At 37.7% G+C, this 72089-nt stretch overlaps 1 protein-coding gene and 1 long non-coding RNA gene across 3 annotated transcripts; one reads left to right on the top strand and one right to left on the bottom strand.

The window, feature by feature from the left end:
* Positions 1-23654: 23654 nt before the first annotated feature.
* Positions 23655-29163, bottom strand: LOC145043931 (putative membrane protein At3g27390). Its single transcript, XM_078992703.1, has 9 exons — positions 28817-29163; positions 28559-28667; positions 27842-28037; positions 27351-27484; positions 26218-26506; positions 25138-25244; positions 24870-25056; positions 24039-24487; positions 23655-23958 (listed from the first exon to the last, which is right to left on the bottom strand). The coding sequence occupies exons 1-9, from the start codon at positions 28899-28901 to the stop codon at positions 23814-23816; spliced, it is 1701 nt and encodes a 566-aa protein (XP_078848829.1). The 5' UTR covers positions 28902-29163; the 3' UTR covers positions 23655-23813.
* A 17431-nt stretch (positions 29164-46594) lies between these two features.
* Positions 46595-49010, top strand: LOC145043930 (uncharacterized). 2 transcript variants are annotated; one of them, XR_013681172.1, is made up of 7 exons: positions 46595-46882; positions 46976-47062; positions 47398-47434; positions 47504-47663; positions 47737-47943; positions 48058-48148; positions 48251-49010. It is a non-coding gene; the product is annotated as an uncharacterized LOC145043930 (long non-coding RNA). The 2 variants fall into 2 exon arrangements; XR_013681171.1 differs by having other exon boundaries at positions 47398-47663.
* Positions 49011-72089: the final 23079 nt, after the last annotated feature.

Raw genomic sequence — 72089 nt, 5'->3', positions numbered from 1 at the left:
GCTTTGTTTATAGTGAACTAGCATATCTAGCCACACATGGATATGCAACTATAAACCAAAAAGAGGGACTAACATAACTCTGAACAAAACAAGTAAATAAAACACCCTTGCTTGCATTAGGAATAGGAACATAACGCCGAACCAAACAAAAATAATACTAGTGTCTCGGTTAATTCGGGACTGTTCTTAGTGATACCAAGGAGTGAATGTAGCCTGATCAACTACGTTCTCTCCAAAGTAAAACTAACACACGTCCTGATGAGATCGGGATTGCTAGGGAATCTAAAACTATACCCCTACCACCGAAAAGAGAACGCCTACTTGATCTATGCGATAATTGTAGCATCCTAGGAATAACGTTAGCATAATTACGCACTCTCGCAGACCGCATGGCTGGTTTTCATCACCCTGGAGACCCCTACTTCCCTAACCAGGGGAACAACGGATGGCTAGAGGAGGAGCCCGAGGAAGAGCCTGAGGAGGAGCCCGAGGAAGAGCCTGAGGAGGAGCCCGAGGAAGACCCCGAAGAGGAATCTGACGGGGAACCAGAGGCCGAAGTTGATGGCGAGCCTGCCGAATCAGAGGAAGATGAAGGAAGCCTCGAGGAGGATGCTGATGATAGTGAAGGGGGTGATTCGAATGCGGAGTCCGAAGTCATCAACCCCCCTTACCCGATCAGGGTGCCTGCCTATCGTGTAGGCCCCACTGGTCCTACACCGCCCTGGGGTATTGATCTTTGGAGATGGAGCAGACAGCAGGGACAGCGACCCCCGTACGGCATGTCACGCGAGTTCTTTGACCTGAGAGACGGAGGACCGGCTGATCGAGCCCTTCCAGTCATGGTGAAACGGTTGCGGAATACGGGCGACCTTGCCCAGGACACTGCTGATCAGGTGCGCCAGTTAAGGACTAGGGTCGAGCGTGCGGAGCAGGAGACGCGTGACGTCCTTCGAGAGTTTCACATGAGGCAGGTTCGGTGGGAGTCTCGACTTCGGGACGCAGAACGCTTGGTGGCTCGTCTTCAGGGAGCATCCACATCCTCGGCACCACCTCCGGACGCAGCTCATCGCGGTTAGGGATAGACTTATCTTGGTAGGTCGTTAGGAAATATGCTATGTACTCCGACTCTATGTTTAAGTGACTACACTAGTCATAGAGCCGTTATGCTGTCGAATCAGTGTCACTCATGTATGCTCTTACGAGCAAAATTTTCATGTATAAAATGCGGATAATATTAATAAAGTTTTACGTGTTTTGTTACGATATTACGAATTACTATGTGTTGAGAAATGATGATCGAATGGTCAATAGTAGTAGTGGTTATGTTCGCACCATGCACCTAGTCAGTAGGATCACGACCTCACAGAAACCACATACCCTCAACATCTTTCCGTTTTGTCACAGAAAGATGCCTCTCCGACCTACTCGCGGAAACCCAGGACCAACCCCACCTGAAGTTGACTCAGCCGCTTTCCAGGCAGCTGTATCTGCAGCAGTCACGGCAGCGATTGCGCAAATTCATCAAGGGAACAATGGAGGAGTCAATGGGCAAGGAGCCGGAAGTTCGAACAACGGAATGAATCAAGGACCCCCCAAGACATGTACCTACAAGGACTTCACAAACGCCAAACCACGAACTTTTAATAGCACTGGAGGGGTGATCACTCTGAAGCGATGGATCAAAAAGGTGGAGTCGGTATTCGAGATATGCGACTGCCCTGAGCACATGAAGGTGAAGTTCGCGGCCTGCACTTTTGTGGATCAAGCTCTCACCTGGTGGAACGGACATGTAGAATCCATGATGCTCCCTGTAGCCAACTCTATGCCGTGGACAGAGATGAAAGAAATGTTAATGGCTGAGTACTGCCCACGAGGCGAAATACAGAAGATGGAGCAAGAGCTATGGAACCTCACTAAGCAGAATGCGAATATCGATGCCTACATATCGAGATTTAGCGAACTATCTCTGCTATGCCCGGGTATGATCACCTCGGAAGGAAAGAAGATTGAGCGATTCATCTGGGGACTCACATCACCAATTCAAGGGAATGTGATAGCTGCAAACCCCGAAACATTTGACAGCGCGAAAAGATTGGCAAAAAGGTTGTATGACCATAACAACAAGAAGGGAGAGAAGCCAGTGGAGACTGAGAAGACGAAGGAAAGTGATGGCAAGAGGGGAAAGAACAATAAGAGGAAAGGGCGCCAGGGCCCCGACACCTCCAAGAAGCAGCAGACTGTGGCGGTTAATGTTGTTACCGCACCGGTTCCAGCCGCACCACATGCTCCAACCTCAGCCACTTCAAATGCTTCCAGACCTTATTCCGGTAATCTTCCCAAATGCAACAAGTGCGGTTTCCATCACTATGGAGAATGCAAGGATTTTCAGTGCACCAGTTGCAACCGAAGGGGACACACTGCAAAGTACTGCAAGGCTTACCCTCCCCAGAACCAAAATCAGGGAACCAACAACAACAACCATCGCAACAACAACAACAGCCATGCCAGCGGCAATAACGCAGGGCCTAGCCACACCTGCTTCGGATGTGGGAAGACTGGACACATCCGCCGAGACTGTCCTAACAACAACAATTTAAGAAATGGAGGAACAGGAAGGATGTTGACCATGGGTCAGGGTGAGGCTATTCAAGAACCCTCTGTTGTTACCGGTACGTTTCCCTTAAACCACGCTTATGCATGCATCTTATTTGACACCGGAGCGGAGCGAAGCTTCGTAAGCAATAAGTTTAAGCATTTATTAAAACAACTGCCCCAAAAGCTAAATGAAACCTATACGGTGGAAATGGCCAATGGGAAAACCGAATCCACTGGGGAAATCTACACCGGATGTACCCTAACTCTTAATCAACACGTCTTTCGAACAGATCTAATGCCAGTGTCAATTAGGAGTTTCGATGTGATCATCAGCATGGACTGGTTAAGCCCCCACCATGCCGAAATTATGTGCCATGAGAAGACCGTTCGTCTTCGTCTTCCAAATCACGAAACCCTAGTAATTTACGGAGACAAATCTAGCATGAACCTTCGCCTCGTTTCGTGCATCAAGGCACAGAAATATCTAAGAAGGAACAATCTGGCGTTCCTGGCTCACGTGGTGGATAAAACCAAGGAGGAGATTAACGTTCGAGACATTCCCGTAGCATGTGAATTTCCGGACGTGTTTCCTGAAGATCTTCCGGGAGTACCCCCAGAGAGACAGGTTGAGTTTCGAATCGACCTTATTCCAGGAGCAACTCCTCTCGCTAAATCACCCTACCGGCTGGCTCCTGCCGAGATGCAGGAATTATCCAGCCAACTCAGCGAACTTTTGGACAAGGGATTTATTCGACCTAGTTACTCGCCATGGGGAGCTCCGGTGCTCTTTGTCAAAAAGAAAGACGGATCTTTTAGAATGTGCATCGATTACAGAGAGTTAAATAAACTCACAATCAAGAACCGCTACCCACTCCCACAAATCGATGACCTATTTGACCAGCTCCAAGGAGCTAGTTATTTTTCTAAAATAGATCTACGGTCCGGATACCACCAACTCAAAGTCCGGGAAGAGGATATTCCAAAAACCGCTTTCCGAACTCGCTACGGACATTATGAATTTTTCGTAATGCCCTTCGGTCTAACGAATGCCCCTGCCGCATTTATGGACCTAATGAATCGAATCTGCCGACCGTTCCTCGACAACTTTGTCATTGTTTTTATCGATGACATCCTCGTCTATTCTCGAAGCAAGGAAGAGCATGGCCAACATCTCCGACAAGTCTTAGAAACTCTGTGATCAGAAAAACTTTACGCCAAACTCTCTAAGTGTGAGTTCTGGCTGCGAAGTGTGAACTTCCTAGGTAATGTAGTCAGCCAAGATGGAATCCATGTGGATCCCTCTAAGGTCAAAGCTGTAGAAGGATGGGCAATCCCGACAACGCCCACATAAATTCGTCAATTCTTGGGATTAGCATGCTACTATAGGAGATTCATTCAAAACTTCTCTAAGATCGCCAAGCCACTTACCTCGCTTACGCAAAAGGGCGTACCATTCAAATGGACAGACAAACAAGAGATTGCATTTCGAACCTTGAAACAAGCTCTCTGTAGCGCATCTGTACTATCTCTGCCTGAAGGAACGGAAGATTTTGTAGTCTACTGCGACGCGTCAAATCAGGGCTTAGGTTGCGTTCTCATGCAACGTGGGAGAGTGATAGCCTACGCATCCCGCCAGCTAAAGACGCATGAAGTAAACTACACGACCCATGACCTAGAGTTGGGAGCTGTAGTCTTTGCCCTAAAGATTTGGAGGCATTACCTTTACGGTACAAATTGCACCGTCTTCACGGATCACAAGAGTCTCCAACACATCTTAAACCAAAAGGAGTTGAACATGAGGCAACGAAGATGGGTTGAATTGCTAAACGATTATGAGTGTGAGATTAAGTACCACCCAGGCAAGGCCAACGTGGTAGCTGATGCCTTAAGTCGGAAGGGGTACTCTAATTGTTGTACGAAAACTCTCTCGATAACCATTCAATCGCACCTGGCCACTCAAATTGCAGTAGCCCAGTCAGAGGCCATGAAGACGGAAAATAGAGCAAGCGAAGTATTGCGCGGAATGGAAAAGAACCTGGAGGCAAAGGAGAATGGAGTATACTATTTCATGAACCGTATTTGGGTCCCTAAATTTGGAGGGTTTAGAGATGTTGTCATGAAGGAAGCCCACAAGACGCGATACTCCATTCATCCCAGTTCCGATAAGATGTATTTGGATATTAAACAACACTATTGGTGGCCTAACATGAAGGCGGAAATCGCGACCTACGTCAGTAAGTGCCTTACGTGCGCCAAAGTAAAGGTGGAATACCAAAAACCCTCAGGATTGTTACAGAAACCGGCAATCCCTGAGTGGAAATGGGAAGGGATTTCTATGGATTTCGTGACCAAGCTACCCAAAACGTCGGATGGATTAGACACCATATGGGTAATAATTGACCAACTGACGAAATCTGCCCATTTCCTGCCAATTAAAGAATCGTACAAGATGGAGAGATTGACGCGTTTATACATTCGAGAGATCGTGAGACTCCATGGAATACCAACATCTATCATCTCGGATAGGGACAGTAGGTTCACGTCCCGATTTTGGCAATCACTCCATTAGGCGATGGGAACAAACCTCGATATGAGCACCGCTTATCATCCACAAACGGATGGTCAAAGCGAGCGAACCATCCAAACGCTCGAAGATATGCTCCGCGCATGCGTGATAGACTTTGGAAAGTCTTGGGATACCCACCTACCCTTAATCGAGTTCTCATACAACAATAGTTACCATTCGAGCATCAAGGTGGCTCCTTTCGAAGCACTGTACGGGCGTAAATGTAGATCACCGTTATGTTGGGCTGAAGTAGGTGACACCCAGCTAGCAAAAACACACACGTCGGACAAAGCACTAACGGGACCGGAGATCATCCGTGAAACCACGGAAAAGATCGTTCAAATCAGAGCTCGATTGCAAGCATCGCGTGACCGACAAAAGAGCTACGCTGATAAACGCCGAAAGCCCTTAGAATTTCAGGTCGGTGATCGAGTACTGTTAAAAGTCTCGCCCTGGAAAGGAGTCATTCGTTTTGGGAAGCGGGGAAAACTAAATCCACGATACATTGGACCTTTCGAAATCGTCGCCCGAATTGGTCCAGTAGCATACAGACTGCAACTACCCGCAGAGCTAAACGGTGTACACCCCGTGTTTCATGTCTCTAACCTAAAGAAGTGCCTATCAGACGAAACCCTTGTCATTCCTCTTGATGAAATCGAAATCAATGAGAATCTCCTGTTCGTCGAAAAACCAATCGAAATCATGGACAGGGAGGTAAAGCGTACTAAACAGAGCCGCATCCCGATCGTGAAGGTACGGTGGAACGCAAAGCGTGGGCCAGAATTCACTTGGGAACGCGAAGATCAAATGCAGCAAAAGTACCCTCACCTATTCTAGCACTCTCAAATCTAGCTTTCAAACAGAATTTCGGGACGAAATTCCCTCTAACGGGGGGATGATGTCACAACTAGAAATTTTGTGCCTTGTAACTACAACACTTAAGTCGGATTATGAATCCAAAAACATAAGGGCATGTATGATGCTTACTCTGTGACAACAAAATTGCAATCAAATACACCATACAAGCATTACAAATAGTCAACAAGCAATTGGAAACCCTAGAAGTTCTTATTTAGGTCCATTTTGGACTAGAACTTCCTTATTGGGCCTAATGGACCAATAAACTTCCAATTTGACTATCTTGGGTTTAGAACTCTTAAATGGGCTCTAATTGGACCCACTTTCATTTATTTCAACATATTGGGCCATATTGGGCCTAGAATGAAATAAATCAAATATTATGAACTATTTTGGACCATAATTAACCTAATTTAGCCTTAATAGCTCATAAAAATCACATTTATAATTAATTGGGGCCAAACATCACTTAACATAACCATGAAATGGGCTTAAGCATACAAGGCCCAATACTCATCTTTTTCTCTCCAAATCTCGGCCCAAGCCCAACCAAAGAAAGAGAGTTGACTTTCCTATGCCACCTCATAATTATCCATAGGACTCCCATGCACCATCTCATGTTTTCATGAAAATCAATTCAAGAACCACACTCCTCTCCTCTCTCTTCTTGCTCTCGGCCGAACACAACACACACACACTCACAAAAATTCATTTCATTCTCTCTAAGTCTTGAAGGACATCTCCTTCCTCCTTCTTCAAAATTTTCGAGAATCAAGAGCTTTTCAAGGAGGTTTTTCCCACAAACACATCATCTAAGGTAAGTTGATGACTAATCCATGATCTAGCTACTTCATTTCATCAAAAATCTCTCCTAAATCTATTCCAACTTGTGATCATGCACCTTAGAAGTCACTAAACTCGAGATCTACCAAGGAGACTTGCTAGGATCGAAATTTTCTTCTTTTCTCTCTTCAAAACCGAAACTACAACTCAAGGTGAGCTTCATACCCCCTTATTTTCGGTTTTTATAAGTTTTTGTGGGGGAGAATACAAGTAAAGGTGTAGATCCATCATTATGTGTATGTTTTGGTTGATTTCTATGCTTATATGTATGTTTTGTATGATTTTGATGCTAGATCTAGTTATGAATTGCTAAAAACCGAGATATATCTTATACTAGCATGAAATATACTACTGCATACAAAGTATACCAAGAAAAATAGCTAAGTGGCTTAACAATACATACTTTAGGCTAAAAACTCATTTTTTTTGACATAAATGTTAAAAATACAAAGTTAAAGGGCCCAAAATGAAATATTTCGAAATCTGATGGGTGAGATGAGTCAAAAAAGATTCCATAATGTATTTTCTGAAAATATACTCTTTTAGAAGATCAAAAACATAAATTTCAAGCTTAATGGGCTAAAAATGACAATTTCGGCCCAATAGGGCCCATTATGCGAAATTTTCTGTTTTGGAGGGCCAAAAATGTGTTTTCCTGTAAAACAGTGGACTATTAGTGTTACATGTACTTTTCAAAGGTTTAAAACGCTTTTCAAATTTAAAAAGGACCAAAGTTGCAAAAAATTTCCAAATTGGGCCAAAAATGTAAAAATTGCGAAAAAGAGGGGTTATAACCGAGAAAACTGCAATTTCAGGGACTTAAACTGTTTTAAATGAAAAATATGCTGAAAAATATTAATTTCAATAATTTTTGGTGTTAAAATGTCAAGAAAAATGGTTTAAGGACTAAACCGGAAATTATTTTACCTAAAGGGGTGAAAAAGTAAATTTACAAAATTAAGAGGGGTTGTAAACAGAAAATTTTCAAGGGTAATTCAATATACTCGTTGTGAACAAAGATTGACACTACGACTCTCGATAAATTACAATACACAATATCACCAAAAATCGTTATCAAACGAATTGATTCAGTCTCGAATCAATAACAAATCCAAAACTACTAACACTATAACGCTCAATACACATATGAAATTCTTGGAACTCTTTACTCTCGTGGAATTACTCAATACGTCGACGTACACTCCTTAGGCCCAAAAGTTGCAAATCATGCTTGTCGAGCCTAGCTAGCCCGATGACATGATCTTTAGGCCCAAAGGACACTTGCTTACATGTAGTTGGGTCTAATGCGACTCGACCGCGTGTAAAAGGACTTTCAATGGCAAACATGTTGCTGGTCCCCAAGGGTCCTTCAGTGCTGCTAGTAAAGTCGGTAACTCACGATTGCGGGTTGGGCTTCGGGCCCTTCGCAATTGCAATGGTCTTGAACGACGCAGGGAAATACCGAGGGTTTCGCACCTTCACTTTTTCTCTCCGGTCGTGGGACTACACAAGTCCGGGAGGATTGAGTTGTGTGAATAAGTGCGAGTGACGCCTAAGGGATCACTAGCACGGTTGCCAATTGGACGTTTTCATTAACGTACGATACAACAATTCACCACCCTCTATATACTCAATGCCTCCGAAGCTCAACGAATACCTCTAACGTAACGAAATAACAGTACCCAAAATAACTAAAGCAAAGTGATAGGAAAACGTCGGGTTTTCCTAGGGTTTTCAACAAGTACACTTACGAACTACATGTCGAATTTCACAACTCTTACGCTTACATCTATAGAATTCAAACAAGCATACTCACGGATCTTCACATATTTTTACGTTATTCTATTTTCAGAAAATATCGGATTTTCTGGTGATTTTTTTTCAAAACATTACAAACATTGGATTTCAAACATTACTTATGAACTCACCAACATTTCATATGTTGACATTTTTTTCAAAATACTTGTATTCTCAGGTAACAGATAAAGTGAAGGATGAATTGTACTCTATGACGTTTTGTTGTGGTTTAATTTAGTATCGAACAGTTACTTTTGAGAATGTAATGTTTTGGAACAATGTAATGGATGTAAACGCTACCAGTTGTATCATTCCAAATGTTGGTGATGTATAATGTTATGTTTCATGTATATTCATTGTGATGGTATTCAATTGAGTCACGACAGCCCCCGGACGTTTCCGCCGTCTGGTTCGGGGGTGTGATAGTAAACCCCTGTTCACGGTCGTACACACCTCTTAAGCAGTGAGAAAAACTCATTTTCTCGATTCAATCAAATCCCGGTAACATTCCTTAACCGAAAACAAGTGTTTTTGTAACACTTTACCTAACGAAATCGCTAATTTAGATACATACATGTATTTATTTGATATTAGGATTCCATTAAGTGCCACGTGCAACAACTCGAAGACCTTCATTTCCAGCTCAACTGCTTAGGGCAGATCCACATAATCCACTATATGTTCGATATTTGTTTATACACAACTAGTATGAACTAAGTGGTGATAGAAGGAACTGATATTATCTTGATTTTACTAAATAAAATATTGGATTTTCTTGGAAACAAATTAACATTTTCATGGATTCATCAACAGGTTTTCATTACAAAAATATCACTTATGAATCACCAGCTTTATACTGATACTCTTTATAAAACTTCTTGTATTCTCGGGGAATCAGTAGACAGGTACCTCCTGGAGTTTTGATAAGAAAGAGCATTTAGAGTGACGTCTTTTTCTTTTGATTATACTTTTGATGTATAAAAACAAGAACCAAACAGATGTAAACTCTTTTCATATATTCTTAATGTAATGGTTGTGTTTACTATGATTACTATGATGCGATGGTTGTGATACTACATATGACGTCATCCACTCCCGAATGTTTCCGCCATTTCGGTTTGGGGGTGTGACACATTGGTATCAGAGCTATTATTTATAGTGAACTTAGTATATCAAACCTTACATGGTATACAACTATAAACACTAAGGGGCTGAAGCGCTCTGAACTAAAAGTATTCTTTTAAAATATAAGTATTTTATAAGAAGTATACAAGTATACATACGTACCAGAAACGGTATCATAATTAGAACAAAAAAAAGTATTTGGATGTTGGACATTGCGGTTAAACCTGGGCAGTTATGTAATCATCTCTAGGGTCAATATAGTCTGATCAATTATATTTATTCGAGACATGACCAACATGTGTTTGGGAGTGACTGTGGTGTTGAAGCAGACCTAAAACTTACCAAGTATATATACATAAAGTATCGATAGAACAAAACATACAACTTAAAATACTATAAAAGTATTTTAGCTAGAGCCGAATACAGTGTGGAGATTCGTTTCAAGTGTTGCTACTCATTCATTCTTAGTGATAGTTTACTTATATTAGTAACATTTCCTTGTTTATCGCTTAGTAGAACACTTAATCTATCAGGCTGAGATATATCTTGATTCATATCACTTGATTCAAAAATCTAGGGGACTTACCATCCTCTTCTTCCTGATTATTTTTAGAACAAGATGCCTCCGAAGAAAAGACCCAACAAAAAGAACAACCCCCCCCCCCCCCGACATATCCGATGCCACCACCTCCTCAGTTCGATCCTTCCATGTTCCAGGTAGCAGTTACGGCCGTTGTGGCTACCGTAATGTCGTAGCTAAATTCTGGCGGCTCTAGCGGGTCAGGAAGTGGTACCCACCCCCTTAATCTTGATGGAAGCCAGGGACACCAAAATGAGTGTTCCTACAAAGACTTCATGAACGCAAAGCCCAAATCCTTCGATGGCAATGGAGGTGTTATTGCCCTAACTCAATGGATTGAGAAGATCGAATTGGTCTTCGAGATTTGTGCGTGCTCCGAAGCAAACAAGGTGAAGTTCGCCGCCTGCACCTTTACTGATAGAGCATTGACCTGGTGGAATGGTCGAGTCAATTCCCTAACCCTGCTAGTGGCAAACGCCATGGGTTGGGAAAGTTTAAAAGAACTCATGCTTGCTGAATACTACCTAAGGGGCGAGATGCAGAAGTTAGAGCACGAACTTTGGAGCCTGAATATGAAGGGTTCCGACATTGCTGCATATACAGCTAGATTATATGATCTGTCTCTTCTCTGTCCGGTAATGGTCACCCCGGAAAGCAAGAAAATAGAGAGGTACATTTGGGGATTGATGCCCCCAACTCAAGGAAATGTCTTGGTTGCTAGGCCTTCCACTTTTGAGCGCGCCAAGTGCCTGGCGCAGTCCTTGATAGATCACAGGGCTGGTCTCGATGTTGTAGCAACCGCTCCCGAACCACCAAAGGCGAGAGGTGGGAAAAAGAAGTTTTGGAACAAACACAAGGGGCAATCTTCGCAGGAGCCTTCCAAGAAACAACAGACAGTGGCAGTCCATGCTGCTACTACTCCTGCTGCTGTTCCAACAACCCAAGTGCCTACCAGTGGATATGTTGGTACTCTTCCAAAGTGAAAAAAAATGTAACTTCCATCATCATGGACAGTACCGGGAGTTGTTGTGCAAAAGCTATTGTAAGAAAGGACACACATCTCGATTGTGCAAGGCACCAGTCCAACCAACCAATCAGGCTCCTGGAGTGGGCGCTGGTCCAGCCTGTTATGGCTGTGGGGAGATTGGGCATTTCAAGAGAAATTGCCCCAAGGAGACAACAGTTGGCAACACCGGGAGAGTGCTAGCGATGGGCCAGGAAGAGGCAGTTGTTGATCCCACCGTTGTTACGGGTACGTTCCTCCTTGACAACTCTTATGTATGCATTCTTTTCGATTTTGGTGCGGCGAGATGTTTTGTCAGTCATGCATTCAAGCATCTTCTCAAGCATAAACCCCAACCCTTAAACGAAACATTTACCGTTGAGATGGCTAACGGTAAAAAGGAATGCACTAACAACATATTCATCGATTGTACCCTTACCTTAAACGATCATTCCTTTCCAATCGACCTTATGTCAGTTTCTATAAAGAGCTTTGACATCATCATCGGCGTGGATTGGTTCAGCCCTAATCGTGCTGATATCCTTTGTTATGAAAAATCCATTCGCCTCAATCTACCATCTGGTGAAACTCTCATAGTTTACGGCGATAAACTCAGCTTGAACCTTCGTATCATTTCCTGCATTCAAGCTCAGAATTATCTGAGAAAGGAGTGTCATGCATTCCTAGCCCATGTTGTTAATGAGAAACATGAAGTTAAATACCTTAAGAGCATCTCCAAAGTCTACAACTTTCCTGATGTCTTCGCCGAAGATCTGCCCGAAATCCCTCCTGAGCGCCAAGTCAAGTTCCATATCGACTTGATTTTCGGAGCTACTCCTGTAGCTAAATCCCCATACCGTCTAGTGCCAACAAAAATGCAAGAGTTATCCAGCCAACTCAATGAGCTACTCAACAAAGGATTCATCAGACTGAGTTCCTCACTCTGGGGAGCCCCGGTCTTATTTGTGAAAAAGAAGGATGGATCTTTTCAGATGTGCATTGATTATCGCAAATTGAACAAGCTTACCATCAAAAACCATTATCCTCTTCCCCAAATCGATGACATCTTCGACCAACTTCAAGGAGCCAGCTACTTCTCAAAAATAGACCTAAGATCAGGGTACCATCAGCTACGAGTCCATGAAGGTGATGTTCCCAAGACAGCATTTCGGACTCGATATGGTCACTATGAGTTTGTAGTAATGCCCTTTGATCTAACCAACGCACCGGCGGTATTCATGGATTTGATGAATTGGGTGTGCCGCCCTTTCCTAGACAAGTTCGTGATAGTGTTCATTAATTATATAGTTGTCTATTCCCGAAGCAAGGAAGATCATAGGCAGCACTTGAGGCTATTGATGGAGACTCTAAGGAAAGAGAAACTATATGCGAAATTCTCTAAGTGCGAATTCTGGATCCGAAAAGTAACATTTCGTGGTCATGTGGTAAGCGAGGAAGGCATACATGTGGACCCTTCCAAGATCAAAGCGATAGAGAATTGATCGGCACCGAAGACGCCCATAGAAATCTGTCAGTTTTTGGGCCTCGCTTGCTACTATCGTAGTTTTATCTAGAATTTCTCCAGTATTGCTAAGCCTCTAACCACCGTGGCCCAGAAAGGTGTACCTTTTTGTTGGGGAGAAAAGCAAGACACTACGTTTCAAGCATTAAAGCAGGCCCTATGCAATGCACCTATCTTGTCTCTGCCCGAATGGATGAAGGACTTCGTTGTTTATGGTGATGCATCCAAGCAGGGTCTAGGCTATGTGCTCATGCAATGAGGAAAGGTTATTGCTTATGATTCAAGTCAGCTGAAAGCACACGAAGTCAACTATACAACGCACGATTTGGAGTTGGGAGCAGTGGTCTTCGCATTAAAAGCATGGAGACATTATCTCTATGGAACTAAGTGCACTGTCTTTACCGACCATAAGAGCTTACAACATATCTTCGACCGGAAAGAGTTGAACATGAGACAACGACAATGGGTAGAGCTACTCAGTGACTATGAGTGAGAAATACGCTATCATCCCAACAAGGCCAATGTGGTAGCTAATGCCCTCATCCGAAAGGAATATTCAGGTCGTAGAGTGAAGGCGCTGACAATGACCATCCATTCCCATTTATCCGATCGAATCAGAGAGGCTCAGCTGGAAGCCTTAAAACCAGAGAACAAGTCGGATGAATCCTTGAGAGGAATGGAGAAGACTTAGAGATCAAGGGAGATGAAGTCCATTATTTCATGGACCAGATCTGGTCCCCAAAGTTTGGTGGTTACAGGGAGGTTGTCATGAACGAAGCTCACAAGAATAGATACTTCGTTCACCCAGGTTCGGATAAGATGTATCTAGATCTCAAGAAGTTATATTGGTGGCCAAACATGAAAGCAGAGATCGCTACCTTCATGCGCAAGTGCCTAACTTGTTCCAAGGTGAAGGTCAAATATCAGAAGCCCTTAGGTTTGCTTCAGCAGCCGGAAATACCTAAGTGGAAGTGGGAGAGGATTACTATGGATTTTATCACTAAATTACCCAAATCTCCGAGTGGATACGATACCATATGGGTAATTGCCGACCGATTGACCAAATTCGTCCACTTCCTACCAATCAAAGAAAATTTCAAGATGGAAAGACTTACGCGGATCTACATCCAAGAGATAGTACGTCTGCACAGTGTGTCTGTGTCCATTATCTCCGATCGGGATAGCAGATTCACCTTGAGATTTTGGCAGTCATTGCAGAAAGCTCTCGGAACTAAGCTGGATATGAGCATAAATTACCTTCCACAAACAGATGCACAGAGTAAGAGAACCATTCAAACGTTGGAATACATGTTGAGAACATGTGTAATCGATTTGGTACGTCGTGGGACGTCTATTTACCCTTGGTTGAGTTCTCCTGCAACAACAGTTACCATACGAGTATCAAGGTTGTGCCTTTCGAAGCCCTTTATGGTCATAAGTGCAGATCCCCTCTATGCAGGGCTTAGGTGGGCGACACGCAACTAGCCAAGGGACAAGTCCCTGACAGCACTCTCACTGGTCCAGAAATCATCCGAGAGACTACCGAAAATATCGTACAAGTATGAGAACGACTAAAAGCTTCACGAGACAAACAAAAGAGCTACGCCGATAAGAGACGAAAACCCTTGGAGTTCCAGGTTGGCAACCATGTTCTATTGAAGGTCTCACCCTGGAAGGGAATGATACGCTTCGGAAAGCGTGGAAAGCTAAATCCAAGATTCATTGGACCATTTGAGATCCTTGCTAGGATCGGTCCTGTAGCATACAAACTTCATTTACCTTGAGAACTTAGAAACGTACATCCTGTCTTCCACATATCGAACCTAAAGAAATTTTTGTTTGATGACACACTTGTGATACCCCTCGATGAGATCGAACTAGACGAGAGTTTACACTTCCTGGAAGAGCCCATAGAAATCATGGACCGGGAAGTCAAACGAATGAAACAAAGCCGTATCCCGATAGTGAAGGTTCGCTGGAACGCCAAGCGAGGACCTGAATTCACTTGGGAGCATGAGGATTCAATAACAGAAGTATCCCCATCTCTTCCCGAGCCCATGATTTGTATTCTACGTTTGAATTTCGAGACGAATTTCCCTCTAACGGGGGGATGATGTGACAACCCGAACCTTTTTCCGTTTCGATTAATAAAATTTGAAATTTATTAAGTTTCCGTCAAAACTTCACGGTTTAGGAAATCATCTAGTTTTAAATAATTAAATTTATATACGCGAGTTGGAACCAAATCACGCGAAAACCCGAAGTCCTTGAAAAACAAACCCGTTTTCGGCCTAAGTGAGTGTACGGCCGCACACCCGTTTACGGTTGGTGTCAGGTGGGCCCCACCACCGACCATACCCCCATCCTATAAATACAGGACCCCCACCCTCATTTGAACACTCTTGGCTGAAAACTCTCACACATACACACACACACAGACACACTCTCTCTCTCTCTCTCTCTCTCTTCATCTAGAACTCCTGACCGTACACACTAAAAGCACCTCTTTATTCCGAAAAACATCAAAAATCGTCATTTGGGGTCGATTGGGAGCATATGGAACACGTTTTCATCAAAATGGAACACCCTTGTTCTTGAGTGTACGGTCGTACACCCTTCAAAACTGCACGGGCCGTACACCATTCAAAGAAGAGTTCACGGCCGTGCACCCTATTTACGGCCGTACACTTCATGTTCGGCCGTAAACCCCTGTTCACGACCGTAGACGCCTCTTAAGCAGTGAAAAAAAACTTGTTTTCTCGATTCAATCAAGTCTCGGTAACATTCCTTAACTGAAAACAAGTGTACCTAACGAAATCGCTAATTTATATACATACATGTATGTATTTGATATTAGGATCCAATTAAGTGCCACGTGCAACAACTCGAAGACCTTCGTTTCCAATTCAACGTTTGCACACAACTAATAGTGAGTTCATACCCCTACATTTTTATGGTTTTTATATGTTTTCAGGGGGGGAATACAAGCCAAATACAAATGATTTTGTGAACTAAAACCAAAGGTCTTCAAACAAAATTAAAACTTATGCAATTGATACAGTCCAACGAGTTTCATAAAATATATAGATATTTTATTCCTTTTGTATTATGCGGAGCATAAGGGACAACTTCTGCTAAACAAATATATATAATTGCATAGTTTTCAGAAACAATATACAAATTAAGTACATAACATACAAACTATAATAGGTATAGTTTGAGTTTTCAATACACGGTTTTATTATATCAAGATTTTATATTAACAATCATTTAAACTATGACAGATATAGTTTATGGCATACATTACCACTTTTTGGATACAAGAGTACCATATTAGATAATTATTTAAGTATAATTATTTTTATTCTAGAAGATATAAATCGAATTCAAGTACAAAAGAACATTATGTTTCACGTATTATTACTTGTAAAGTCGTTAATCTAGTTGGGAGACACGTCCTTGGGCGCTTACAAACATAACTAAGTGGAGGACTACTCTTATGAACCAGAGTCTCCTCGAGGGAGAACGTGATTTTGTGTATAGATCTATACGGGACTGACAACCCCGTACCTTGTTGTTAGCTACAGTAGGACCGACAGTTCTATGGGTGACAAAGTCATAAAGGATATTGGAATCCGATTCATGTCGTATCAGTTTAGTATGGTCATAAAACTCGCCAGTAGATAGTAACGATATATTTACGTAATAATATACTTTTTATGAACAATTACTTTAATAACATAAGTGTGGAAATAACTTATGCCTTACAGTTTCAGAACCATTAAACCAACAACACACACTCAAGGGAAATATAGGATTTTCTCAGATATACATCAGTACTTTACAAACAATCGGAATAGCATTCTATACATTGTTTACATTACTAGTTTTAGACAAGGATTTCATACAAGAGTTTTTGTACAAATCAAACAGAACATACTATACATACTGGTGGTAACCAGGGTTTTCAGACAGAATATACTATACATGCTAGTAGTAACCAAACATACAAACTGATATGCTTCTTATACTACCTTCATAGTTAGTTTTATAACCCCTTAGTTTATGCATCAGGGTTACGTATGAAGAATAGTCGATAGATCATGAAGTATGTGGTTTCCGCCTCACTTCCTATTCCTTGTTTGGTTGTGGGCTTAGGGCAGATCCACATAATCCACTGGTTGTTCGATATTTGTTTATATGTAACTAGTATGAACTAAGTGGTGATAGAAGGAACTGGTATTATCTTGCTTTTACTAAAGAAAATATTGGATTTTCTTGGAAACAAACGAACATTTTCACGGATTCATCAATAGGTTTTCATTATAAAAATATCACTTATGAACTCACCAGCTTTATAATGATACTCTTTTCAAAACTGTTTGTATTCTCAGGGAATCAGTAGACAGGTACCTCCTGGAGTTTTGAGAAGACGGAGCATTTAAAGTCACGTCTTTTTCTTTTGATTATACTTTTGATGTATAAAAACAAGAACCAAACAGATGTAAACTCTTTTCATATATTATCAATGTAATGGTTGTGTTTACTATGATTACTATGATGCGATGGTTGTGATACTACAAATGATGTCATCCACTCCTGAACGTTTCCACCGTTTCGGTTTGGGGTTGTGACAAATGGGTCGAGAACCTTCATATTGGGCCTATAATTTCAAGAATGTTCAATATAAGCCCAAAACACTCTTTTCTTTCACTCTTTCCTCTCATTCTCGACCTATATAAAGAAAAAGAAAAGAGAAATCCCATGGATATAATTATTTGACACCCCATGTTTGTTTAATGTGTATCAATGCATTACACCACATTTATCTAGGCCAATCTCATACACCCATGCACATCTTTTCTCTTCTCTCTTTACTCTATTTCTTTTCCCTTCTTATTCTCGGCCAAGCCTCTCTTCCCTCACCACTCACCATTCAAACCTCCAACACTACAACACTCCTCTCAAAGCCATCTAAAATCTTCTCATCATCATCTCCTAAAATTCGTGTGTACTTGTGTGTATGCTCAAGAATACATCATCAAAGTTCATCATTTTGGTAAGATACCTTATATTCTAGTGTTTAACTTCATCATATGACAAATCGTTCATTCATTAACACGTCATTTCGTGATCCATGCCCTTAGATTCATCTTAAGTTCGAAAACTCCACTCAAGAAGCTTACTAGGGTCGAGATCGTTCTCATTCTTCATCAAAAACTGAAATCATCAAACCAATGTGAGTTCATACCCCCTATCTTTTGGTTTTACTATGTTTTGGGAGAGAATACAAGTTGTTTTGTGTAGATCTATGTGTATATGCATGATTTTGTGTGTTTTTATGATATAAGTATGATTATATGCCATAAACTTCATGAACTCGAAAATATACATAAATATGATGATATTTGTGGACATAACTCTTGATACCACATAATAGGCAAAGAAAAGCAAAGTAGGAAACCATTGATTCATTTTTTGTTTTTAGCGACTAAGGTTATCAACATCCATGCAATGTCAAGACTTTCAAACATGTCATATTAGCTTTTACAACTACATCTATATCATTCATCTTTCAAAGTGGTTACCATTGTCATATCACGAACCACTTTATATTTTTTTTAGATATCACAATATTAAAACTTAATAATAATGAATAATAAACTAACATGAGAATAATTCTCTATAATTCAAATAAAAATTACTAATATTATAAAACATGAAAATGAAAATATTATATATTGATCATACAATATTTTAAAATTGGTTTTATTTTTTAAAACTGTTAACATTATAAAACATGAGAATCCAATAAAAATTAGAGAATTGATCATACCTATATCTTCATATTGGTTTTAATATTTAATTAATGTTTTTTTAATTAAAAAGCCAAGTTGAAAGCCTTGCTACGGTGAAAGATGAAATCGCATTTCAAAGTGATCATACCTATATCTCCATATTGGTTTTAATATTTAATTAATGATTTTTTGTTATAATCATTTATTTAAAGATTACTAATAAATTTGCTAAAAAGATACGGAACAAAAATAAATTAGAAAATATGAAAGTTCTTTTAAGGGTTTAGATCATTTTTAGTTACTTAACTTTTGGTTTTGTTCATTTGGTCACCTAACTCTTTTTATATTTTAAAAGGTCAACAAACTTTTGATTTTGTGCTCATTTAGTCACTTAACTTTTGGTTTGGTAACTTAACTCTTAGATTTGTGCTCATTTAGTCACCTAACTTTTAAAATTGTGCTCATTTAGTCACTAAACTTTTGAAAAATTTTAAAAGTTTAGTGACTAAATTAGCATAATTTTAAAAGTTATGTGACTAAATGTGACCAAACCAAAAGTTAAGTAACTAAATGAGCACAAAGCCAAAAGTTTAATGACATTTTAAAACATAAAAAAAATTAAGTGATCAAATGAGCACAAAACCAAAAGTTAAGTACCAAAAATGACCTATACCCTTCTTTTAAAAATAAAATAGCTTTCAGATTTAAACAAAATAAATTAAAAAAATATAGGATATTTTGTAATATTAACTTATGTTTTAACTAAATCAATAAGAGATTGGAGTGCATTGATAGGCTATTAGATTGATTGGTTTAATTCAATTTATTTATTGGTCCTTAGTTATCCAACCCGAATAAAACCTAGAAAAGAATCATGTTAGCTGCAACCTCCCAAAAGGCCAAAAGCCCAACACCATCGTTGCTTGCCATATCATAAACATCAAAAGAATATTAGTAAAAGGCTAAAAGCATAATTGCTCGATTGTGTTTATTGACGTGGATTGCTGTGTTGCTAGTAGTTAGATTATAATAAAATACAACTCATGATGACATCCGGAAGAGATTATAAATGTGATTGAGCTTGAAACCTAAAACTTATTGTCATTTTTAAGTCATTAAGATAATATAATACTCTTATTATCTACATATAATACTAATCAAGTATTAAAAACCTTAAATTACTCAATTATCATGAATCAAAATAAAAGATGTTAGCAAAAACAAAACGATACACGTTACCAAAACTCACGTTCGTAAATTATCATGAATCAAAACAACACATGTTGGCAAAATCCAAATTGTCAGAGAGATTTTATTAAAAAAACAAAACTAACAAAAAGCACACCTAAAAAAATAATGAAAGGTAATTGGATTATACAATCCAAATACTTGACAAAATTATGGAAGTGTTTATACAATCAAACTACTTGACAAAATCGACCACCAAAGCCAAGTTGCCAAATTCATAGGATTAAATCGAGTAATCCCCCACCATCACATAATTTTCAACCAAGGGTAGCCAATATAGGGTAAGAGTTATGGTTTATTCTATTTAAAACTTGAAATTAGTAGAAAAGAATATATTTTTATCTATATTCCATTTAAAACTTGAAACTTGAAATTAGTAAAAAAGAATCCCAATTCAATTGACAATTCACAAAACGAACATAAAAATATATCCAAATCAAAACCATACCGAAAACCCGATTCAATCTCTAGCTGCCAAATTATTCAAAATTAGGTATAACCTTTAATTATAATCGGAACTATATTGTTACATCTCCTTGAGTCATTGTTTGTAAAGAACTTCCGGGGTTCAAATACAGGCACGATATGGTCAGAGATGTTTTGTTCGATATATTTAAGCGTGCAGGAGTTTCTGCTAAGAAAAAGGCACCTGTGAATTTCTTGACTGACCCGACAGAAGGAAGGTCAACCCTTAAACCGGCTGACATTTTGATATTTGGATGGGTCGGAGGGAAACATGCATGTGTGGACCTTACAGGGGTATCCCCCTCTCGTGGGATTGAGGGCAGGGGGTTTCACGGCAGGACTGGCTGCTTTAAAAGCTGCTACAACCAAAGTCAACAAACATGAGAAATCGTGCATGGAAAATCAACATGTGTTCATACCATTTGCGTTTGATACGTTTGGTTTCCTCGCACCGCTTACCGCATGTACAACGGATCATGCATTGCAAATTTGCAATGGTATATCCCCTAATTCTATGAATGTAGTCTTTAAAAGATTGAGTTTTGCTATACAAAAAGACGTAGCGGCGCAGCTTGTTGCCCGTTTGCCATCTCACTTATTGTACGATGATAATTAAATGTTTTTTTGTTTGTAACAGAACTACTATCCAAAAAAATCGATGAAACCAAGAAAAAAGATTCCAGAAATATAAGATTTGAAAGTTTCATATAATTATTGACTAGGAACTTTTTAGCAAATAGAATTTTCAATCTAATTCTAAATTTCATATGATTTTTTCAAGTGTGACTTCCTTTCACTTTGCAAACAATGAAACCACAAGTTCTCAAACTCTTGCTAACAAGTTCTAACCCCACAACAACATTTGTACAAACCAAAACCATAGTCATCAAACAACAAAACCAAAATATATATATAGGGACGTCCCCTTTACAAAAAAAACTTAAAGTATTATAATTTTGTTCTTTAAGGACTATAATTGGGTGGAAGAACCACTCGATCTTGATGCCCATTCAAATGGTCACCTATATGAGGTGTTTAACAAACCTTTTCTACTTGAATGATCAGGTGGTCACTTACACTTGAGAGTGTACACTCGCTGCATATGCGGTGGGGTGATGTCGTTGTGCGGGGGCAGAGGACCCCCACACCATTGCACATGCGGTAAGCGGTGACCTCGACCGTACGACATCTCTCTCTCTCTCTCTCTCTCTCTCTCTCTCTCATCTGATCGACGGAAATCCCTTGCTACTATTGCTACTGGTTCAAGCACATAAACTAGAAATGTTTTTTCTTTCGATTAGTCAACCCACAAAGGCAACCTCCGCCCAACCACTAACCTAAGCCCCTGAAGAGCGGATGACGACTTTTGTATCAAAAGCTAAACCCCATCACCAAAAGACAACTTAGTTATAAAAAAATTAACACATCATGTTTTGAAGGTATGTTCTTCATTGATTGCAACTTTACTCTTCTCTTACCTGTAAACAAAATTGTAATGACACATTGACACCATGGAGATTGATGATATAAACATCTGGATATATATTTGGCTTGGAAATTAAGTAATTTAATCATTATAAACGGGGTTTCCAAAGAAAAAATAACCATCTTTTTTTAGTTTTGAAAAATAATCACTTTTTCCGGAATGCCTCATTTCGGAATAATTTTCATATTCTACATTATTTTATTTTATTTTATTTCTTTATTTTCATAGAAATCTTTTTATTTTTTTGGATTCCGAATGTTACATTTCAAAATGTTTAATGTCTCCGTTTTTCAATAAAATGTCTAATTTTATGTACTAATATCTTATATAGGTCACATTACTATGTTTGTTTAACTTTTTGTTAAATTTAAATATAAAAAAACGATTTTTTTTCTTGAAATTCTAGATTTGTTTTTTCAGATTTCGAACTTATTCTTAAAATTCTAGAGTTTTGTTCATAATTCGAAATTTTGGTTTGGAATCCGGAATACCCTTCCAGAATCAGTAAAAAAAATGTTTCTTGGTCCGGAATATCCATTATGGACTAAGTGGTTATTTTTTGCAAAAAAAAAAAAAAAAAAAAAAAAAAAAGAAGTTATTTTCTTCAAATACATTTTAAAAAATATTTAGATTACTTAGTTTCCCTATATGTCTTCTATATAATGAAATAATTAATGTGAAAATTATGCAGTGGATTTGATCCCTATTCGTGGTACTCTAGATGATTGTTTCACTGCTTTTGCATGTTAAGCAATTTTGATTAACCATGGATGTCTTATTTGTCTCAATCCTTTTTTATTGTTTTACATGTCAGAATAAACATGTGATCTTATTTTAAAAAATGATCGGTAGACAAAGCAAAATGATCAGTATAAGCAAAATGATCAGTATAAATAATAAATGATCAGTATAAGTAATTAATTTTATTTGTAAAAGTTTAACAAAAATAACAATAAGAAAGAAATTATTCTATTATATAAGAGTAAACCAAAAATTAAAGTATTCAATATTAGGCCATATGTCTTAAACACCAACAAATGTTTAAAGGATAATTTCACAAAGTTAGTTTTAGAATTAACTCGTCATATGTTAAACCTCAAACCCCATTATGATGAACAACTCTCTCCTCTAAATCTTTAACCGTAAACACTAAATTGTATACATGAAGACACAAACACAAAACCTCAAATCCAAAACCTAAAATTTTAACAGTAAAACATAAATACATGTTCGGAATATCATATGTTTTCAAAAAAAAAAAAAAAAAAAAAACAATTTAACAATCAGATTGTTTATCTGGTACTGACGCATTGTTTATGTAATTTTTCAAAAAGAAACTGTTCGTTGGGTGCTAAAATGAAATTAATGGCCATCCAAAAACTATATGTCAAAATGAAACTAATTGTTGCATGTAGCATTACGTTATTTACTTAGGGTTGAACATTTGAACCAGACTATATGGACCAACTCCTCAGCCGGACAAGTTTTACATAAATTGGTAGACCTTGAACCGGACTGAACTTGTTGAGACTTAACAGGTCTAGGTTCGGTTCCGATTCTTGAATGTAAAAATGAACATTTATACCGCACCAAACCATTTTGCATTTGGTGGACCTTGAACTAGATAGGTCCCGATTCTTTTGTATGTGTTGCAAGTTATGTTAAAAAAAAAATGATGTCTCAAAAATTCCGTATCATTTAAGTTTTCAATTTGTGTTATCATTGATAAATGAATAACAATATAAGCAAAACCACAAGTACACCCCTCTTTTTAAAACAAATTCTTTCTTGGTAAATCACTCCAAAATCTACACAACTTTTGTACAACCAAAAAGAAAAACCAACATCATTAACAAAAGTAAAAAAGAAAGAACAAAACAATATGAACAAACACTTCCATTCACATCAAAACTTGCATCTTTTTTCTCTACACACTTGCTACCGATCTCATGGACATCGATCTCGTCGACCCATCACGAGCTAAACAATATACAATCAAGTTCTTGATCACATTTCGATACTTTCTTCTATAAGTCGGTAGCTTCGATGTCCCACGTGTTAGCCCTATCAATCTGCCAAAAGGGTTCATAAATCCATCATCAAAACCCATCAAAAACGAGAAAAAAATCAAGAAATAATCTAGGGTTTCTACCTTCTACTGATGCCTTGAATTTGAGCCACCCTAACAGCATCTTCTGGTTCAAAACTGCCGTTATCCCATGATTCCATACGTTTAGGATCGGTTCCAAAGAGGATTATCTTTTCTAGATACCTAATTTCACCTTCGGTCAATTGGAGTACTCTGATTTGTTCTTTGAGGACCATAATTGGGTGAAAAAACCAGTCGAGTACTCGATCTTGGGGTCGATTTAAATGGGTGATTTCGAGGCCATCGAGAAGGACAAGACCTTCGGAACCATGTTTGATTGATCGGAGAAGGTTTTGGAAGAAGGCGTAACAAGGTAAACCAGTGCCGATTATGGGACAAGGGTTTCCTTTTTTAGGGTTTAACCAATCGTAAAGTTCATTGGGGGATATTACGTTTGCATCGAGTAGTTCCTTTCCACTCATTTCACAAACTCTCATCAGGTTTTCCCAAACCTGTACAAACATAATGCAGATCAAATGGTTGCCTAAAATAATGTTTTTTTTTTTTTAATTTTTTCTTATTGGCCCATAATTAGTTGCATTTTTCAAACTTTTTCCCAACATTCAAAAACAAATTGGAAAAAATAAAAAAATAAAACTAACGGTTTTTTTCTTTCTAGAAACGGATTCTTAGGTTTTAGTCTAAGAAATTAATTCGTATACAACAATTTATGTTTTAACATGTTTGTATTGTATAACTCTATAAAACATAAATTGGTGGGGAAAAAATTATTATATACAGAACCAATTTCTTATGCATCTATTCATGAAAAGTATAAATATGAAACCAAATACATGAAAGTTTATAATTAAAAAAAAAAGAGTAGAAGTTTACCTGGACCATTTTTACTTCACGTATGACCTCCCTGACCGATCTCGAGGATGATAATGTGGGCATCGTCATGATAGGTGGGGCATGCATTGGACCACCGTTTTGTTTTCCATCAGATGACCGACTACCACCAACTGAAACTGAAACTTCGGTTGAATGAGGAAGAACTCTTTTCTTTCGGTATTTTGGTCTAAAAATATGCAACAATTGTTAAATATTGTATTTCAATGCTAATGGTAATAGAAAAAATATTTTGAAAATGATATCTTACTTTGGGAAAACTGAACCCTCTCGGAGGTACAACCAGTCGTTTGTGTACTCATCAAACTCCGCAACCATGGCAATCACATAAGCAACACCCCTCTTGAATGACCTTTCCTACATTTTAATCCGAATGTCTAACTATTAGTAACTTTTATTAATTTGTTCATTATAATATCTTACTTTTGTTTCTTCTTATTACATCTTTCGGTTTTGAAACATTTACACAACTATACCATTGTTATAGAAATACAAAACAACTTTCATTGTTATACTTGGGTAGAATTTCAAGAAATTCTAATTAGAAAAAATAAATATATTAAAAGTACAATGCGATAATAAGTAATTTGGTCGATTTTTACTTAATAAGAAAAAAATTGAAAGTATAATTCTATAAAAGGAGTTAAAATATAATATGATATAATACACAAATTAATGAAAGTATGTTGCTCTTTTTTGCATTTAGCTTTTCTTGTATGTACATTAGAAGCCTACTTTGACATTTGCAAGCAAACCTAATAGTTTGCGATCTAAATATTTTTATGAATCCTTTGATCCATTAAATTCAATATGTTTATGAATCTTTTGTTCCATTAAATTCATTTCCTTTCTATTTGCAATTAATTTCTTAGTCTTTAACATATTTACTTTTTATATCCGAAAATGAATTAATTCTCATTGATTTTGAAACTAAAAGGTAGTTTGTTTGATTTCAGATACATTTAAGCAAGACTAGACTAGCTTTCTAGGGCTATCTTTTATATGATTAGGATGTAGTGAGCATTCGTCTCTTTTGTATATGTGAGAGATTGACACTGAGTCCCTATCCTAACTTCGGGCAAAAAGTGCAATTTTTGTTACATTGACATAGTCAAGTCTCTCCACTCCAATGCATGTCAATCAATACAATGCAAGTACTAGGCAAAATCTATATTGCCCTCGTCCTTGTTTTGTCATGCATAACAAATCAGAATACGACACAGTATGTCATGTCATGTTATGTCATGTCATCTCATTTTTAGTATCACAGATATGGTCTTAAAATGAGATGACTGATTGTACGTAGTCAAAGAAGGTTTTGAATAGAAACCTGATATACGACGGCTGAGCCATACAAGCCTATAAAAATACTTGAAACGATAGCCAATATAACGCTCCCAATAACAACAATCGGCCACACAAGAATAGTCAAACCAGCAATTGGTATGCATGCGGTTTCAAGAAATGGTCCTTCACGACTTATTAAATCATGAATGAATCTTTGCCACCCTTTAAACAACATGTACGGACTCTTTACCACTGCAATCGCAGTGTAAAGAGGAACATCAATGACAATTCCTAGTAATCCAACAATTATGCACGCTGGCACGTGAATGAACCTGAAAAAAAAAAAAAAACAATGTGAGGCCAAATGAACTAATATTCCCCTTCAAAACCTCGTGTGTTATAGTAAAGATTCGTAGTAACAAACTACTATTGGTAGGAAATGTAACAAATTTTAATTGGGAAGTCGTTAATTTTGATTCGGAAAGTAAATAGTTTGATCTTCAAAGTCTAAGTATCAAAAAAGGTGGAAAGGATTAGAGATGCCAAATAGGTTCGTTAGCTAGGGTAGAGTTGAACTTTTTATCAAAATGGGTTGACACAAATCCGTATGTTTAATTAAACATGTTAGTGGTTACCCCATAGGCATGTTGACCTTGATTGACCTACTTTAAATTTCAATGTTTACATTAATTAGGGGAAAAAGTTTAAATTAATTAAATAAGTTACAAATTAAAATAACTAGGTGAATTAACAACCACAACATCTAATAAGAATGGGGATGTCAGGTTCGATCTTTGGTACTAACAAGAATTGGACTATGAACACTAACATCTAACCAGTTAAACTGTCGTTCAAAAAAAATTAACAACCACAACTTATTTACCCAAATTATATTCTACATTTCTAAGACATTGAAGTGTTGTTTTGTACCTTTTAGTTAAAAAATTATAATAATATATAAAATAAATATACATGTCTATATTTAAACAAATTGGAATCTGGTAAAAGATTCCAACTCTAACCTAACCTATTTAATTAAAAAGTTGTAAGATTCACCTGTTTAATTAAACAAAATGAAAATCTCAATCCAAACTACTAATTTTAGGTTGGATTATTGAATTTGGTCAATTTTTCCTAACTACGGCAAAGATTCATGAGTTTCGTTTAGAGCAACACCTTAGAGTTCGAAGCTCACTATCCGAGGGGGATTCACGAAGCTCCTTCAAGTAGAGAGGATAAGAATGATAACAAAGGTCAGCAAAATCTTGAACGACTGTGCAACTTCCCTTAATCGTTCCCCATGTTCCATCCTGATGTCGTTCAATTCAAACATTATGACCATAAATATATATAAATATACATGCATGCACAGATGCATGTATGTGTGTATAGGAAAGTAGGCATATATGTATGTGAGATACTGAGATATGTATGTATATATGTATGTATGTATGTACTTATGGATGGAAGAATGTATGCATGCAAGGATACATGTATTAACTATGCTTGTGTATATGTAGGTACGTAGGTATGCATCAAGCATGTAGCATGCATGCAAATATAAGTATGGATGGATGTTTGTATGTGCATGTGTATACATGTATATATATGTACGGATATGCATCAAATGTAGATATAGAAAAGATTAATGGAATAAAGATTTTTACCACAATGGAGTGTAGGAACTTGTTGGATTCATCTTCATGTCTAAAGGCTTCAAAAGATGAAATCCATGGAGCAAAGAAGCCATAACCAAGGCCAACAAGAACACTTCCTCCAATGCTTAGGCCCAACCAAAGCCCAAATAGAACCGGCAAACCAAACAAGAATGCTACTTTCAATGGTGCGTCGAATCTATTTGTCCTGTCATATTAAATACAAAAGTAAATCATAGCTTTTGTCATTGCGCTATAACACCTTCTCACATATTCAATAAAAAAATTAAAATGGATATTTTGTCCTTCGTCTTTATTCTTATTTAATATCAAAAAAACAATATCGATTATACACACAAATGTATTCCACCAAAGAATAGTTAAACAACACGTTTTAGGTCTACAGTCAACCAAACTTTAAATTCATCTAGAAACAGTCTATATTGAAACCTTTAAATGTTAAATTGACTAATTTTTAATTTCAAAAACTTACTTTAAAAAAAAAGTTCTTTATAAAATACCACTAAAAATCATATTGTTGCCATTTTTGTCCAAAAATATTCTTCCTTTATATATATATATATATATATATATATATATATATATATATATATATATATATATATATATATATATATATATATATATATATATTTCACATTGATATTTGACATGAAAGAAATTAATCACACAAAATTTAAAAAAAAAAAATGGAAACAAGAAAAATACTTGAGAAGAGTATAAACAGTCCACGCAACATGAGTAGGAAAGAGAGCTAAAATCACTCCAACATTTCCTGTAATTAGAATCAAAGCAGCAATTGGACCCACCAATACACCTGAAAACATCGATCATTCATACATAAAATCAGCAAATAATATCGAAAAAAACAAAAATCAAACAGAACAAAGATCAACACAACAATTTTGAATTAGTCAATTTGAAGAAAAAAAAAAGTCAAACTAGAAGAAAGAAGAAGCTACGAACTTTTGAGAGCACCGAAGAACAAAGCAGAACAGAAGGCAAAAACGACATAGAGGGTCTTCAACCAATCTGGCAAGACGTTTAGCATACTTGGTTTATTAATCGAACAGGAAAAACCCCAATAAATCTTCAACTTAAAGACTCGATTTTGGTGAAGAAATTTTGTGTTTTCGTGTAAGAATCAAGAAGAAATTGCCGCGAAATCTGTGTAAAGATGAGGGGGAAAAGGGGGGGAATCAGAGATATATGAGAGACGACAGGGGATTTATGGAATGGGTTCCCAGGATTCATGGGAATCAAATGTTTAGGTTTCGGGTTGGAATATGATGACTTGTAATATAGTTCATGATTATTTGGTATTTATTATTCAAATGTCACTTTAGCTTTTCAACTGCTATTTGTATTATTTTTATTTCATAATGTAATAAAGACAAGAAGTCTTTTCCAATTTTAGTTTTTCAATGGATATTTTATTTGCCATAACAATTCCCATGAGGATTATATTTGACTGGTAAGATATTTATATGTCTCACTTTCGATTTAAAAATTACCCACGAAGATGTGTTTTTTAATCTTATGTAATGTGATATTTGATATGTATATTCTTTATAGATTATTGGACCACGAAAGTATCATTTCTATACGAATTAGATAAGAGTGAATTAGATAAGAGTAAAATGTAAATTTGCGCTGGTTTGCAAAAAAAAATTAGAGTAGATTACTGAAATCATCCCTATGATTTGGTTAAAATTGCACGTTTGGTCCCTAACTTTTCTTTTGCATTCGGATCGTCCTTGTAGTTTGATTTTGTTGTATTTTTCGTTCCTATGGTTTGATTTTGTTGTGTTTTTCGTCCCTTTATATACATAAAGTTAGGGACCAAACATGCACTTTTGACCAAACCATAGGGACGAAAAATACAACAAAATCAAATCACGGGGATGATCCGAGTGCAAAATAAAAGTTAGAGACCAACTATGCAATTTTAACCAAACGACATGGACGATTTCAATAATTTACTCAAAAATTATGGGTTAAATCTAAAAAAATTTCAACTTGCAAATCGACAAGAGTTATATTGTCTATATTGTTACATATGCGAGTTCTTCAATCTTTTGAGACATGCCACATCTATCCAAAATAGGTCACTTCTAGTTCTGGCCGTTTCTCTGGTTATCTTTGATGAGAGTAGAACAATATAATAGATGTAAAGGGTTTAAAGATCGTTGTTATTAATGATTATGATTTAGGTCTAAGCCCTTTTAGGTTTAGCTATTAGGCTTTTAGGTATTTTTTTTTATATATTCTTATGTAATTATCTTTTGAGAATCAATCAATCCATTATCTTACATGGTATCAGAGCTTTAGGTTAAACATTGCTGCTGATCACAATCCAAAGCCACCGTCTTCCACCTCCGACGATCTTCTCTAATAATCATCCGAGGTGCCTTCATTATGTTGCATATTTTTTCTTTTCTTCTCTTTTCCGCCTAAATAATAAAACAATCACCAACGCCAAACTAGAGCTCTTTCATTGGTTTCTTTCACTACCTCGTCTACTTCTACCCCCTCCTCAGATGACCCCTGCGTCTAAACAGTCTACGTCCTTATCGGTTGGCCACATAATCAGATCTCTTTTCCGATTCGACCCCTTCTGATGTTGTTGCCTCCCTCCGTTGGCACCTTCTTCTTCGGGCAACCTTCTGTAGTCGTTTTTTTCTCTATCAACATTGCAGTTGCTGATCTCGCCGGAATTGGCCTCGTACGTCGCAGCTCGAACCCTCTTTCTTTCTCACTGCCTTTCTCCGGACTCTTCTGCCGCTAGTTGTATGATCATTGTCGTTGCTGCCGATTTTCTCTTTTTCTGCAACAGAATCACCTGTGGTTGTCGCCTTTTCTCCTTTCTTCTCTGACGAGCAGTCGATGTTAGCCGTCGTTGTTACAGCTCTACCACCGCCGATGCCGCTATATTCATCTAGTTTTTATGTTTTCTTCTTTTGTTTATTTTTTCAGTTTAATCGTCTCCACCCAATCAAACTGTGGTGGTGGTGGTCGTGTGTGTGTGTGTGTGTGGGGGGGGGGGGGGGGGGGGAGATGTTAGTAATTAGGGTTTAAGCTCAATCCTTTTGGGGTTTAACCATTAGGTTTTAGGTATTCTCTACACATATGCTTATATGACATGATGGTATATGCCTAATAGAACACTGTAAACTTGATATACATATATGTTTATATGACATGATGGTGTGAATCATCTTAGTGATAACTGGGGATGCTGAAAAATAACTATTATCTTTTTACAAATGAAACAATCCAAAAAAATGGTGTTCATGGAGGTCCATCTTTCCTTTTCGTGGTGTCTAAAGCTTTCTAGATTTAATTATTTCATTGTCATGAATAAACTTCAGAAAAAAAATCTCTTATCATACATATTTGAAGTCTTGTACATTGATTTGACAGGTGTATAGTGACATTATCGTTATCTAATCTCATAATTTTTTAATTTTATGTGTCATTATACTTTTGAGAACAAAAAACAAGTAATACAGTAATACAACTTGTAAGTTAGCAAACCATGAGTTAGTTTTTTTCTCAAAAAAATACCCTTTCATACAATGTTTCCATTGAAAACTTGGGACACAAGTAGAGTCTTGGTCAGGTGTTGCTGGCCATGTGTTTCGGAAAGCTATATAAATTGGGTCAAAAAAGCCGCCCATATCCAAACATACGCCACCACTTCTAGAATATATTTTAAATTGTATAAAATTAATTAAAATAAACTTTGTTGTTAGTAGATATTATATATACAATTTTTAAAAAATTATTCATAAATGGTCTCTTGATGGAGATGTTTTTATGAATACGTGCAACGTCTATAATAATAAACTAGGTGTACATTATCGGTGGTAACAATTATTACTGTTTCGATGAATGGTTTTTTATTCAGAAAATGTTATTTGATTATTTCAATGACTATAAATTTTCTGGCTGATATTTTAAATAAATTTCATGCCCAACCTTTTGGCAAACATCATGCCCACGTTAAAAAAAAAAAAAAAAAAAAAAAAAAAAAAAAAAAAAAAAAAACTAATTGTGATTTCCTTCCTTAGATATTTTCGTTGATTATTTTTTACCATAATTAGTTTTTGTTCATAAAAAGATGAATGGTTTGTGGATAATAAATTTGTTCATTAATTTATCAAGCATGTACCTCTTAAATTTCAAGAAAAATTAAATATGCTTTATAATATAGTTAAGATAAATAAGGTTTTTTTTATTAGATATAAATTTTAAATGGAACAAGTTCATACAAATAAGAAATGATATAATGGAAAACTTGATAAGGATAACCAATCACTTATGAACTACACGCACCAAGTCAGCATCCATTAATAAAAAACAATTCTCATATAGGTGAAATTGTGCTATAGTTTAACTTTATATATTTATGGAAGCCATTAGTATTCTAACATTTTAATTAATAAAAAGTCAAAATTTATATTAAATTGTAAAACGTAATTTCAAATGTTTTATAATAATAAATTTCAGAACTTGATGAATTGCCTGCCTACGTTTTTCAAAGGTGGCTGCTTTCTCTAGATATAACTTTAAAATATATTATTTTTGAAGATCAATTTAATTGAGTTAATTATTTTTTCGTAACGATGATTTTTAGAAGTGGTTGGTTCTTTCATTCTCTAAACACATCGTTGTTTCACACTTTCATGAGATAAATTAGCACGTGTTTTTTAGTGCCACCCCCACATTAATTGCCAAAAAATGATAACTTTAGTTAATTGATAGACAATAATACAAAATGAGCTCATGCCATCTAGTCGTCTTTGGAAATTTTGTAATGAAGTCGCTTATAATAGCATCCCATTTAACAGCAAGAAGTCGCCAAGGTTGAAGGAGATTTTAAGGATTAGGGATGAGCATAATAACTGAAAAACCGAACCATAACCAAATTAACCGATATAACCGAACCATAATAACCGAACCGTTTTAAAAACCATTGGTTCGGTTTCTAGTTTTTGTTAACCGATAACAAACGGTTCGGTTATGGTTTTATAAGTTAACCGAACCATTATTAACCGAATCGCTAACTTTATATTTTAATGCATAAAAATTATGGATTATATATAAAATAATATAGTCAAACTTATTTAAGACCCATTAAATTTCTAAAATATAATTCATTAATCATCACTTATCAGGAGATGAACGTGCAATCAAACCATCAAAGGATGATCACATAGATTATGCAGACACACACAATTTTCCAATCATGCATTGAGTTAGATTATTGATTAATGTTGTAATTCCTAGTCGGCTAATTCTATAATTTATAAACATTATTCACATTTAGTTTAATGTTCACACTCATCATCCTAATCGTAGACTTCTCATACTGTTAATCATAATTAAAGATTGTTTTAACTTTATAGTTCTAATCGAAAGATTTTCTTTTTAATTTATAATAAAAACTTCTAGCTAAGTTAAGTTTTTAGTTTTTCTTCACTTTATGATATATTAAGAATGTATTTTTTCTAAAAAAAAATTGCTTTTTTATTTACTGTTTTTACTTAATCACATTGAATGTATATGAGTGATTGTTTTTTTATCCAGATAACAAGTAATATAAATGTTTAGCTTTTTTATTTTATACTTTTTGATTTAATCGCATTGAACATGTATGAATGTTTGACTTTATTTTAATGTTAATATCAATTATCAATATATGAAGTTATTAATGCCATTTTTTTTATTTTTTTTAACTTTTTGTTGAATGTTTTTTATTTTAAATGTGATTATGTATTATCTCACTCTGAGTATCAAATGTACACATTTTATTCTATTACTATAAGCTAAATTGCAAACATTGGTACGAGGACTTTAGGTATTCTCTTTTCATTTTTTATGCCACTATATTTTCGTCATTTATATTACTTTGAACATTATGGTTAACCAATATTAACCATTAACCAAAACCGTTAACCGACAAAAACCATTAACCATAACCAATATTAACCATACCCATTGGCTACCAAAATGCATTAACCAATCATAATGGTTATGGTTCGGTTTTGACCAATAACCGAACCAAACCACCCCATACACACCCATATTAAGGATGTTGAGCTTCGACTTCTATGTGGCGCAAGTTGTACACTTAGCAACCGATTTCACACATTTTACCATCATCATCGTACATTAATAGCTTTCTCTAAGGTCTTTTGTACATATTTATGCAACCTAATGGATAACTATTGTACTTATGGGAATCTTGTAACGTCCGATTCCTGATATGTATTTTACATCGGATTTATTCAGTTTTGTGCGGGAATTCGACGAGTTGGAGACCCCAAACTCGTCGAGTAGGAATGGATTTTGGACGCGGAACTTAAAGTCTACTCGACGAGTTGAGAGACGCAACTCGACGAGTAGGGCTGCCAGAATGAAACCCTAATGTTTAGGGTTTTGCACCCTATTTAAAAACCTTAATGCTTCATTGTGGCCTCCCTTATCGCCCCCTCATCAAACCAGTAAAACCCTAATTCGTGATTTTAGACCATTTGGAGTGTGTGTGAGTATAAAGTGAGTGTTTCCTTGGTGCTTTCTTGAAGAAGTTTAAGTTGAAGATGCTTGGTTCAAGGGAAAGGCTTTGGATTTAGGGATTTCTCTATTGAGGCTGCCATATTAAGGTATAAAGTCGATAACCTGGCTATTTATTTGATAAATCTCTTCTTTGAGAAGTTTAGGGTCTTTAGTAGCTTATTTTGGGGTCCGTTCTTGGATATGAGCATGTCTTAAAGTTATGACTTCATATCTAGATGTCCATGGCCTAAAGAGACTTAAAGTTGCCAGCTTTATCAAGTCTTGGACCTTCTCCATACCATAGTCCTCTTATGAAGCTTACATTTAGTGTTTTTAGCTTCATGACACCATGCATGGACATAAGTTAGCAACTTTACGTGATATATCAGCCTTAGGGGGGCAGATCTATGGTTTGGAAGCATTGAACTCGATTGGAAGTGCCTGAATGGAATTAGACTAAGAGAACTCGATGAGTTGTTCATCCAACTCGGCAAGTTGGATTGTGGTTCCTCGACCTTTTCTATTATTGAGCAAACTCGGCGAGTCTAGGAGATGACTCAGCGAGTTGGCCATGGTTGTGGGTTTTGAAGACTAAAAAACTCGACGAGTTGGGTCGAAATATCCCGATTCTGTAAAGGGAAAAGCTCGATGAGTTCAAGAATGACTCGACAAGTAGAATGGGAAAGTCTCGATACTATAGATAGGAGGAACTCGACGAGTTGTAAAAGAACTCGGTGAGTTGGATCGCAGTTTCAGAGTTTTATGATTTATAGAACTCAATGATTTGATGGGCCAACTCGGCGAGTTTAGTCAACTCGGAACATGACTTTGACCAAGATGTTAGCTTTGACTAGGGTATTGACCTTGACTTTGACTTTGACCAAAGTTGAACCTTAAGGGGTTATAAGCATGAAAAGGGTAACTAAAGGAAATCTATATGTGTAGGAGTTTGAGTGGGGCAGATTTCAGAGTCGAGGACAGTTCAGCTACTTCACGACATTTGAGGCGAGTTACCTTTCAGTAGAAGTGGGTCGAAGGCACCAATGTCGACCCACTAGTAGCTAATTATAGTTGAGATGATTGTCTTTGTGATAATTGTATAGTATGTCGTGATCTGTTATGTTTTATGTGTTAGTATGCTATGATATTATTATTGGATTAGTGTCTAAGTCCATAACTATTTTGGTATGTACTTGACCCGATGGTGCATGGTCCTTTTGGGTTGCCTTCACCAAAGCAACTTGATTGGAGAAATATATATAGAGAGAGGATAATATGATTTATTAATATGTTATAAGAATAATATATTAAAGGAGAAATCATATTTGTTTAATTAATATTGGTCAATAATTAATTAGGAATTAATTTTGTGATCAAATGTAATTAATTAAACTAGAGGGGCTGATTTGTAATTATGTGATAGTTACAAAATAAGGTAAGGATTATCTTATTATTAGGTTGGACGAATTTAAGGTGATAAGGCCTTAGAATTCGACTATGATAAGGACTTAAGGATTATCTTATGGGTTGCTTTGTGGATAAGCAACTAGATAAGGATAATGACTGAAACCCTATCTCTACACCTATATAAAAACCCTAAGGCTCATGAATTCGTGTATCTCTTCCCAAGAAGTCCTAAGGACGAATTCTAACCTCTCTCCTCTCTCTTTATACCTTCTCCATTTGCTCTTGGTGTTTGTAAGCCATTAGAGGAGTGACACTTGTGACTCTAAGCATTCCAAAGTCAATTCAAGGTGGAATTAGGATTGTTATTGCTATATAACAATCAAGGTATGTTCTTAAACCTTATTATATGTTAATATCGATTTCCATATGCTAGAATTAGGGTTTATAGTCTTGGATTCAAAGCATGTACAATAGAGAAACCTAGATCCAAGCATTAGGGTTTGTATGACCACATAGGATGTCTTATGACCAAAACCCATCAGTGGTATCAGAGCCTAGGATGGTTTCAATTGTATTGATGCATTGTATATCTAAAAAATTTGATTTTTGAAGTTTTAGAGGCTGGACTCGCCGAGTCCATAGCTGAACTCGGCGAGTCCAGGGTGACTCACGACGAGTCAACTCGTCAGATAAAGCTTATCTCGAGATTTCTTACTGTTTTTGCATATGGATAGTTACCTTATCATGTTAGATCAATATTAATCCGATTATATGATATATTTGACTATATTTTTTTATCTAATTGAAGATATTTATCAATTAATAAGATAATTGTTTCCTTATAAGATAATTGATTAATTATTTTGAGTAAATTGATAAATTGTTTTGCAAGAAATCATTAAACAAATCAAATATGGATAATTATGTAATTAAATGTTAGTTTAGATTATTTGTTATTTGATCCTTGTTGTTATGAAAGGTTTCATATTTTCCCCTTTAGGTTTTATAGTTTAAATTTGAACCCAAAAGTTTTGAAGTTTTAAAATTTAAATAGTTAAAACCCTAATGTTTTGAAAAAGGTTTCAAAACTTGGCCTCAAGTTTTGGAATTTAAAAGTTGATTAAAAGTTAATTAGGAATGTTAAATTCTAAAACCCTAGTAATGTTATGAAAAGTTCAAATACACCCTTATGGTTTTATTAATTAATTAAGGAGTATAATTAAAAGAGATTTAATAAATCCATAAAAGTTTAGGTTAACCGTTTAATTGAATTAAAAGTGTAATTGTTAAAGTTAACCACATAGTATTTTAAAAGTATAAAATGCACCCTATACTATATATAACATTAAAAGTCTAACATTATATATATGTATGAGTAAAAGTCAGTCTTACCGATAGTAGGCCTCATTTACAAAGCTGGTCTATAAGGGGTGTTTAAGGAAATTGCTTATAAAATGGCGATTGAATGGGTATCCACTCTTACCCACCGCACTCTTGACTAGTGGAGGGTCATTAGCCGAACGGGTAGGATAGGACGAAACCTTCCATTATAAGTATAATGAATTTCTAAAGTAACTAAATGTTTTTCTAATTCCCAATCTTAGTTACTTAGGCAAAAAGTGAATTGATGCAATTCCATGAAATTACACTTTGTGCCCTTGCGAAGACGTTAGTGGAGCGTGTGTGGTTTACCGGCACACTAAATGGTTCTAAGCAAAGGTAGCAAAGGGTGACTCAATGTTTGTCATAGTTTGGTGGAGCATGTGTGGTTTACCAGCACATCGAATAGGTGATTGTAACATGTGAGGGCACCATGTAAGTTTGCATGGTTATTCACACCCGCTTTGTGATCCTCGGCATCCCAGTCACAAACAAGAGGGGCATATCAAGATTTAAACATGCCATTGAAAGTTCAATGAATCTCAAAGGATCTAGGAGTTTTCATAGATTTAAAACTTAAATTTCTTTTTCGTTTTTTTTTCGTGGTGGAAATTAGTGAATCCTCATTCACTTACCTTCAAATGTTCTGTAATTTGGGTTACGGCATCCCTCTCCCGAGTTGTAGAATATTGTGTTGGGTCCTAGCCTTAGTATCTCATTACTAAGTACTCAATCGATCAACTAACTTGAATTTCGTTTTCTCCCGTTTTGTAGATGTCAAAGTTCAACAACTATGGTCTTCCCAAATCCCGTGGAACAAGCATTCCACATGAAGTTGATATTCCACGATTCGATCGAGGAACAAGAAATCATGCTTCACTTCCTCCTCCTCCTCCAATTATTCTCCCTAACCCACAAGATTGTAAAATTGAATGGTTCAATATCACTCAATCCCTTTTGGCAAGTAAACATAAAGAAGGCAAGTCGGTGTGTGCACACGTCTTAGGGATGAAGTCACACATTGATAGGTTAAGAATTATGGGATCCGTTGTCGGTGAAGCGATGGCTGTTGATTGGGTTCTTCAGTCACTTCCTAACTCGTATAGTGAGTTCGTAAGAGAGTACTATATGATGAACCACAACGTGACCCTTATTGATATCACCTATATGCTTATTGCTGCTGAATCAGCAATGGTTTGACGCAATAGAAAAGCAAAGTTGATTGGTGAATCTGCTTTCAAGACCTCTATGGATATAGACAATGGCAATGAAAGACATGCAATGATCGAAAAGTTTGATCATAAGAGAAAGGCGATGTCTGAAGTAGTTCCATGTGTTGTTCCAAAAGAGTCAATTTGCTTTTATTGCCAAGAGAAGGGGCATTGGAGATGAAGTTGCCCTATTTACCTAAGAGATCTAAGAGATGGGAGAGTCAAAAGTATGGCTACGCTTTAGGTAAAATCCACTATCTAACTCCGTTAAGTTCCTATTCATTGATTCTTAATACATGATGTGATAAGATTGCATTTGAATGTTTTGAAGGATCGGTGAAAAGAAAGGAAGCTTGATAAGAGAGCAAGATGAATCTAATCACAAGAGATGGATCTTGATCGCATGGACTTGAAGATTGGATTTTGAGCTTAGATAGTTATGATAGAGTTGTTAAAAATTTTCCTTTTACATAGTTTTCAATAGATTTTGCATTGTAAGGACAAATGTTTTTCCGCTGTTTTTATAAATAAAATAAAATTTGACTTATTTATTTGTTTACTTCCTTGCAATGAAATCGTTATGAAAATTGATGTTTGCATATTTCTACAACGAATGGATATGATTCTTAGTTGTGTTATTTATGGAAATGTCGAGAATTTACCAAATAGGGAGAGTTTCTCATCGGCCAAATTTCAATTGGACTGAAATTTGGAATCACGCAACTTGGTTGCATGATGAATGAGAAATTTCATATTTGGAAATTAGACAAATTCGTTGACAAAGTGCCAAGTGAAGAACTAGGAAATCAAGCACACAAAGTTACGTGTTGATTAAGTTCACCATAAGAGTAACAAAGATATTCATCATGATTTACTAAAGGTTTAGTAAATATGATTATACGTATAAGAATAGGTGTAATTTTGAATTGATTAAAGGGTTTAGATCAATAGCAAAACGAATAAGAAGAATCAAGTAGGCAGAAAGATAAGAGTTTCTCCATTCTAAGAAGAAGGGAGAGTAGCTTTTATGCTTTATGATAGGTCTTAATGATTAAGAACCATATCTCAATTGATCATCTAAGAGAGTCTTAGTACAATTGTATGTCTAAGAAGAGAATTCAAGAATTGAAGAAATGGTTAAATCAAGAAGTCGATCATACTTCATTCCAATAAAAAGTCTTAAAGTTAAGATTGTGACAATGAGTGAAAAGTATTAAAAGGTTTATAACATTCATCAAATGTGGAAAGTTGTGATGTCTTGAAGAAGACAAAGATCAACTAGGACCAATTTATGAAGTGTTTTGATAAAAACTACACTAACTCTTGAATATTTGTTTGTCAATAAATGGTTATTGACAAAAGAATCTTATATGTCAAGGAGTCAGTGGGAGTCGTATTGGTCTGGAAAGGTTTCAAGAACAAATCAAATAAACCTTATCGATCATCACTAGCACACGAGTTGAGGTTTACAACCTATCGTGTTGATATTATTTTGTTTCTGTGTTGTATCCAATTGAGTTAATTATGCATGTGAGTTCTATGAGTTCTCATTTGGAATGCATAAAAGGCAAGACACCTTAATCAATGAAAGGTACATTGATAGGAAAGGGTGAGCTGCTTAACTACTTGGAAGACGTGGTGGGCAGCTGTGCTACCATAAGGCAAGAAATCAAGATTAAAAGAGTTCGGTCCATATGAGTTTGAATTTGTCGTAAACTCTGGTTTTAACAAATTCACATGGATAAGAACATATACACCATTAAAATCTAAGTGTCATAAGATTTCCTCCTTCATGAAAATGATTGTGAGGAAATGCTTTCACTAAGAAAGATTTTAAGAAGATAGTGATTGTAAAGTTGCATTCTCGAATTCAATCATGGTTACGGTATCCCTTTCCATAATTTGAATTGTGAGGTTTGGCAATTAGTCTTAATTGTTAAGACACACATATGCACTATCTAAGGCAAAAGTGTATAAGTTCAAGAAGCCTTGATAAAAGATTATCAAAGCACTAAGTATTAGAAACATGGACTTAAGAAATTCAATAGGTATTGTCTTTCTGAAAGTTAAGATGTTTATGAATACATGTCAAAGCTAGTGGGAGCATAAGTGTTATGTTTTATAGTAATCATCATAATAGTGGGAGCATAAATGTTATGAGTGTATGATTATTATGGAAAGTATTGCAAATTGGCAATATTAATTATAGAAAACAAGAGTCATTCTTTGCAAAGTTGTAAGGATGGAGTAGTTGTTTTGCTATAATTAAGGGAGAGAATATTATGCTTCATTTCAAATATAAAGGATTAGGTTGTGGAATGTTAATAAATTTAGTCAAAGGTACATAGTGTGTTCTTAAAATTTCGATTATGATTACGACATTCCTCTTCACAATTCGAATTTTGAGAACATAGAAAATAAAACATTGTGCGTCGTGTCCCATACGCTTCGGGTATAAGATCGATTGCAAATGCTTTAATGTTTGACCATTCTAAAATTTTCCAAATGTCCAGCGCATTTAGAGGGAAAAGGGACTAGAATTGGTTTTGACTAAAATAATTAAACAACTATCAAAGGACGATTCAAAGTTCGACGAGAATTGGTCGCTTGTGAGTAGTTGGAAGTATAGTATTGGAAATTATGAAAATGTTTCCATATTGGATGGACAATATAGACATCATTACGAATAGATAAGATTCTATTAAGAATAAGTTGTCATATGGAACATATGGAAGCATGTCCATATTGGGAAGTAAATATTGTGAATCTATGTCTAGATTAGAAACTTTTATGCAAAAGGATGTTCAAAGGAATGTACTTTGAGTGAGAGACATCATATCTAAGGAATTGTCTTGTAACAATCTACGTTAGAGGACTTTGTAATATCATTGGCAATAGTCTTTGAGACTTTGGTGCAGTGACATTACAAAAGGATCGTTGCATAAAGTGTTAGAATCTAGTATATTTTATAAGTAACAAGAATTTGATATTCTTACACTTAAGAAAATGGATTTGGAGTTGTAAAATGAGAATGATTGGAAATGTGTTCAATTTGTCTATTTCACAAAAGTAAGAACCATAGGTAAACATTGTGTGCATGCTAGGAGCATGGGACAACTGTAATAATTCAAGTAAAAAGTTGATTACCCGAAATGACAAATAATGAGTAATCGATATGGTGATAAATAAAACGTGTTTTGTTTATACTCAAAGGTTTGAGGCCATATGGGATTAGTATTATTCTTTTGTTTCACCTTGCATGTTTTGACTTCCAGAATAATTGGGTTTATTAAGAATAATCGAATTATTCGAACGGGCCATAGTCGTTCATATGTTGGAAGTAGATATGAATGAAGACTGTCGTGAATTGGTGTGTGTGGATTGTCTAAAAGAGTATTAGACATAAGCAAATGTTTGTTGCAACGTTCATGAGTGCTTATGAATATGAATTTGAGCATTGGATTAAACCCACGCTCACTTGGATCACTCCATGAATTGTATCACGAGTGATTGGTGAGACGATAACATCTTATATTCTTGAAACCGAGATGTGTGAGTTGTATCTTGCTAATCGGTTGCACATTGATAATATGTAAACGCACTAGTAACTTGGTGTTATAAAACATATTGTTGTGTGTGATTTGGTTAGTGAGTGCAAGCGAGCATTGTATCAAAGTTTATCCGTTCCTTTTATCCAAAGAAGGATAAAAGCGATATCTTTGGGCCCCTCGATGGTTTAGTGATGACAAACGTAAATGCTCGGCCGGGCTAGGGCTAATTTGATTTGTTCAATTAGTCAGTCGTCATAAATCGGAAATCGAGATATAGTACAAAGAGAATGATTAAAAATCATATCTCATACGATATCTAGAATGGAGGAATATATGATCCCTTATCTAAGGACACGCGTATCTGATAGGATCAGAGTTGACAGCGGCTTTGGAAAGCTACGATTTCCTATCGGGATCTGAAGTCATACGCATAATAGTTGTTAGACTTATCCAAGTGGGAGACTGTTGGATTAGTGTCTAAGTCCATAACGATTTTGGTATGTACTTGACCCGATGGTGCATGGTCCTTTTGGGTTGCCTTCACCAAAGCAACTTGATTGGAGAAATATATATAGAGAGAGGATAATATGATTTATTAATATGTTATAAGAATAATATATTAAAGGAGAAATCATATTTGTTTAATTAATATTGGTCAATAATTAATTAGGAATTAATTTTGTGATCAAATGTAATTAATTAAACTAGAGGGGCTGATTTGTAATTATGTGATAGTTACAAAATAAGGTAAGGATTATCTTATTATTAGGTTGGACGAATTTAAGGTGATAAGGCCTTAGAATTCGACTATGATAAGGACTCAAGGATTATCTTATGGGTTGCTTTGTGGATAAGCAACTAGATAAGGATAATGACTGAAACCCTATCTCTACACCTATATAAAGACCCTAAGGCTCATGAATTCGTGTATCTCTTCCCAAGAAGTCCTAAGGACAAATTCTAACCTCTCTCCTCTCTCTTTATACCTTCTCCATTTGCTCTTGGTGTTTGTAAGCCATTAGAGGAGTGACACTTGTGACTCTAAGCATTCCAAAGTCAATTCAAGGTGGAATTAGGATTGTTATTGCTATATAACAATCAAGGTATGTTCTTAAACCTTATTATATGTTAATATCGATTTCCATATGCTAGAATTAGGGTTTATAGTCTTGGATTTAAAGCATGTACAATAGAGAAACCTAGATCCAAGCATTAGGGTTTGTATGAGCACATAGGATGTCTTATGACCAAAACCCATCAATTATGTGATAGTGGGAGGAGGGGTAGGATAGTCCCTGGATACCGGTTATAAGAGACCGGAAGGGTAGGCCAGCACGCAAATATGATATACAGTTACCTGTTGAAAGAGACCGAAGGGGTAGGCCAGCACCCAGATATGTTAGGTAGTAGGAGAATTATATGTATATGCTAGGATATTATATGGTAGTAGTAGGGGTGAAATAGTCCTTGGATACCTGTTGAATAGACCGAAGGGGTAGGCCAGCACCCAGATATGTTAGGCGGTTACCAATTGAAATAGATAGAAGGGATATGCCAACACCCATATATGCTAGGCGGTTACCGGTTGAAAGAGACCGAAGGGGTAGGTTAGCACCTATATATCTTAGGCAATATGTTATTGTATGATATGTGGTATGATGGGGGAACTCACTGAGCTTTGTGTTTAAGGTGTTTGGTTTTTGTTTCAGGTACTTCCTCTTCAAAGGGAAAAGAGTTGGCATGACCGCAACGCATCACACCATATTTTCCGCATTGGAGATCTTTGGGATTGTTACTCTGATGTTGTTTTATCATTATATGTTTTGACTATTGATACTTTGGATTTGATACAAGTTACTACTATGGTTGTTTCAGACAAATATTTTTATAATTGTTTTATTATAAATGAAATTTTTTGTTGTAATTTTTGGGATGTTACAAATCTTATAGAATCAATTTCCAGTTCCACCAAATCAGTGTCTAGAAGTTTTTTATCATTAACACATCTCTTTAAATATCATGTTCTTTTGCATCTTTCTTGTCCATTTTCTACTTAAAGTTATGCTTTCTCTTCCTTAATCCATTCTATGAGACTTGATACCAATGAAATTTGTGTTGATCTTGTTGGGATTGGTTCTTCATACTCTTTGTGACTCAAAACAACGATTACTACATTTGCCTTGTCACCATTGTAGATTATTTCACAATTAAATACATGTTTTGAATGTTGAATGTTGATCTCTCTCTCTCTCTCTCTCAAGGTACAAAGCAACACGTTCGTTTTCAAGATAGTTTGAATGGCGCCAACAATATTAAGATCAAGTTTAAGTAATGAGGTTTGTTTCAAAGTTTCTTTTTCTAAGCTCACAAACACTTATTGTTGTCTCCGACCATATTTGAAAAGCACTATAGTGAGAATCAATTGGGACATAATGTTGATTAGCATGCGGATTTTATAAAACTCGCAAGTCAAACTTTGGGCCTAATTTAAGGTCCGATGCGTATCTCGAAGTCCATGGTCCAGTCATGTGTTATTTGTTTGAGCTGAAAATGATTGTCTAATAATGGACTTTTGTTATAAGGCTATCACCACTTAAATGAACAAGATGAAATATTAGTCTTATTTGGAGCATTCAGGATAATATTCTTTATATGAATCTTGTAACATTGATCCTTCACTTAAACGATTTCTTAGTTATCCAAGTTGCCACTTTGATACTCTTATATCATATTTTCCTGAGGCATAGATAGACATTATCAATTGTAGCACTAACGGTCTTGATCATTTGGACGTGTGGGTCTTGTTTATATTTATACAATTTAAGATCGATAATGAGCAAGATATTAAGTAAAATAGTTAGATCACAAAATAAATTAAGGATTTTTTTTTTGTCGTCATCAACACATAAGTGGGAATGATGGAATAAGTAATTGCACCAACATACTTCGTTAAAATTAGCTTTAGGAAGCCTACAAATTTATTATATGACAGATCTTAAAATGCCCGTAAATTATAATCAATTGTTTGGAAAATATGACTACTCGGTTTTATTATTATTATTATTTTGTGGCAGTCGTGGAGAGATGAGGGAAAAGAAAATATGATCACCACTACCGCCATCATCACAACTGCTGTCACCACCACCACTGCACCACAACTGCCGCCGCCACCACTACCATTATCGCCACCACCTCCACAATCATCACCGCCACCACCACTGTAGGTACCACCACCACTACCGTCGTCGTCACCACCATTACCATCATACACCACCACTACCACAACCACCACATCCGCCAATGTCACCGCCACTACCACTACCATCGTTGCCGCCAACACAACTATCACCACCGCTGCTACCGTCGCCACTATCGTGATTTTACTATTTTTATAATTTATATAATGTATGTTTACATACAAGTTAGAAAATAAATTAAAATAAAGCAAAACAGACAAAAATAATAATTATGTCATTTTACAGGATTTTCAATTTTATTTTCTGTGAATCAAACATAATCTAAAATTAATTGTAATTCCATATAAAATGACATAATTACATGGATTCCATATGAAAAATGAAAATCGGATGAATTACCCTGCAGAATGTCATTGAATATCGGCGTGAATTACCCTGCAGAATGTCATTGAATATCGGCGACACACCTAGTACATTCAAGTCATTGTTTGACTTTGTCATGCCAAAACCATAGATCGTTTGACACTACTGCTTCTAGCATTATATTCGATACACCATGAACACCCCACCCCTTATGGATTGACTTGGTCATGCATTCGGATGATTCTCACTCAAAATGTATACAATCAATCCTATCAAGCATTTCCAGAAAACTGTGTGTACTTTCATGTGCAACATACAATTATTCAACTTCACTTCTCATAGGCTTCCGCAAATATATAATTTGACAAACGGACATATGACATTTTCTTTATTTCTTTTTTACTTGTATTGAAGTGTAACCGTACTCACAAAACCTTACACTCACGATGCCCCCCCGGGGGGGGGGGGGGGGGTGTTCCTCATTCTTTTATGCATATACCAAGTCACTATACACTTCACAATCCCAAAATGCATTGAGAGACCGAACTAGAGCCCCTCAATGACATTGAGGGTTGATGAACATTGTTCCGCTTGACATTGTTTTGAAGCTCATTGTCTGCTCGATGTATCTCATAGCCGGTGGTGAAGAGAGAAGTTTTTCTAAATCATTTTTAACCAATAAAAACATAGTATGGGGTGTGATAATTTCCTAGCAAAATAAAATGATATTAACCTAAGACTACTCGGTATGGACAACGAGCAACAGTGGTAACGGAGCCCGATCAGGATAGAAGTAAAGAAGATGCCCTCAATGTCATTGTGGGGATGATGTTTATCCATGAACACGCTGCCATGATCGGCCAAAGAAAAAAGATCGTAACTCTCAAAATGTGTCGTTGTCTTTCTTTACCATCACCACGGGAAATAACATAAGACACAAAAACATGAAGCAGGGGCGATGTTTGGGCCGTAGTAACACCGATTTCCGATGATAGGTCATAAAAACGCGAGTGGGGGCCCGCACCACAAGTCTAAAAGGCTTACACTTAGAAAGAGGCAACGAGCCATTATAGAACCAACGGCCACTTTAACTTCGCTTACTGTTCCAAGTTCCACACCTCTAATCTATTTCCCGTTCTCCCTTCTATCTCTCTCTTCTATCGAACCCTCCAAAGTCTCAAAAACTACCACTTATGGCAGCTCCGGTGGTAGAAGAAGACAGCTTAGAAGTAGAAAATTTCGATCCCCCTCTTTCAAAAAAACTACTTGGGAAGCCCCAATTCTGCAGAAGACTACAATATTTTCTCTCAATTAACGAAAACCATTAATACTCAGCGTAATGATCCAGTCGCGTCTTCATTGGTACCTCTCATCTCCTCTCATTGAATGCTCTTCAATTTTCAATGTCTGCTGGAAATCAGTTAGTTAACACTGGATCTGGTTGTGTTTTGACAGCCTAAACGGAGAAAGCCGAAGCCGATTAGATTTGAGGTCTCTCCAACTGAAGTACAGACAGAACGTCCGCCTCCGAAGATCAACATCGTAAGAAGTTGCTTGAGTTCTACACTCTAGATAACATGCTACAATTTATTTTGTTTTGAATAATACCTAAATTGGATCCGAGAAAAATTGGGGAAAATGGAAAATCTCTCGACTTTTGTTGAAAAAATGTTTGGAATAACCCCTTCATAGCTATCTCAGTTTATTTTCTTTACTTTCTCTCTGTTTTCAAACATAAATTTCTCTATTTGCCTATCCATTTAGCTATGAATACCACGCATATTAGTGTTCAGGGTTTTATGGTTCATATGTAAATGAAATTCAACCATTCTTTCTACATATAGCATCAAGTTCACATTTTTTTATTTCATCCACAGCCAGTAAGCAAGACTTCAACTCCATCTTTGAGGCCAGGTTTGGTTTGCAATTCTTTTATCTTGTTCTATAGAACCATAAAACGATTGTTACCCATTTCACATCCAGTTTGAAGAAAGTAAAGTCTTCTACCAAAAGCTCCAAATCTCCACCTCCAACTTCACCTGCAATGATTCTTGCAACTGAGTTTCAATCAAGCCTTGGAACCGAGTTTCCTAGCTGTGTAAAGCTGATGGGTAGATGACAAGTCACCTAAGGTTTCTGGATGGTAATCCCTCTTTCTTTAACTAATGAACAAAATATGATAACAATATACTTACCCCTACCCCTACCCCCCCTAGGGTCTTCCAACACCATTTTGTAGGTCATTTATGCCAAAAGAAGAAACTACATTTGCACTTGAAAATGAAACTTGTGAGAAATGGGAAGTCAAATATATCGCATACAAAAATGGGATTAGTGCAGGGTGGAAAAGTTTTGTGGTTGCACATGACTTGATTGAAGGAGATGTTTTGGTGTTTCATTTAATGGAAGCTTTTAAGTTTAAGGTAACATACAATTCCATGATCTTATTTAACAACATTCTTAACAAATTGAAAATATAAACAATCATATTAATATTCATAGCATACATGTGTAATCTCAATTCATGTTTTTTCTAGGTTTACATAATAAAAGCAAGTGAATCGAATGAAGTTGATGGTGCTCTTAGCCTATTGAATTTGGAATCCTAAAATGATGAAAACCCTCCATGTAAATAATCGTTTACTAATACAAAAAATTACATTTTTACTTAAATTTCAATCTCCTATTTTTTATTAATTACACTTTAAACTACGTTGTTGTAATAAACAGTTACTCCATCACCTAAACCAAAGAAACGCAAGCTTTCTTTAACCATGGTAAAAGAGAAGCATAAAAAGTCAACCCCTTTATTAGTTAAAGCTATTGAGATTTTAGAACATTCCGAAACCAACAACAAAGATATTGGGCCAGAAGTTCTAGAACCTTCCACCACACCCTTCCAAGACCTTAAATCTTTCGAACACTTTCGCATCAAAGTCAACGGTCAATGCATTGACTCTGAGCTTTCAGAAGAAGTCAAACTAGGTTACTACAAATTATGCATTCACAAAAAACAATTCCTCCACGATGATGTTCACAAAAATCTATATCACAAACTCGTAGTGGGCATGATTGGTGAAACTGTAAATATTGCAAAAGTAAGGAGGAGCTTGAAGCGTGGGATAATACCTTGAAGTCTTTTGAGATTTTGGGGATGAAAGTTGGGTTTTTGAGGGAGAAAATACGGACACTTGTGGGACTTGTTTTTAAGTCGGAATTTGGGGTGGATTTGAAAAGATATGTGGAGGCGAAAAAGAATGAGAAATTAATTGAAGATGAGATTGTTAAAGTTAAAGTGAAGCTTTTGGAGTTGAAAATAAAGGCCAAGGGGCTTTTAGGGTGTTTGAAAGATAAGGCTGAGAAATATATGATTAAGTTTCAGGATGAGGTTGATGTGCCATGTTAGGAATTTCACAATGTTAACTTGGGGTGTTTGATAAACCACATAATTCGTCCGCACCCCATAATGCAGTTTAATACTTTCGTGGTGCGGTTTGTTGTTTCTAAAACTACGGTTTAAATCGCAATGTATAATATATATATATATATATATATATATATATATATATATATATATATATATATATATATATATATATATATATATATATATATATAACAAGGAACCAATAGTGAGCGTTGGAAATCATAATGATCAACTGCTAAGGAAATAGATTTACACTTGTACATTTGACGTACATACACCGGATTACACCAAAAAATATACCTCCTTACCAAAAAAACGCATTTTTTTTTGTTTAAAATCTTTTTAGGTCACATTTTTATTGAAAAAAAACTCGAATATACTGTTTTCGATTTTTCGTCATCTTTACTTAGAGATTCATGTTGATATATAAAAAACGATTTTTTTTCTAAAAAAACCCTTTTGATTTTGTTAGTTTTTTTAATATTTAAGTTTATTTTTATCAAAAAAAAAACTAATTATTCAAAAAAATTAATTTTTTGTACTCTTTTAATAGATAACAACACCAACTGTCATTTGACATCCATGTTGATATATAAAAAACGATTTTTTTTTTGAAAAAAAAAACATTTCATTTTGTTAGTTTTTTCAATATTTAAGTTTATTTTTATCAAAAGAAAAATAATTATATCAAAAAATTATTTTTTTGTTCTCTATTAATAGAAAACAACATCGACTAAAAAAACTTCATTTAGTGTATAATTACACTGTGAATCTAAACTGTACATATTTTAATTTTTAACATGCACAATGTGAAAAAACTCGATCAGTTTGAATTCACAATGTGAATGTAACTTACTATTATCACAATGTGAATCTGAAAAGGTTCACAATATGAATTTGAATAAGTTCACAATGTGAATCTGAATTGAAATATAATTTTTAAACATAAATATTAATATTTGTTTAAAAAGTACCAAAAAAATATGAATTTTGATATATTTATTAACTTTTTTATAAAAAAAAATGGATCTTAACTCTTCAACAAAGAAAATGAAATGAGTTTTTTTTTCGAAAAAAAAAATTGTTTTTTATAAATATCATAGATCTCTATTGAAAGATGACAAAAAAATTGTGAACAACGGTATATTCGTTTTTTTTCACATGGCCTAAAAAAATTCTAAACGAAAAAATGAAGTGAATTTTGTTATAATTTCGTGGATGTGCGTTCATTGTAAAAATCTACAACCCTTCCTTTTGTCGTTGATTGCTTTAAATTTGGATTCTTTGGATTGGCTCAGTGGTTTTTTATGACTTTTATAATGAACTTTTCGATATATATATATATATATATATATATATATATATATATATATATATATATATATATATATATATATATATATATATAAACACACACACACAAGTGATGTTTTATGGGTTGTGCTGAGCACAACCGACGAAGGGTAATTTGGAAGAATTTTGTAGTTGGATGGATTTTTAAGTAAACATGTCTTGATAAACAAAATAATTGAAGTTGAATGATGTGAGGATAAATTCAAATTATGATGCTACAATTGAATGGTTTTACAAATTCAACATAGATTACTACCAAATTTCTTATGTTCACAGACCAGCTTAGAGCATCAATTACAGCTAGGTATCAAACCTTCTTTAAATTGATAAAAAGGCGCACACCAAGTTAGAGTGACTCATAACGACAAGAGAATTCCTGAGCATTTTCTTGTCGTGCATTCCAGGCTAAGGTGTAGTTGCCTTCCTACCCAATAGAGAAAGCTTGTAAATATTTTGAAAGTTTAGTGTTATAATAGAATTAAGTTAAAGTAGAAGGTTGTAATAAATAAGGAATGAATGTAAAGCGAGCAAAATGCTACACATTACAATAGAGTTTTGTTCTAAATGCTACACATTACAATAGAGTTTGTTCTAATTAAAAAAAAAAAAAACACCAGGAATATAGTAACATGAGAACCTTCTGGTGGTTAACCAAAAAAACCATTGGCCTTTGATCAATTGTTAATGTATTAACCTTCCATGTTACAATTTTGGAGTTCAGATGATTTATTACAATATAAAGTAATCTCGTTGCAATTTTGGTTCTTATTAGACGTATTTAATACAGTTTTGATCATTGTTCCAAATAAAATGTATTGCCCTTTTATTTGAATTAATATAAAATTTAAAATAATAATAATAATATAAAATAAAAATAAATAAAAGTTGAATGATTGGTAATGGTAATGGTTAATGTAATTCTTGTTCTCTACTACCACTTACACATAATAACATCAACCCAAAATTTCATAGTTCAAAAGAAAATAAAAAAATAATAAATAGAAAAAAACAAAGCAATTCTTGTTTAAATGCTACAACAAGAATTCGTGTTTCCTAACATATGCTGCAAATTCAAAGGTAAAAACAAACCACTTCAAATTATTTGATAACCACACACAATTTGAATTATTTCATAACCTAAACGAATGGGAAAAAAACAATAAAGTTGTTATTTGAATAGATAAAATAAACTTACGCCTTGTTCTCGAGTTTTTCTTGTAAATTCATTAAAGGAAATGGAAGGAAAATTTGACAGAAAGAAAGGGACGTGAAAGAAAATATTCATTATTCTGTGTTCCCGAATTCGAATGAAATGAAAAGAAAATTTTATGCTTTTGTGTTCTTGAGTTAGGAGGAAAAAGAAAATAAAACTTAAAATTTTCCTTCCCCTCACTTTCTTTCAAAATCCGCCTAATTTGGGAGGACAATTTGGAAGGAAAATATGGCTCCAAAATCATTTCCCTCCCCTCACTTTCGTTCCATTAATGAAACTCGGGAACACGATTTTCCTTTAACACCCCTCACTTTCCCTCCGTATCCTTTCATTTCTCTCCTTAAGTAGAACTCGAGAACAAGGCGTTTTAAATCATAGATAAATGTTTAAATTTGAATTAACAAACAAACCATAGAAAAATGATGGAAAAATGAAATAGAATCATATAACAACACGGAAGAGTAGGAACAGAACCTGGTCATGATGGTGGATACAATTGAAGTCAAAAAAATTATAGAAATAGAAAATGGGAAAAAAGATTACCTTAATTTAAGCATCCGCAACATCAATTTGCCATTAGTCTCAATCTTCTGGATAAATTGTGTATTCAGCAGGCCCTTACCTTCCATCCTTTTCAGCCTCAATTGTGAAGCAACAAAACCCTAGAGAGAAAAAGAGGAAATGATTAGTTATGTAACGACCCAATTTTACCGGATAAAATTTTCATTTTTGAGTTAATCAAAACCAAAGATTCCCAAACATATGTTTTCAAAATAACATTCATTACATCATTGTTTTCCTTTTTAAAACATCATAGGATCCCAAATACATTTAAAAGAGAGATAGAGTGTGCGTCACGTCATCAAGCATTGCCCTTGCCCTTGTGCACATAAGTACTTGAAACAAATCAACAACATGTAAGCAAAATGCTTAGTGAGTTTCCCAGAGCATACCACACACATTCACATACACATATCATGTTAGCTAATAAAGCTATAAACATACCACAGAAACCATGCAATACGATTCAACAAGAGTGTCATGGGCTACCCCACAAGGTCTTTACCTAGGACTGTCATGGGCTACCCCACATGGCCTTACATTCAATGCCATGGGCTACCCCACATGGTCTTTACCTAGGAATGTCATGGGCTACCCCACATGGTCTTATATCCAATGCCACGGGCTCCCCCTGGGGTCTTCCGTACCAACATAATATCACATAACATATAAACTCATAATGAATAACACACACATAACATGATCACATAATGGGTTGACCTTGGTGCTGTAGACCCATAGGTATGGTGAGAAGACTCACCACCGTCTGATGAATACGAATACTATCCTCCTAATAATTTGCAACCTTCCGAGCTGAATAATTACAACAATAATATAATCAATGATAAGACCTTAAGTTATTCCAGGAAATGCCCAACCTTCCAGTTCTATCCCCAAGGCCCAATTACCCTTTCCTTGCAAATGGGCCCCAAAGTCAAGTCCAACATCCTTAATGGGCCCCTTGGCCCAATAAGGCCCAACCGATAAATCCACGGTCCAAACAGATTAAAAGGCCTCTAACTCACAGAATCCAATCAAGCCCAACAACCAAATGGGGCCCAAAGGCCCAAAACAACTTAGGCCCAACTGACTTGCCTACGCCCAGCGTAATGAAGGCTTAGGGACTACGCGCCCCGTACAGCCAGTTACACCCAACGTACAACCATTTTAAGCACTTTTTTCCATTAAGTGCTTAATGCTCGAATCTTTCACGTCCAAAAGCTAGATCTAAGTCTAACAAGATGTCCTAAGGCATAAAGTTGGCAACTTTATGCCCTTGCATGTCTCATACACACCCAACTACTCCATTAAGACCTTTTGTCACAACTGGAAATTTTGTGTCTTGTAAACTATACAATCAAGCTAAAGTGAATCAAAAGCTTAAGAACATGTGTAACACCCATGATTGTAACAACAAATTTTCAATCAAATACACCATACAATCATTCAAATGGTCAACAAACAATTGGAAACCCTAGAAGTTCTTATTTAGGTCCACTTTGGACTAGAACTCCCTTATTGGATCCAAATGGACCAATAAGCTTCCAATTGGACTATCATGGGCTTAGAACCCTAATTGGGCTCTAATTGGACCCACATTCATTTATTTCAATATTATGGGCCATATTGGGCCTAGAATGAAATAAATTGAAAGCTTTGATCCATGATTAACCTAATCTAGCTTATTGAAACATAAAAATCACAATTTTATTTTATAAGGCCAATAAATACTTAAGATTAACCCTAATAGTGGTCTTAGGGGCAAAGGCCCAATTTTCTTCCTTTTCCTTTCAAAAACTCGGCCCAAAAGCCCAAGCCCAAGATGAAGAGTTGACTTCATCATGCCACCTCATTATTACCTCTTGGTTCTCCATGCAACATCTCATACTTCCATGTATACATCACCTCAAGGTCTATTTCTTCTTCCTCTCTCTCACTCTCGGCCGAGCAACACACACACACATTCACCAAAAATCTCTCAACTCTCTCAAGAACACTCCTTCCTCCATCTCCAAAAATTTTCGAGATTCAAGTGTATTCCAAGGGATTTTTTTTTCACAAAAATCACCATCCAAGGTAAGGTTATACTCAATTCTATGATCTAGTTTCCTTGAGCTATCAAATATCTCTTCTTAACTCATGAGAAATCATGATCTTGTACCTTAGAAACACCTCAAGGCCGAGATCTTCATCAAGGGGTGCTAAGGCCGAAAATCACCAAACTTTCTTCCATATTTTCTTCAAAAACCGAAAGCTTCAAACAAGGTGAGCTTCATACCCCCTATTTTCGGTTTTCATGAGTTTTTTTTTTTTTTTTGGGGGGGGGGGGGGGGGGGAATACAAGTGAAAGTGTAGATCTATATGTATTTTGTATGCTTGGTATGATTCCATGCTTATATGTGTGATTTTTGTGTGTTATAATGTTGGATATAGTCATAAAACCCCTCAAAACCGAGATATACCTCTAGTTAAAAGACTCTAGCATCAATTATGCTTCTACATACAAAGTATTTCTAGAAAAGTGGTTATATGGTTTAGTAACAATTTCTTTGAGCTAAAAACACCATTTTTGGACCTAAAATGCGAAAAATACAAACTTTAAGGGCCTAAATTGACAAATCACGAACTTTGATAGTTGAACTATGTCAAAACAGTTTCAATAAAGAAATTTCTGGAAATATACTTATTTAGAGGATTAAAAACATAAACTTCAAGCTTAATGGGCTAAAAATGATATTTTAGGCCCAATGAGGCCCATTATGCGAGATTTTCTGTTTTGGAGGGTCAAAACTGCATTTTCCTGTAAAATAGTGGACTATAAGTGTTCCAAGTCCTTTTCAAAGGTTTAAAATGCTTTTTAAATTTAAAAAGGACTAAAGTTGCAAAAAAAATTCAAATTGGGCCAAAATTGTCAAACTTTCGAAAAAGAAGGGTTATAGCCGAGAAAAACTGAAATTCAGGGACTTAAGCTGTTTTCTATGAAAAATATGCTGGAAAATACTTATTTCAATAATTTTTAGTATTAAAATGTCAAGAAAATTGATTTAAGGACCAAACCGGAAAGTTTTTAAATAAAGGGTTGAAAAAGTAAATTTTTACAAATAATGAGGGGCTGAAAACAGAAAATTCTCAAGACTAGTTCAATACATGCAAATTGATCCAATGATGATACCACAATTATCGACGAAATACAATACATTACAACACCAAAAGTCGTTGTCAAATGAATTGGTTCGGTCTCGAACCAATAAAAATCCGAAATTACTAACACGACAACACTATGACATTACGATAACGATTGGGAAGTCACTATACATGCGAGTGTGCACAGACGTCTACGCACCACCTTTGAGCCCCAAAAGTGTAAAATCTTGTTCGTTGAGCCTAGTTAGCCCAATGACCTGATCTTAAGGCCCGAAGACCTCTCTCTTACGAAGTGTTGGGTTTCACCGATCCGACATAACGTAAAAGGACTTTCAATGGGTTGTATACTACTGGTCCCCAAGGGTCCTTTGGTATTGCTAGTAAAGTCTACCTTTTCATGCGAGGCGGGTCTGGGACCCCTCGTACCTTTTATCCCCAACCGGCTAATGGAGTTATTGAGGCCTTCGTGTCCTCGTTCTCTTCGGGTGTGGGACTACACGTAGTCAGGGCGGTTGGAGAACGTGATTAGTACGGACGACGCCTTCGGGATCGTTAGTATCGCTATAGACTAGTCGTTTGTGTAACGTGTGTTTGTAGCAAATAATCATGCTCAACAATAATCCAACGTCGCCTGGTACCGACAACTTCACACGTTGCAATTGTTTCAATGTACGAATTAGGAAAACATCGGGTTTTCCTAGGGTATTTCAATACATACGGATTCGGAATACACACAAATTTTAGATGAACAAATTTTACAAGTATAGAAACAAACAAGCATACCTATGGATCTTCACACATTTTTGACTTTACTATTTTCAGAAAATATCGGATTTTCTGGTGTTTCTCAAAACATTACAAACATTGGATTTCAAACATTACTTATGAACTCACCAACATTTCATATGTTGACGTTTTTCAAAATACTTGTATTCTCAGGTAACAGATAAAGTGGAGGATGAATTGTACTCTATGACGTTTTGCTGTGGTTTAATTTAGTAGCAAACAATTATTTTTGAGAATGTCATGTTTTGGGAACAATGTAATGGATGTAAACGCTACCAGTTGTATCATTCCAAATGTTGGTGATGTATAATGTTATGTTTCATGTATATGCAATGTGATGGTATTCAATTGAGTCACGATAGCCCTCGGACGTTTCCGCCGTTTGGTTCGGGGGTGTGACAGGTTGGTATCAGAGCCTTGTTTATAGTGAACTAGCATATCTAGCCACACATGGATATGCAACTATAAACCAAAAAGAGGGACTAACATAACTCCGAACAAAACAAGTGAATAAAACACCCTTGCTTGCACTAGGAATAGGAACATAACGCCGAACCAAACAAAAATAATACTAGTGTCTCGGTTAATCCGGGAACTGTTCTTAGTGATACCAAGGAGTGAATGCAGCCTGATCAACTACATTCTCTCCAACGTAAAACTAACACACGTCCTGATGAGATCGGGATTTCTAGGGAATCTAAAACCATACCCCTACCACCGAAAAGAGAACGCCTACTTGATCTATGCGATAATTGTAGCATCCTAGGAATAACGTTAGCATAATTACGCACTCTCGCAGACCACATGGCTGGTTTTCATCACCCTGGAGACCCCTACTTCCCTAATCAGGGGAACAACGGATGGCTAGAGGAGGCGCCCGAGGAAGAGCCTGAGGAGGAGCCCGAGGAAGACCCCGAAGAGGAATCTGACGGGGAACCGGAGGCCGAAGTTGATGGCGAGCCGGCTGAATCAGAGGAGGATGAAGGAAGCCTCGAGGAGGATGCTGATGATGGAGAAGGGGGTGATTCGGATGCGGAGTCCGAAGTCATCAACCCCCCTTACCCGATCAGAGTACCTGCCTATCGCGTAGGCCCCACTGGTCCTACACCGCCATGGGGTATTGATCTTTGGAGATGGAGCAGACAGCAGGGACAGCGACCCCCGTACGGCATGTTGCGCGAGTTCTTTGACCTGAGAGACGGAGGACCGGCCGATCGAGCCCTTCCAGTCATGGTGAAACGGTTGCGGAATACGGGCGACCTTGCCCAGGACACTGCCGATCAGGTGCGCCAGTTAAGGATTAGGGCCGAGCGTGCGGAGCAGGAGACGCGTGACATCCTTCGAGAGTTTCACATGAGGCAGGTTCGGTGGGAGTCTTGACTTCGGGACGCGGAACGCTTGGTGGCTCGTCTTCAGGGAGCATCCACATCCTCGGCACCACCTCCGGACGCAGCTCATCGCGGTTAGGGATAGACTTATCATAGTAGGTCGTTAGGAAATATGCTATGTACTCCGACTCTATGTTTAAGTGACTACACTACTCATAGAGTCGTTATGCTGTCGAACTAGTATCACTCATGTATGCTCCTACGAGCAAATTTTCATGTATCAAATGCGGATAATATTAATAAATTTTTACGTGTTTTATTACGATATTGCAAATTGCTATGTGTTGTGAAATTATTATTGATTGGTCAATGGTAGTAGTGTTTAAGTTCGTACCATGCACCTAGTCAGTAGGATCACGACCTCACCGAAACAACATACCCTCAACATCTTTCCGTATTGTGACAGAAAGATGCCTCCCCGACCTGCTCGCGGAAACCCAGGACCAACCCCACCTGAAGTTGACTCAGCCGCTTTCCAGGCGGCTGTATCTGCAGCAGTCACTGCAGCGATTGCGCAAATTCAACAAGGGAACAATGGAGGAGTCAATGGGCAAGGAGCCGGAAGTTCAAACAATGGAATGAATCAAGGACTCACCAAGACATGTACCTACAAGGACTTCACAAACGCCAAACCACGAACTTTTAATGGCACTGGAGGGGTGATCACTCTTAAGCGATGGATCGAAAAGGTGGAGTCGGTATTCGAGATATGCGACTGCCCTGAGCACATGAAGGTGAAGTTCGCAGCCTGCACTTTTGTGGATCAAGCACTCACCTGGTGGAACGGACATGTAGAATCCATGACACTCCCTGTAGCCAACTCTATGCCGTGGACAGAGATGAAAGAAATGTTAATGGCAGAGTACTGCCCACGAGGCGAAATACAGAAGATGGAACAAGAGCTATGGAACCTCACTGTGCAGAACGCGAATATCGATGCCTACATATCGAGATTTAGCGAACTATCTCTGCTGTGCCCGGGTATGATCGCCTCGGAAGGAAAGAAGATTGAGCGATTCATCTGGGGACTCACATCACCAATTCAAGGGAATGTGATAGCTGCAAACCCCGAAACATTTGACAGTGCAAAAAGATTGGCAAAAAGATTGTATGACCATAACAACAAAAAGGGAGAGAAGCCAATGGAGACTGAGAAGACGAAGGAAAGTGATGGCAAGAGGGGAAAGAACAATAAGCGGAAGGGGCGCCAGGGCCCCGACACCTCCAAGAAGCAGCAGACAGTGGTGGTTAATGCTGTTACCGCACCGGTTCCAGCCGCGCCACATGCTCCAACCTCAGCCACTTCAAATGCTTCCAGACCTTATTCCGGTAATCTTCCCAAATGCAGCAAGTGCGGTTCCATCACTATGGAGAATGCAAGGATTTTCAGTGCACCAGTTGCAACCGAAGGGGTCACACCACAAAGTACTGCAAGGCTTACCCTCTCCATAACCAAAATCAGGGAACCAACAGCAACAACCCTCGCAACAACAACAACACCCATGCCAGCGGCAATAACGCAGGGCCTAGCTACACCTGCTTCGGATGTGGAAAGACTGGACACATCCGCCGAGACTGTCCTAACAACAGCAATTTAAGAAATGGAGGAACAGGAAGGATGTTGACCATGGGTCAGGGTGAGGCCCTTCAAGACCCCTCTGTTGTTACCGGTACGTTTCCCTTAAACCACGCTTATGCATGCATCTTATTTGACACCGGAGCGGAACGAAGCTTCGTAAGCAATAAGTTTAAGCATTTATTTAGACAACTACCCCAAAAGCTAAATGAAACCTATACGGTGGAAATGGCCAATGGGAGAACCGAATCCACTGGGGAAATCTACACCGGATGTACCCTAACTCTTAATCAACACGTCTTTCGAATAGATCTAATGCCAGTGTCAATTAGGAGTTTCGATGTGATCATCGGCATGGACTGGTTAAGCCCCCACCATGCCGAAATTATGTGCCATGAGAAGGCCGTTCGTCTTCGCCTCCCAAATCACGAAACCCTGGTAATTTACGGAGACAAATCTAGCATGAACCTTCGCCTCGTTTCGTGCATCAAAGAACAGAAGTATCTAAGAAGGAACAATTTGGCATTCCTAGCTCACGTGGTGGATAAAACCAAGGAGGAGATTAACGTTCGAGACATTCCCGTAGCATGTGAATTTCCGGACGTGTTTCCTGAAGATCTCCCGGGAGTACCCCCAGAGAGACAGGTTGAGTTTCGAATCGACCTTATTCTAGGAGCAACTCCTCTCGCTAAATCACCCTACCGGCTGGCTCCTGCCGAGATGCAGGAATTATCCAGCCAACTCAGCGAACTTTTGGACAAGGGATTTATCCGACCTAGCTACTCGCCGTGGGGAGCTCCGGTGCTCTTTGTCAAAAAGAAGGACGGATCCTTCAGAATGTGCATCGATTACAGAGAGTTGAATAAACTCACTGTTAAAAACCGCTACCCACTCCCACGAATCGATGATCTATTCGACCAGCTCCAAGGAGCTAGTTATTTCTCCAAAATAGATCTACGGTCTGGATACCACCAACTCAAGGTCCGAGAAGAGGATATTCCCAAAACCGCTTTCCGAACCCGCTATGGACATTATGAATTCGTCGTAATGCCCTTCGGTCTAACAAATGCACCTGCCGCATTTATGGACCTAATGAATCGAATATGTCGACCGTTCCTTGACAACTTCGTCGTTGTATTTATCGATGACATCCTCGTCTATTCTCGAAGCAAATAGGAGCATGGCCAACATCTACGACAAATTCTGGACACCCTGCGATCGGAAAAGCTTTACGCCAAACTCTCCAAGTGTGAGTTCTGGCTTCGGAGTGTGAATTTCTTAGGCCACGTGGTTAGCCAAGACGGAATTCATGTGGACCCCTCTAAGGTCAAAGCTGTGGAAGGATGGGCAACCCCGACTACACCCACAGAAATTCGTCAGTTCTTAGGCCTAGCAGGCTACTATAGGAGATTCATCCAAAACTTCTCCAGGATCACCAAGCCGCTTACCTTGCTTACGCAAAAGGGCGTGCCATTCAAGTGGACAGACCGACAAGAGATTGCGTTTCGAACCTTGAAGCAAGCTCCCTGTAGCGCTCCTGTATTATCTTTGCCTGAAGGAACGGAAGATTTTGTGGTCTACTGTGACGCGTCGAATCAGGGCTTAGGTTGTGTTCTCATGCAACGTGGAAGAGTGATAGCATATGCGTCCCGCCAACTAAAGACGCACGAGGTAAATTACACGACCCATGACCTAGAACTGGGAGCCGTGGTCTTTGCTCTAAAAATTTGGAGGCACTACTTGTACGGTACAAAGTGCACCATCTTCACGGACCACAAGAGCCTCCAACACATCTTGAATCAGAAGGAGCTGAACATGAGACAGCGAAGATGGGTGGAATTACTAAACGACTACGAATGCGAGATCAAGTACCATCCAGGTAAGGCCAACGTGGTAGCTGATGCATTAAGTCGAAAAGAGTACACTAATCGCCGTACGAAAATGCACTCGATAACCATTCAATCTCATCTGGCCACTCAAATTGCATTAGTCCAGCCGGAGGCTATGAAAGCGGAAAATAGAGCAAGCGAAGCATTGCGCGGAATGGAAAAGAACCTGGAAGCAAAGGAGAATGGAGTATACTATTTCATGAACCGTATTTGGGTCCCTAAACTTGGAGGGTTCAGGGATGTTGTCATGAAGGAAGCCCACAAGACGCGATACTCCATTCATCCCGGTTCTGATAAGATGTATTTGGACATTAAACAACACTATTGGTGGCCTAACATGAAGGCGGAAATCACGACTTATGTCAGTAAGTGCCTTACGTGCGCCAAAGTAAAGGTGGAATACCAAAAACCCTCAGGATTGTTACAGCAACCGGCAATTCCTGAGTGGAAATGGGAAGGGATTTCTATGGATTTCGTGACCAAGCTACCCAAAACGTCGGATGGATTAGATACCATATGGGTAATAATTGACCGACTGACGAAATCTGCCCATTTCCTGCCAATTAAGGAATCGTACAAGATGGAGAGATTGACGCGTTTATACATTCGAGAGATCGTGAGACTTCACGGAATACCAACATCTATCATCTCGGATAGGGACAGTAGGTTCACGTCCCGATTTTGGCAATCACTCCATAAGGCGATGGGAACAAACCTCGATAGGAGCACCGCTTATCATCCACAAACGGATGGTCAAAGCGAGCGAACCATCCAAAGGCTCGAAGATATGCTCTGCGCATGCGTGATAGACTTTGGAAAGTCTTGGGATACCCACCTACCCTTAATCGAATTCTCATACAACAATAGTTACCATTCGAGCATCAAGGTGGCTCCTTTCGAAGCACTTTACGGACGTAAATGTATATCACCGTTATGTTGGGTTGAAGTAGGTGACACCCAGCTAGCAAAAACACACACAACGGACGCAGCACTAACGGGACCGGAGATCATCCGTGAAACCACGGAAAAGATAGTTCAAATCAAAGCTCGGTTGCAAGCATCGCGTGACCGACAAAAGAGCTACGCTGATAAACGCCGAAAGCCCTTGGAATTTCAGGTCGGTGATCAAGTACTGTTAAAAGTCTCGCCTGGAAAGGAGTCATTCGTTTTGGGAAGCGGGGAAAACTAAACCCGCGATACATTGGACCTTTCGAAATCGTCGCCCGAATTGGTCCAGTAGCATACAGACTGCAACTACCCGCAGAGCTAAATGGTGTACACCCCGTGTTTCATGTTTCTAACCTAAAGAAGTGCCTATCAGACGAAACCCTTGTCATTCCTCTTGACGAAATCGAAATCAATGAGAATCTCCTGTTCATCGAAGAACCAATCGAAATCATGGACAGGGACGTGAAGCGTACTAAACAGAGCCGCATCCCAATCGTGAAGGTACGGTGGAACGCAAAGCGTGGGCCAGAATTCACTTGGGAACGCGAAGATCAAATGAAGCAAAAGTACCCTCACCTATTCTAGCATTCTCAAATCTAGCTTTCCAACAGAATTTCGGGACGAAATTCCCTCTAACGGGGGGATGATGTCACAACTGGAAATTTTGTGTCTTGTAAACTATACACTCAAGCTAAAGTGAATCAAAATCTTAAGAACATGTGTAACACCCATGATTGTAACAACAAATTTTCAATCAAATACACCATACAATCATTCAAATGGTCAACAAACAATTGGAAACCCTAGAAGTTCTTATTTAGGTCCACTTTGGACTAGAACTCCCTTATTGGATCCAAATGGACCAATAAGTTTCCAATTTGACTATCATGGGCTTAGAACCCTAATTGGGCTCTAATTGGACCCACATTCATTTATTTCAATATTATGGGCCATATTGGGCCTAGAATGAAATAAATTGAAAGCTTTGATCCATGATTAACCTAATCTAGCTTATTGAAACATAAAAATCACAATTTTATTTTATAAGGCCAATAAATACTTAAGATTAACCCTAATAGTGGTCTTAGGGACAAAGGCCCAATTTTCTTCCTTTTCCTTCCAAAAACTCGGCCCAAAAGCCCAAGCCCAAGATGAAGAGTTGACTTCATCATGCCACCTCATTATTACCTCTTGGTTCTCCATGCAACATCTCATACTTCCATGTATACATCACCTCAAGGTCTATTTCTTCTTCCTCTCTCTCACTCTCGGCCGAGCAACACACACACACACATTCACCAAAAATCTCTCAACTCTCTCAAGAACACTCCTTCCTCCATCTCCAAAAATTTTCGAGATTCAAGTGTATTCCAAGGGATTTTTTTTCACAAAAATCACCATCCAAGGTAAGGTTATACTTAATTCTATGATCTAGTTTCCTTGAGCTATCAAATATCTCTTCTTAAGTCATGAGAAATCATGATCTTGTACCTTAGAAACACCTCAAGGCCGAGATCTTCATCAAGGGGTGCTAAGGCCGAAAATCACCAAACTTTCTTCCATATTTTCTTCAAAAACCGAAAGCTTCAAACAAGGTGAGCTTCATACCCCCTATTTTCGGTTTTCATGAGTTTTTTTTTTGGGGGGGGGGGGGGGAATACAAGTGAAAGTGTAGATCTATATGTATTTTGTATGCTTGGTATGATTCCATGCTTATATGTGTGATTTTTGTGTGTTATAATGTTGGATATAGTCATAAAACCCCTCAAAACCGAGATATACCTCTAGTTAAAAGACTCTAGCATCAATTATGCTTCTACATACAAAGTATTTCTAGAAAAGTGGTTATATGGTTTAGTAATAATTTCTTTGAGCTAAAAACACCATTTTTGGACCTAAAATGCAAAAAATACAAACTTTAAGGGCCTAAATTGACAAATCACGAACTTTGATAGTTGAACTATGTCAAAACAGTTTCAATAAAGAAATTTCTGGAAATATACTTATTTAGAGGATTAAAAACATAAACTTCAAGCTTAATGGGCTAAAAATGACATTTTAGGCCCAATGAGGCCCATTATGCGAGATTTTCTGTTTTGGAGGGTCAAAACTGCATTTTCCTGTAAAACAGTGGACTATAAGTGTTCCAAGTCCTTTTCAAAGGTTTAAAATGCTTTTTAAATTTAAAAAGGACTAAAGTTGCAAAAAAATTTCAAATTGGGCCAAAATTGTCAAACTTTCGAAAAAGAAGGGTTATAGCCGAGAAAAACTGAAATTCAGGGATTTAAGCTGTTTTCTATGAAAAATATGCTGGAAAATACTTATTTCAATAATTTTTAATATTAAATGTCAAGAAAATTGATTTAAGGACCAAACCGGAAAGTTTTTAAATAAAGGGTTGAAAAAGTAAATTTTTACAAATAATGAGGGGCTGAAAACAGAAAATTCTCAAGACTAGTTCAATACATGCAAATTGATCCAATGATGATACCACAATTATCGACGAAATACAATACATTACAACACCAAAATTCGTTGTCAAATGAATTGGTTCGGTCTCGAACCAATAAAAATCCGAAATTACTAACACGACAACACTATGACATTACGATAACGATTGGGAAGTCACTATACATGCGAGTGTGCACAGACGTCTACGCACCACCTTTGAGCCCCAAAAGTGTAAAATCTTGTTCGTTGAGCCTAGTTAGCCCAATGACCTGATCTTAAGGCCCGAAGACCTCTCTCTTACGAAGTGTTGGGTTTCACCGATCCGACATAACGTAAAAGGACTTTCAATGGGTTGTATACTACTGGTCCCCAAGGGTCCTTTGGTATTGCTAGTAAAGTCTACCTTTTCATGCGAGGCGGGTCTGGGACCCCTCGTACCTTTTATCCCCAACCGGCTAATGGATTTATTGAGGCCTTCGTGTCCTCGTTCTCTTCGGGTGTGGGACTACACGTAGTCAGGGCGGTTGGAGAATGTGATTAGTACGGACGACGCCTTCAGGATCGTTAGTATCGCTATAGACTAGTCGTTTGTGTAACGTGTGTTTGTAGCAAATAATCATGCTCAACAATAATCCAACGTCGCCTGGTATCGACAACTTCACACGTTGCAATTGTTTCAATGTACGAATTAGGAAAACATCGGGTTTTCCTAGGGTATTTCAATACATACGGATTCAGAATACACACAAATTTTAGATGAACAAATTTTACAAGTATAGAAACAAACAAGCATACCTATGGATCTTCACACATTTTTGACTTTACTATTTTCAGAAAATATCGGATTTTCTGGTGTTTCTCAAAACATTACAAACATTGGATTTCAAACATTACTTATGAACTCACCAACATTTCATATGTTGACGTTTTTCAAAATACTTGTATTTTCAGGTAATAGATAAAGTGGAGGATGAATTGTACTCTATGACGTTTTGTTGTGGTTTAATTTAGTAGCAAACAATTATTTTTGAGAATGTCATGTTTTGGGAACAATGTAATGGATGTAAACGCTACCAGTTGTATCATTCCAAATGTTGGTGATGTATAATGTTATGTTTCATGTATATGCAATGTGATGGTATTCAATTGAGTCACGATAGCCCTCGGACGTTTCCGCCGTCTGGTTCGGGGGTGTGAAGGTGGGTTGCACCTGATCCTACATCGGCTTGGAAGGAGAACAAAATATCTCCTTATAAGGGGTGTGGATACCTTCCTTGTCACAACGCGTTTTAAAGCCGTGAGGGCAGCAAATCCCATAAGAACTCTGCAGTTAAGCGTGCTCGGGCGGGAGTAGTACCGGGATGGGTGACGCCCTGGGAAGTCCTCGTGCCGAGTGGCCCAAAGCGGACAATATTGTGATACGTGCCAGAGGGGGGTGTTACAAATGGTATCAAAGCTAGGGCACGGGTCGATGTGTTCGACAGGGACGTCGAACCCTATAATGGGGGGTGAAGGTGGGTTGCACCTGATCCTACATCGGCTTGGAAGGAGAACAAAACATCTTCTTATAAGGGGTGTGGATACTTTCCTTGTCACAACGCGTTTTAAAGCCGTGAGGGCAGCAGATTCCATAAGAACTCTGCAGTTAAGCGTGCTCGGGCGGGAGTAGTATCGGGATGGGTGACCCCCTGGGAAGTCCTAGTGCCGAGTGGCCCAAAGCGGACAATATTGTGATACGTGCCAGAGGGGGGTGTTACACCTTTCCAAGGTCTTTTACCCATTCACGAGGTCAAATCTCTCATCAAGCTTCCATTTTTATACTTATAAATGACTAGGGGACCTTAGATCTGCCTCTCATATCGAAAGGGGAGGCTTAGCTCAACAAAAGAGGTCCAAAGTTCACAAAAGGGACAAACCACCAAAACCCTAGCTAGATCTAAAGATTAGAAAGGAAAGATGCAAGCTTTTTACCTCCAAAAGCTTTGCAAGATGATTTTGGTGTAGGATCTTGAAGCACCCACTTGATCCAAGCTTGCTTGACCACCCCTTCTTCTTGAAATACACACTAAAAAGGCCATAAATGCACTCTTTAAGGCTCAAGGATGATATGATAAGGTTTCCAGAAGTATATGAATCTTCTATAGCTGGGAAGGCTCTTTGGGGTTTAGTCCAAGGGACTTAAAGATGTTTAAATAGGCCTCAAGTTTGGGATTTAGGGTTTTGCATCTTTGGCACATACGCCCCGCGTAACTCAAGGTACGCCTAACATACCCTGATTCCTCCGTGACCACAACCATGCAGTACGCTAAGCGTACACTTAAGTACACCCAACGAACTTAAGGGACCAGTTATGAAAAAATTATAGTTCCTTAGGGTTTTAAGACGTACCAAAATTTTGGATGTTACAACTCTCCCCCACTTGAACTAAACTTCGCCCTCGAAGTCCCTAGCTGAAAACAGTTCCGGGTAATGCTCCCGCATCTCCTCTTCTGGCTCTCAAGTCCATTCGGAGCCCCTTCGGTGTTGCCGTTACACCTTTACCAACTTTACTTCCTTGATCCGAAGTCCCTTCGTCTTCTTGTCTAGTATGGAAATCGGCCTCTCGGCATAATTCAGGCCCCCATCCACCTGAATGTCATCCAAGGATATAACCGTAGACTCGTCAGCAAAACACTTCCGAAACCGAGAAACGTGGAAGGTGTTGTGAATCTGACTAAGCTCCTCTTGAAGCTCTAAACGATAGGCTACCTTGCCCACTTGGGCTATCATCCTAAACGGGCCTATAAACCGAGGCCCCAACTTGCCTCTTTTACGAAACCCGATAATCCCCTTCCAGGGTGACACCTTCAGCAAAACGAAATCCCCCACCTGAAACTCAAGGTCCGATCACTGTCGTCCCTCGATCAGCATAACTCTTGTGACGGCTCTGCGCCACCCGCAACCGATCGCGCACCTGCTGGATCAACCTGGTGGTCTTGAGTACCACCTTCGTGCTCCCCATCACCCGATGTCTGACCTCGTCCCAGCATACTGGGGTCCTGCACCTCCGATCATATAACATATCAAAAGGAGCTCGATCGATACTAGCATGATAACTGTTATTGTACGAGAATTCTACCAGTGGAAGGTACGTATCCCAACTTCCTCCAAAATCCAGCACGCATGCTCGTAGCATGTCCTCCAATGTCTGGATCGTTCTCTCACTCCTAGTGTCCGTCTAAGGGTGATATGTTGTACTGAAGTGTAGCTATGTACCCAGTTCCTCGTGGAACTTTCCCCCAAAACATGGATGTAAATCGGACATCCCTATCTGAAACCACTGAGACCGGCACCCCGTGCCTAGCCACCACTTCTCGAACATAAATGTCTGCCAACTTCTCTGCGGATATACTCTCGGAGATCGAAATGAAATAGGCACTCTTCGTTAGTCTATCCACGATAACCCATATGGCACCCACTCCTCTCGCCATCCTTGGTAGCTTCGTAATGAAGTCCATAGTGATCTTTTCGCACTTCCACATGGGAATGGGTAACGGCTAAACCTTGCCATGAGGCCGCTGATGCTCGGCCTTGACCTTCGTGCAGGTCAAGAACCGCTCTATAAACTAGGTGATTTCCTGCTTCATGCAGGGTCACCTAATAACTCGGTCTCAAGTCCCTATACATTTTTGTTGCACGTGGATGTATAGAAAACTTGGACTTATGCGCCTCCTCTAACAGTCTCTGCCTCACTCCCCTTGTGACAACCCGATATTTCAACTCTTTGTAATGGCCTAATAGGTCAAGTATTGTAACCACTTTTGAGTTAATAAAATTAACGTTGATAATAAAATGTCCAAAAAGTTCCTATTTAACTACCTACTATGTTTTATATCATTAAACCGGGATCGTACGTAAAAAGAATGTCCAAATCCGGCTTCGTATATTGAAGTTAAGATTTTTCCAAATTCGGCTTAGCAACAGACAACTAAAAACTCGAATCGGAGATCAAGCGACTTTTGGCTGGAATGACCTAAACGAGAATCGAAGGTCTCGACATTGGTATTTCAGCGGTAAAAAGTCTGGCAAAAACCGACATCAGATAAAGAAGTTATGAATTGTTTAAAGAAATTTCTTAATCACGACATTTTATAAATAAATAATAAAAATAATTTCGGAATTTGCCGACGGAATCTAAACGAAAGTTGTAGAGTATGGTCTCACCTTCGCGGGGATATAAAGAACGTCGAAAACGGAGTTCGTATGAAGAAGATATGAATTTTTGAAGTTTATTAAATAAATTATATATTTATTTAAATCAAAATTCGGTATTATCCGATGGGGGAGTCAGCGTACTAATCCGAGTTACGCACCGCGTAACCCCGTACGCCCCGCGTACGCGAAGGCCTTGGCCTTGGATCGTCCACGTCGCGCCTGTGCAAACTACCAACTCGTCCCATTCGAGCTCTGAGGCAGTCGAGGAATCGGTCACGCATGACGTACGCGTACGCCCAGCGTACGTGCGTACGCCCCGCGTAACGAGACCTTTCAGCCTCCTATAAATAGAGGTGCGAGGGTTCCGGAAAATTTACCCCATCTCTCTCATTTCTCTCATGATATTGCCTCGATTTCCGTGCCTGCACTTCCCCGAAGCCATGGTCATTTTGTGCAAGTCCCGAAGGTCGATTTTACTCCCGAGATTCCCGAGAATCCCGAGAAAAATCCGTTTCCCGAGACGAAACTCTGCCCGGTTTTTCCATCTCGCTATCTTCAAACTTTCAAGTGAGTTCATACCCCTTAATTAACCCTTTTTAAATATTCTAAACGCTTTTATATGCTTTTTGAAGGGGGGGGGGGGGGGGGGGGAAATTAAGTAAAACACACGACTACTATCGGGTGTTATATATATAAAGATTATTATACACTTTTATTAAGTAGAATCATATGTGATTTATAAACTTTATAGGGAACTCCCCGTATACAAAATATATATTACAATAACATTCTATCTTTAAAACTATAAATTGTTGTAATGCATGTATAAACTAAACATTTTTCCTAGATTTAAAGTATATGTGTCTATCTTAGGCTCTACAAAAATCTATGCTTTCATAACAAGTGATTCCTTTTCTAGATATTCTAAAACAAATGAATCACACTTTTAGAAAACTATAATAGGTATAGTTTTATGAGGATATTGCTAACTTTTACATACTAGAAACACGATTTTCAAGAAATCACTTTCATGTACAATAACAAACGAACATTTCAACACGTAAATCTGTTTTTATACTACGGTTCTGTGAGACATTAACTTCACGTACGTTTGAGTACACATTTCAAGTCCTATATTATATACTAGAATCCCTTGGAGGGGGAGCATGGTGTTTGTGTATAGATCTATACGGGCTTGACAACCCGCGCCCTGACTGTTAAATACAGTCCACCATTTGGGGTGACAAACGTCATAACATTCCAACGCCTGGAGAACGTTGTGTATAGGCATCCCGAGTCAATAGTATGGTTATAAAACTCACAGGCGGTATTAAAAATACATTGATTTACGAGGTTTTCAAACATATTGGTTATTTTTACACTTACATGCATTTTTGGAAACAAACTTTGGTCTGGAAGGAAGACTACTTTTATACTAGTAGAAAATATAGGATTTTCTAAACACAAACAAACAAGGACGAGATATTTCATTTCATACAAACATTGTCATTAAATACTTATGAAAGTCACCAGCTTAAATGCTGATCTACTCTTTCAAAATTACTTGTATGTCCCAGGGATTCAGTAACTACAGGTATCATTATGCTTTTGATGAAGGGATGCTGCGGCGCCAGTCTAATCTCATATTTTGACATCATATTGTAATTGGATTTGAACATGTAACTTTTGACAAATGTAAACTTTCAATTATATATATGATGGTTGTATTGCTTTCTTTACTATGTATTCATTTGTTACGTTACCACATGAAGTCATCCGCCCCCGAACGTTTCCGCCGTTCAGGTTTGGGGGTGTGACAGATTGGTATCAGAGCAATGTTTGTAGTGAACTAAGTATATCGAACCTCATAAGATATACAAACTATAAATGCTTAGGGACTCAAAGTCTCTGACAAAAGTTTTTGTACCTAAAATCCTTATTTCACATAAATAGATTATTTTAGGTTATAAAAATCCGAAATACATGCATGCAACGACACACTTTTAGGATAAAGAACTATACAAAAAGTTTTAGGACAAGTTGGACACTACGACTAATTCTCGAGATATGTAATCAAATTTGGGACGAATATAGCTTGATCAACTATGTTTATCCGAAATTTGACTAACGTATGTCAAGGAATGATCGTAGTGAGCAACAAGTCAAAACTTAACAAAATAGACACTAGTATCTAACGTACAAATTAAATACTATAGGAGTATTTGGTGAATACACTAGATTAATTAGTATTACATGTCTCAAGTTTTATTCAAATCTTATAACCCTATTCTCGTATAGTCAAATGGATGGATTTCACCCGCATGGAGACCCCTACTACCCACAACAAGGCAATGGAGGATGGATTGAAGAGGATCTGGAGGAGGACGAAGAGCCCATTGAGTTGGATGGCGGGGACGACTCCGGGACAGACTCGGAACCGGAAATAGTCAACCCTCCACCCATTAGGAGGAACTTTCTAGGGCCGCCTCCCGTTTGGGGAAGTCACCTCGTCCACTGGAGCCAGCAACAAGGGATACGCTCTCCTTACGGGATGTGTTGAGACTTCTACGACATCAGGGACGGGGGTTCAGCCGACCGAGCACTTCCAGCAATGGTAGGTAAACTGGCAAACCAATCCTACCAATCGGGGGTTCAAGCAAACCGAATCCGAGAGGTCAACGTGGAAGTACAAATCCACACGGCCGATATCAACCGCCTAGAGATGTTGCAGAACGACATCCACCTTCGCGCCGAAGCATTCCAAGCACAAGCGAATGCAGCCTTCGTAGAATTGAGGGAACAACAAGCTGCCTTTGATAGGCGTCTTATGGAGTCGAAGCAATCAGATGCAGAATCGAGCTCCAAGAGCAACACACGTCGCAAGTAGTACTTGTGAAAACCTCAAATTTTGTTATAACTTAGGACCTCGGCTAAAAGTCTTTAAATTTCTCGAACTTTGTAATCGGAGACCCTTATAAGGGTCAAATTTTCATGATCGTTGTATCAACTTTTATATTAATATAAGTGACACTATTATTACTACGTTGAGTATTTCGTTCAAACCTTGAAAAGTCATCGAGAAACCAAATACTTGTTTCATACTTTCAGTCCTACAAATAACTTTCATTTCTCTATTTTTTTTTCATGCTATCATCTGTTGTTGAACTATGGCAATTTGGTTCATGAGACACATTAATTTGTCACTTATTCTTATCCATATCATCATCTTTTAAATGTATAGTTAAAGATGCCACCACCCAGGAATACCAGACGTAACCCTATCAATGAAACACCGATACCACCACCACCTCCACCTCCTCAATTTGATGCTGTCATGTTCCAAGCAGCAGTCACCGCAGCGGTAGCAGCTGCCATGTCACAGCTCAATAACTCGAGTACTAATGACTCGAGAACTGGCACGCACCTATCCAACCATGGCGAGAGTCATGGGCAACCCCGAGAATGCACTTATAAGGAATTTACTAATGCCAAACCCCGTATGTTTTATGGAACTGGTGGTGTGATGGCTCTGAGATAGTGGATTGAAAGGACAGAATCAGTCTTTGAAATCTGCTCCTGCCCCGAGCACAGCAAAGTCAAATTTGCAACCTTCACACTCATTGATAGAGCTTTAACTTG

Source organism: Lactuca saligna, chromosome 4 (genome assembly GCF_052625555.1).
Source record: "Lactuca saligna cultivar CGN05327 chromosome 4, ASM5262555v1, whole genome shotgun sequence".
Classification (NCBI taxonomy): Eukaryota; Viridiplantae; Streptophyta; class Magnoliopsida; order Asterales; family Asteraceae; genus Lactuca; species Lactuca saligna.
This window is presented reverse-complemented; position numbering and strand designations above follow the sequence as displayed.

Excerpts from the sequence above, each read along its gene's own strand:
- LOC145043931 (XM_078992703.1), bottom strand. The coding sequence starts at position 28,901 with ATGCTAAACGTCTTGCCAGATTGGTTGAAGACCCTCTATGTCGTTTTT. Across the intron at positions 26,507-27,350 it reads AGTGAGCTTCGAACTCTAAG|GTTCATTCACGTGCCAGCGT; the intron begins GTGTTGCTCTAA and ends TTTTTTTTTCAG. Across the intron at positions 23,959-24,038 it reads ATTCAAGGCATCAGTAGAAG|ATTGATAGGGCTAACACGTG; the intron begins GTAGAAACCCTA and ends CCCTTTTGGCAG.